This window comes from Pelmatolapia mariae, linkage group LG2 (genome assembly GCF_036321145.2).
Source record: "Pelmatolapia mariae isolate MD_Pm_ZW linkage group LG2, Pm_UMD_F_2, whole genome shotgun sequence".
Taxonomy (NCBI): Eukaryota; Metazoa; Chordata; class Actinopteri; order Cichliformes; family Cichlidae; genus Pelmatolapia; species Pelmatolapia mariae.
Genome location: NC_086228.1, coordinates 8,533,443 through 8,605,531, shown reverse-complemented (window position 1 = coordinate 8,605,531; position 72,089 = coordinate 8,533,443).

Here is a 72,089-nt window from a genome sequence, read left to right as displayed (position 1 = left end):
GATGCTGCTGTAGTTAGAAATATTCGTTTATCTCTGCTTATGTTACCTGTTAAACATCAATCCTTCTATGCTTAGTTGGGTCTGCATGCTCTTGAACATCAGTTTGAGTCTGGAAGCATCTCTCACTATTAATTTTGTGTTAGCATTAAAGCTTATGTATAAGTGTTTAGCATATGACTTTTGTAGAGGTGTGTAGGGGTTTTTATGTTGTGTTTGCATTGATGGAATGCTGTTTCTGGCCAAGTTCGCTCAGTTCGCTCTTTACATGACATTTTCATCCCCCTGTGCAATGAATTAGAAGTAAATGTCACTCCTCAAAAGTTGTTGATTGCTCTGCCATTTTTGTCTTTTTTACATCAAATGAGGTTAAGTGATGGTTGCATAAGAGTGCATACAAAGGCAGGCTGGATAATGTTTTTTTCTGTTCAAGCATCACATATAATTGAAGAACTAGTACAAGTAAAGGCATAATCATATTATATTTATTATTCAAAAATTAAGTAATTTAAAAACATGCATGTGCACTGGCACTGAGCAGTACTGTTGCTGTGCAGTAACACAGTGCAGTATAGCACAGCCTCACACCTGACACTAGATGAGTCTGGCTTGTCACGTATGGATGCTTATGAGTCAGCCGTTTCTCATTGAAACAAAGTATTTAAAGTTCCCATAGGAAAAATGAACTGTGGAAAAAATGTAATGTGGCTTTATGCCCATTAAAAGATGTGAGTGTTTTTATCATGTTTTTACCATGTCAGCACCTATTGCGCCAGAGGGAAGCAGAAGGCATATGGAAATCTTGTGCATCCAAGTGCAAAATCTATAAGCTACAAGGTAAATGTGATAACTGTGTGACAGACACACATGCAGTGGCTTATGTTTGCTGCACTCAGTAATTTACCATACATATGTGAATTTAGTTGGACAAGGTTCATTTAAAGGTTTGTGCCCTTAAATGTTTGCCCGCTATAATTAATGACTAAAATAACAGGACCTCCAACTTCAATTAAAAAATACAGAAGAATCCAAATTTCAAGAGAAAAAAGAGATTATCTGTCTAACTTTAAAGAGCTTTAATTAATTGCAACTTATCAGACTTTCCCATTTTTCAGTGTTGTGTTGTTTACTGTGTGTTATCACAATTAATTACTTGAATGATAGAGACCATTAATCTCTAATAAGGAAATTAAAAGCACCACTAGCACTGCATCCTGCATCAGGCAGTGCATAGACACTAAATCAGTTTGCAAAAGTAATGCGCAAGCAGTTTTAAAACCCACACCCTCAGTAATTGTGAAGTTAGAAGGCTTAGGGATTCTCAGTTTTTATTTGGCATTATACTGATGGGCTTTACAATCCTGTCTTGACTTAACTCAGTCTCATCAATCAGTACTGTTTAAAGGCAGCACTTTGCTATAGAAAAGAAAATTTAAGGCAATCAAAATAGAGCCATGGTTAGACTACTTGCTGAGGGCACACCGTATATACGCTCACTACAGTAACAATAATGGACGATGCATTGATCAAAGTCAGGTGGATATTGTGGGAGAATAGACAAATGCTTCACATCTACAAATGCTAACGTATCACATTTGTCAAATACAAACTTGTTTACGTTTTTGCACAGTTTCTTTTTTGATTTATTTTGATGATCCACCAGCTGACTGAGGCTTTTCTATATACAGTTTAAAAGACTTATATAAAATCAAAAACTTGTATAGTTTGCTGTGTCACTTCAATCACTGCCAGCTGTTGTGTTCTTTAATATAAATCCCTGAGATGTGTGTGAAGCCTAGTTGGTATCACATATTGGATTGCACAAGTCCTAGCGGGAGGACACTACTCAGGTTGCACATGCATGTAAGTGGTTTACAGTGCAGTACTTTGTACTGGATTCAAATCATACTGTATACATCATGTAGTGCCTGTGCACATTGAGCAATAACAATTACCAGGTCATGGAAGTTTCACTGGGGTAAGGGTTTGGTAAATTCGCACAGCTTCTTCCAGGCATGTTTTGAGCACTCCAATAGCATTAAAAAACAACAACAAAAAACAGTAATGCTAACATTTACAAAAGTTTAGAAAAATTGACCTTTTTAGCATGTGACTGAAACAGAACTCAGCCCTAAAAACTCCTGTTTAAAGGAGTTCCTCCCCACTGTCATCAAGTACTTACTCTTGGGGGCAATCTGATTGTTGGGGTCTGATCTGCATTATTTTAGGGTCTAACAAGCCTTGATACAACTGCTGTTGTGATTTGGCATTATATAAATTGACCGAATTTAACTGAAATGAAAAAAGCAAAAAACTAAATTAAAAAAAGAAGCCATTTAGTCCAAATTTGTATAATTGTATTTAAGTTCTTTGACTTTTCCAACCCTGGACTACTGCACAACTGATCAATCATAGCACTTCCAGACTGGTCAGTTTAAGAACAAGATGATATTTTGTTTAGGTTCATGATCCAGCTGCTGACTTCAGTGATTTTGATGAAAACTGGGAATCCTGCAATGATCAAGCAAGTTTTGGTTACAGTTTCCAAGCCTGATGGTGAGATGTTCGTTGTCCAACAAGCCTCACACTATCTTTGCTCACCAAGATCATTTTGACCATACAAAGTATGGTACAAATGGATAGAATAGGACTTCAACAGTTACAGTGTTTTCACTTCTTTCGTTATATGTGGTCAGAATGAACTCCATGTTCTCAATTTGCTACAGGGAGTCAAAAATAGTGATCCCTGTCAAGGAATTTGCTCATCTTTCTCTGACTGTAGCTGCCTCTTTCTCTTCGGCCTAAAATAACTGTTTTCTCAACCCATCCTCCCTCCTGTCTCTAATTAAAGATCGCTCATTTAGGCTCAGCAAGCATGCTTTTACACAAACATGTGCGCACACACACACACACATACAGCAGTGCTTCTTTATCTCATGCCTTATTTAGTTTCTGCATTCAGTAAGCAAAACCCAACAAGCCCAGCATGTCATGGATTCACTTATAATAAAATGAATGAGGGAAAAAAGCCCTGCACATTCAAGAGCAGATAACTCCAAATACAGTCATGTACACCAAAAACATACACCTCCACACTTCAGTACCTGCACTCATGCAGTGTTATCTGACATTTCAGTTTGTAATCTATCTTAAAAAATTAATTTCTCTTTGACAGGTTGTAATTAATCTGCAGCTGCTATGACGAAGTCAAAAACCAGCAGGACATGATGAAATAAAACACTAATGTAAAAAGAGAAAGCATTAGGAAAGGAACAGTTTGAACCTTAATTTAATCAGGAAGTGAACCTCTTTTGCAAAGGTGTACCGGCTCAAGATAATTAGCTGGGCCTTCTTGATGTTTTCAAACCAAATGTGACAAGCAAGGGGTGAATCTATGAAGCTGGACTATTCACGATCACAAGTAGTTAGTCGATGAGCATACCCTAGATAACCCACACCGCCCCTTAACACATTTAGGAAAGTTCCTGTTAAAGTTTCAACACTGGCTCCCATAATTTTCCTGACAATAGAAATGCGTCTGGGCTCTATTGGGTTACGAGCATGATCATGAAGTGGATCAGCCCAGAACTATACAGGAGGAACTTGTTAATGTTCAGAAGGAAGTAGGAAACACAGTCACCAAAAACAGTACACACTACACCATGATGGATTGGAATCTTGCAGTACCTGTAAGATCACCCTGGTCAGGTATGTCTTAAGTTTGCCAGTGAACAGTAAATGATTCGGATAAAGCTTGGGACAAAGTGCTGTGGTCAGATAGAACCAAACTTAACCTCTTTGGGTCTCATTCAGCATTTTCTTCCTTCAAACATGAGTTGATGCCATAGGACACATTTCCCACTGTGAAGCACCGACATGGAAAGACATTGAGGCTGTGTTTCTCCTAAGGGTACAGCATGACATCACCAAATTGAGGGGCTAATTGAATGTACCATGTACCATAACCTCCTTCCCTCACACAAAGCACTGATGATGGGTTGTTGATAGGTGACCCAAAACATATTGCCAAGGCAACAAAGAAGGGCTAAATAAGAAAGATATTAAGTTCAGGGAGTCACCTAGACAGTCTCCAGACATCAATCCTATAGAAATTCTGTGGAGGGAGCTGAAGATTTTAGCTGCCAAGTGGCAGCCAAGAAACCTGAAAGATTTAGAGTTTCTGTAAAGAGGAATGGGTCAAAGACTCCTCTGAGATGTGGTCACTAGCTGACCAACTACAAGAAAGGTCTTACCGCAGTGCTTGCCAACAAGGGTTTCTCCGCCAAGTGCTAAGTCATGTTTTTCTTGGGCATCTGATATGTATTCCACTCAATGAAAATACATTTGTAACTTTTATCTACTGTGGTTTTCTAGACTTTTGGTTTTTATTCTGGCTCCCTCCATTAAAATGGAACTACCCACCCCAAAATTTCATTTTAAGTAAGCAAACCTATCATTTAGCCTTATTCCAACATTGATTCAATTAATTATTTACCTCAAAATTTGACACAATACCCAATAATGACAAAACAAAAAAGTTGATGACATCATAGGAAGTTGTGTGGAGTTGAAACTGAATTTAATCCATTTTGAAATGAAGTTAAAACATGAAAAAATGTGGAACAAGTGAAGTGCCCAAATGCACTTGGACAGCAGTCTTTTCACAACCACAAGTAGTATGGTCCCTTGCTGGCCTTTAAAAGATGGCAAGTTTTAAGCACTGCTGCATTGATTTTCCACTTCGGACCCTGAAGGTGTGTCTATTTTTTATACGTTTTTTATACTAGACAAAACAATTATTTGGTGAACTGCTATGTGAACAAACATTTTAAAACCTAAATCAAGCATGCCTTGGTTCAAACTCAGGATCTGCAGAAGTATCAGTTGAGAGCAGTAAGTTATGAATGTTTAATTTAGAATATTTTTGTATCACCCTAATGAGTGAATGGTGACTACTTTGAGCAATGGAAAATAGAAAACAAATTGTTTAAGGATATTCGATTTGCTACGTCAATTTAACGTGTTTAATTTTTTTTTAGCTGTAATATCTTTATTTTTGTTTTACAATGCATAAAATAGAGAAAGAAAATCCAAACTTTTGATGGGTACTGTCGATGGAATATAAAACAGCACGTTTTTTTTCTCACACTTATATTGATGATCAAAATACCCATTACAGATTTGAACAGAGTATTACTGTAAATGGAACATAGTCAGGTATAACAGTATCAAAGTCCACAAAATTATTAAGTAATTTCCTCCATGTGCATTTAGAGATATGCAGACAGAAAAAATTAAAAATCTGACAGCAGTGAAGGCTTAAATGTAAAAAATGTACCAAGGGACACTTCCCTCCATGACACAGATGGATAATCCAATGAGGAGAAGCAGGATTACATCATAGGCTGCTTTGCATACTGCAACACATGATGACTCGGGGAACTTTGAAAGAAAAGTTAAAGCAAGTCTCGTGCTAGCAATTTGTCACAGATGACTGAGTAGATGGGTTAATTTTAATTAATATTTAATGGGAAATTTACCTTTTGTATGCTTTGACTTTCAAGATTGATGAGTTCCACCATCTAATCGTTCAGCTAAAGTGGAGGTGGGAAATTTTATATAAATGTTAGACTCCGGCCTGCATTTTCTCATAGTTTGTCTATGAGAAAAAGATGTTTTTTACAGCTCATAGCTGTCAATAGTGAGCCTGCACATTCCACTAAATGTGGTTCCCATTAGAAAAATATCATTGACAGGTATTTTATCCCTACAGTGAGGGAATACTGTGGCTTTGTTATGCTGAAACTTTGGATGCACTCCTCCGCTTAGATGGAAGGGTTACTGCAAATCACTACAAAGTTGTTCTGAGTGACCTTTATCCTAGCATGAAATATTTCTATCCTGACTACAGTGGTCTGTTACTAGATGTGTCCCATTCCATATGGCACAATGGCTTAATGAACACATGTTGAAGATCCCTCTTCACCACCATCATCAAAACACCATTGATGGAAAAATTTTTTTAAATAAAGGTCTATCCCTCTAGTCAACCTGTTCTTATTCCAAGAGGGACATCTAACTACAGGTTGGTACTGACAAGCAACAGTACTAACCAAGCAAATGTTATAAAAGATGGTTGCAGATGGGTGAAATTTCCTATTTGTTTAAAACAGCAAGGGTTTTATTTTAACCCACACTAAAACTTCCCCCTCCACCTAACCACATAGTCTTACTGCCAAGAACTTTTAGTGCTTTAAACTAATGGCATAATTTCAAATATAAACCAAACAAGAAAGCAACAGAGAACCTAAAGTTAAAGATGAAAAGTAAACTCTAAGCATTAAAAAACAACTTAAAAAACACCCCTCAAACAGTCCCTCACAGGAATCCAATGCCTGCCTTTTGGTATGAAATTGTATGCTTGCGCTATCAACAACCTAATGTGCCTGTTAATGTGGACTTTTATAGGGTTTTCTGCATGTTTTGTTTGTACTCGCATGGAAAATTGACTCTAAAGCAGAATCCCTTTGATTCATAAAGTGAGGAAAATTATTTACCACTTCTGTTAAAATACGATGAGAAGAGGCTCTTGACCAAGCGTCAGTAAGCTGGGGGTAAGAATGTGTCACTCCAGTAGAGTTCTAGGACCTTATTACTACCAAAGCACAATGAAGTTGTTTCTAGTGGTTTAGTGGACTGTGGTGGCTCTACACTATATTGACATTTGAATTTGTCCCAGTTTCTCATCTCTGCCATTGCAGAATGTGCTCAATGAACCTTGTTTCTGAAAATGCAGCATTTGAGAACATTACTGGAACCTAGACCTTCTATTGGACACTCTTTAACATCTCATTTCCTCCAACATTTTGAAAGGCAACCAGGGAGGGAGATGGACGGCATCATTTGCGTTGTGAGAACACAGGCAGCAGAGCAAGAGTTTGTCTGAGAGCAGACAAACCAATTTTCCCCCAACAAATGACAGTTACAAAGTGCCTAATAAAGCACACAGGATGTCTGCAGCTGTGACAACTGTATCAAGTCATTTATTTACCCACTTTAAGACACTTTACAATCTGACACATGCACTTCAGATTTATATTGGGCCCTGCTGATTTCTGTCGCACCTCTTTTTTGACAGATTGCTCTTCTTTTATTCCGAGTCATGGTGACGCAGGTACTGTGTGTACATGTGCTCATTTGTGTGTGTGTCTGTTGGAAGAAAGTCCGACTAGCAATAGCAAGTCATTTGTCACGGATGATGGAGTAAACGGGATAGTCTTAATGAATATTTTAATTGAAGCATTGCCTTTTTGAACTTTTGGCTTCTGACTTTTCTCCCAGTTGTCTCCAATGGTTTCAGCATCATTTCTAATTAATAGGCCAGTCATTTGCGATCCTGACAAATAGTCTGTTATGTACACAGGCACACAAAGAGACATGCAAGAATAAGTGGGTGCACGCATATGAACTGATGCATATGTAGTGTGCGCTCCTGAACACATGGCTTATGTACGCACACATATCCTCATTTGAATATCACTGCCTGAACTCTATTCATTCTTCATATTATGTGATGACAGTAAGTGACATCACGGTATGTCTCTTACTAAGTCAAGCTCTTTTTCGTACTTTCAGTTCAAATCTATGCATAGTTGCAATGATACATGCACAAGGATACATCTCATTAGATTTTTAAATGACACTACCATACCATACAACATGGACAACTGCAATTGCAGTTAGTATTGCAATTTTGGTCCCTGTTTCAGAACTGTTACACCATTACAGCTAACAGTGCAGAACTAAGGTATGCAGAGCGGGTTCAGTATATCCTGCTGGTAATATGCAAGATTATTATCTGACAAATGGGATCTGCCAGATTGAGAGCTAAAATGACAGTAAACTACTAAGCCACTCAGTATTAACCTGGTAGTGAGGTAAGATGTGAGCAAAGGAAAATGTGTAAATGAGCTCTTGGCCCCACCTTTAGTATCCAAATATAAGCTGCAATACTGACTATAGAACTGAGGGACACTGCAGGCTCATACCATAGCGTGCAGTGATGCTAAAATATAAATTGTCAAAACATACCCTACGCTATGAAACCAAAAAACCCAAACAAACAATTGAAACCGTGTCCATAGACTTTAGATTAGGAAAGGATGTTATTGTGGTTAAAGACACAGACTTCTATACAACCAGACTTGTGAGTGAAACCAGAAGATTTAAGGCATGATAACACTGGCTTGACTTTTCAGGCCCAGAAGACATGCCCATGTTTTATATAAACTCTTTGGCCTGGTTTCATGTACAGATACAGGATCCTACTCTATACTGAATTGTACGTACCTCAGAGATAACAGTGCCACATGACTGGATATTTCTATGAATAAAGAGGTTTGGTGAGTGTATATGACAGCAATTATTATTTACAGATTCTCTCTAATGAATCCTTCAACAAATATAATATTCAAACGTTATCTTTAGCTGACACATGGGGCTGTCTGAGCACACACCAACAGTTTTTTTTTCTTCATTGTGTCAGCAGTTGCTCACGTCATCAATTGACACAAGTGGCTTTAAAATCTACAAAGAAAGTGACACCAAATTAACCATCTTTTTTTTCTACTTTATGTCTCTCCATCCTCTCTAGAAAGTTTGACTGGCACAACAACACACACACACACACACACACACACACACACACACACACACACACACACACACACACACACACACAGTACCTTATGTTATCTCTGAGGTACCGGCTGTATTTCCATATTTGGACCAGTGAATAATAATTTGATTGGGGGCCTTGAGGAGTAGAATGGGCTTATTATTGTGTCAATGCTCCTGAGTTTATACTGACAGGGTTATGGCAACACACACACACACACACACACACACACACACACACACACACACACACACACACACACACACACACACAGAGTGCTCCATGTTCCATGTTTTTATCCTCTGGCTAATGCACAAATCAATGTCAGTGAGATTCAGTGTTTATATAATTATTTTTTTATTTACTCATAAAAGGTGCAGCTGATCCATAGTGTAGTGATTTAGTGCATTTGCAATAATAGGAAAAGCTTGATGCAGCAGGGGACAGAAATCCTCTTTGGTGTTGTGTCAGGCAGGGCAGTCCTTTAAAACTCAGCCAAATCAAACATGTAGTGCTACCTTCTGTGACGAGGGAGGATCCGAAAGCTTTTCATTACCAAAAGCCACAGAAACTATATGTCACGGTTCTGGGTCCGTCGGACCCAGTATTTTGAGTTTATGATGTTTTGGTTTACTTTCGCATCATGGATTATTCTTTATGTTTCTCTGGTACTGTGTTTCAGTTATCTTGGTGTTTTGGTGATGGTGATGATGATTATTGTTATTAGAGTTCCATGTTTCTGTTTATTTATATTTAGGATTTGTGTTCTCATGTTTGTGTGAGTTCAGGTTCCATGTGTCATTCTGTCTGTCTCTCAGTGTCAAGTCTGCGTGCTTGTTTGGTAATTCATGTTTCCTGTTTTATTGTGAAAGTCTTTGTCTTATGTTAGTGTGTGTGAAGCTTGGTTCCCCAGTCTCGTCAGCCCTGATCTCTCCCAGCTGTGTCTCCCTTCTGTTGCCCATTCCCTCATTACTCCCCTGTGTATTTAAGCCCTGTGTTTTCCTCAACCCAGCGTCGCGTCGTACCCTCAGATGTTGCCTGTGTGTTTCCGTGTCAGTGTTTCCCTAGTTTCATGTTAGTACCATTGCTCCGTTTATGTTTTGTTTTCTGCCAGCGAATAAAGCTGAGGTTTTTGAGTTTCAAGTCAGTGTATGAGTCCTGCATTTGGATCCACCTCTTCATCCACCAGCACACAGAGCCCTGACAGAACGACGCGACCAGTAATGGATCCAGCGGACTCACGCTTCGCCTCTGAGGGAGAGAATCTCGCACACCTTTGGGATTACTGTTGGAGGGTAGTCCACGCCGCGAGCCCCTACAAGAGGCAGCTGGAGGTAGTATTTTTTGATAATTTTTTGTCGCACACTGCCTTCACTGTCAGTTTTCCGAATATAAACGGACTTAAACAAATAATAACAGCTCTAAGAGCAAGGCTGAATTTTGAACTGTTTGGCATGGGCGGCCCAGGGAAAGAGGATTCAGTTGTTCTCCTGGAGGCCCTAGCCACTTGGTGCTCTCAACGACAGCAGCATTTTTTGCCAAGGTTTATCGCCAAATCGTTTGACCCATCCTTGAAGAAGAAATGCAACCCTCGCCATCATCACCCAACCACACTTCCATTCTCTCCTGTAATACGGACTGGTGTAGCTTTCATTTCCACACCTTCAGCTCAGCTAGCTGATCAGCAGCCACCTTCAGCTCAGCTAGCTGATCAGCAGCCACCTTCAGCTCAGCTAGCTGATCAGCAGCCACCTGTAGCTCAGTGTCCAGTGTCCCCTGCTCAGCAGCCACCTGTAGCTCAGTGTCCAGTGTCCCCTGCTCAGCAGCCACCTGTAGCTCAGTGTCCAGTGTCCAGTGTCCCCTGCTCAGCAGCCACCTGTAGCTCAGTGTCCAGTGTCCAGTGTCCCCTGCTCAGCAGCCACCTGTAGCTCAGTGTCCAGTGTCCCCTGCTCAGCAGCCACCTGTAGCTCAGTGTCCAGTGTTCCCTGCTCAGCAGCCACCGGTTGCTCGGTCTCCACCTCCACCACCGTTTTCATCTCAAATTCAGTCACCCGTAGCTCGGTCTCCACCTCCACCACATTCAGCTCCGCTACCCATAGCTCAGTCATTTCCACAATCAGACTTACTACAAACTTTGTTACAGTCCATAACCCAGTCAGTAGCTCAGTTAGTGGAGGAATCATTAGCTTTGTCAACTGCTCGGTCAGCCACTCATCTTCACCCTCAGCCAGGGGTCCCAATTGCCTCTGGCCCTGCATCTGCTCCAGCTGGAGGGCCCGAGGAGCCCGTCCAGCCTCATGTCTCAACAGCTGGAGGGTCCGAGGAGCCCGTCCAGCCTCAAGTGTCGTCAGCTGGGGGTTCGGGAGAACCCAGCCAGCCTCAAGTGTCGTCAGCTGGGGGTTCGGGAGAACCCAGCCAGCCTCAAGTGTCGTCAGCTGGGGGTTCGGGAGAACCCAGCCAGCCTCAAGTGTCGTCAGCTGGGGGTTCGGGAGAACCCAGCCAGCCTCAAGTGTCGTCAGCTGGGGGTTCGGGAGAACCCAGCCAGCCTCAAGTGTCGTCAGCTGGGGGTTCGGGAGAACCCAGCCAGCCTCAAGTGTCGTCAGCTGGGGGTTCGGGAGAACCCAGCCAGCCTCAAGTGTCGTCAGCTGGGGGTTGGGGAGAACCCAGCCAGCCTCAAGTGTCGTCAGCTGGGGGTTGGGGAGAACCCAGCCAGCCTCAAGTTTCGTTAGCTGGGGGTTCAGGTGAACCCAGACAGCATCCTGCCTCGTCGGCTGGAGGGCCTGAGGAGCCCAGCCAGCCTCAAGTGTTGTCAGCTGGGGGTTCGGGAGAACCCAGCCAGCCTCAAGTGTTGTCAGCTGGGGGTTCGGGAGAACCCAGCCAGCCTCAAATGTCGTCAGCTGGAGGGCCGGAGTCGCCCGTCCAGCCTTATGCCACGTCTGCTGGTGGGTCCGAGGAGCCCACCCAGCACCACACCTCTTTAGCTGAGGGTCCTGGAGGACCCAGACAGCACATCCTCCCGTCTGCTGGCGGTCCGGGGAGGGCTGTTCAGCCGTCACCCACATCATCATCATCGCCGCCTGCAGCATCATCATCATCGCCGCCTGCAGCATCATCATCATCGCCGCCTGCAGCATCATCATCATCGCCGCCTGCAGCAGCCGCAGCTTCATCCACGCCTGCAGCAGCCGCAGCTTCATCCACGCCTGCAGCAGCCGCAGCTTCATCCACGCCTGCAGCAGCCGCAGCTTCATCCACGCCTGCAGCAGCCGCAGCTTCATCCACGCCTGCAGCAGCCGCAGCTTCATCCACGCCTGCAGCAGCCTCGCTGCCCTCTGGTTCCGCAGCAGCCTCGCTGCCCTCTGGTTCCGCAGCAGCCTCGCTGCCCTCTGGTTCCGCAGCCGCCTCGCTGCCCTCTGGTTCCGCAGCCGCCTCGCTGCCCTCTGGTTCCGCAGCCGCCTCGCTGCCCTCTGGTTCCGCAGCCGCCTCGCTGCCCTCTGGTTCCGCAGCCGTCTCGCTGCCCTCTGGTTCCGCAGCCGTCTCGCTGCCCTCTGGTTCCGCAGCCGTCTCGCTGCCCTCTGGTTCCGCAGCCGTCTCGCTGCCCTCTGGTTCCGCAGCCGTCTCGCTGCCCTCTGGTTCCGCAGCCGTCCCGCCTGGCCCGGCTTCTGCCTCTGCTTCTGCTACGCCTGGCCCGGCTTCTGCCTCTGCTTCTGCTACGCCTGGCCCGGCTTCTGCCTCTGCTTCTGCTACGCCTGGCCCGGCTTCTGCTCCGCCTTCGGCTCCGCCTTCGTCCACGCCTGGCCCGGCTTCTGCTCCGCCTTCGTCCACGCCTGGCCCGGCTTCTGCTCCGCCTTCGTCCACGCCTGGCCCGGCTTCTGCTCCGCCTTCGTCCACGCCTGGCCCGGCCTCTGCTCCGCCTTCGTCCACGCCTGGCCCGGCCTCTGCTCCGCCTTCGTCCACGCCTGGCCCGGCCTCTGCTCCGCCTTCGTCCACGCCTGGCCCGGCCTCTGCTCCGCCTTCGTCCACGCCTGGCCCGGCTTCTGCTCCGCCTTCGTCCACGCCTGGCCCGGCTTCTGCTCCGCCTTCGTCCACGCCTGGCCCGGCTTCTGCTCCGCCTTCGTCCACGCCTGGCCCGGCTTCTGCTCCGCCTTCGTCCACGCCTGGCCCGGCCTCTGCTCCGCCTTCGTCCACGCCTGGCCCGGCCTCTGCTCCGCCTTCGTCCACGCCTGGCCCGGCCTCTGCTCCGCCTTCGTCCACGCCTGGCCCGGCCTCTGCTCCGCCTTCGTCCACGCCTGGCCCGGCCTCTGCTCCGCCTTCGTCCACGCCTGGCCCGGCCTCTGCTCCGCCTTCGTCCACGCCTGGCCCGGCCTCTGCTCCGCCTTCGTCCACGCCTGGCCCGGCCTCTGCTCCGCCTTCGTCCACGCCTGGCCCGGCTTCTGCTCCGCCTTCGTCCACGCCTGGCCCGGCTTCTGCTCCGCCTTCGTCCACGCCTGGCCCGGCCTCTGCTCCGCCTTCGTCCACGCCTGGCCCGGCCTCTGCTCCGCCTTCGTCCACGCCTGGCCCGGCCTCTGCTCCGCCTTCGTCCACGCCTGGCCCGGCCTCTGCTCCGCCTTCGTCCACGCCTGGCCCGGCCTCTGCTCCGCCTTCGTCCACGCCTGGCCCGGCCTCTGCTCCGCCTTCGTCCACGCCTGGCCCGGCCTCTGTGTCTTCGTCCACGCCTGGCCCGGCCTCTGTGTCTTCGTCCACGCCTGGCCCTGCGGTTGCCGCACCGTCATGGGACCCGGTCCGTCCTGTTCCGCCTCCGCTCTGCCGGCCGTTTTCCAGGCCTCTAAGTTGGCATCATGGCCGTCGAGGACGGCCTCCAGAAAGAGTTCGTCGCCGCCGCTGGCATCGCGGCCGACCTCCGGATCTGCTCAGTGGCCGCCACTGCCTTCCACGTGGCCGGCCCCCAGAACTGTCTGCCCGTCGCCGCCGTTGCCGTGTGCACGGTCGGCCACCAGAGCTGTCTGCCCGTCGCCGCCGTTGCCGTGTGCACGGTCGGCCACCAGAGCTGTCTGCCCGTCGCCGCCGTTGCCGTGTGCACGGTCGGCCACCAGAACTGTCTGCCCGTCGCCGCCGTTGCTGTGTGCACGGTCGGCCCCCTGAACTGTTTGCCCGTTGCCGTGTGCGTGGCCGGCCCCCTGACCTGTTTTGGTTCCTGTATGGCCGACCTCCGGGTCGACCCCCTGAACTGTCTTGGTCCTTGTGTTGTCGACCTCCGGGTCGACCCCCTGACTTTACTGTGGACTCATGAATAGCCTTGTTTTGTGTTGACCTGTGTTCTTGTGTTTTTTGGTCTGTTCGTGGACTCTTGTTGAGCTTTAGTTTGGTTTCCTTTCTTGATGTGTTTTCCTGTGTTCTGGACTCTTCTGCTCCTTGGTTTTTTGTTTCGGACCCTCCGTCCTTGACCCCCTCCGCCCGCCCTGGTCTGGTGCTCTGTTGTGCTTTTTGTTTAGGGCTGTCGGGAGCCAGCCCTTGGAGGGGGGGTACTGTCACGGTTCTGGGTCCGTCGGACCCAGTATTTTGAGTTTATGATGTTTTGGTTTACTTTCGCATCATGGATTATTCTTTATGTTTCTCTGGTACTGTGTTTCAGTTATCTTGGTGTTTTGGTGATGGTGATGATGATTATTGTTATTAGAGTTCCATGTTTCTGTTTATTTATATTTAGGATTTGTGTTCTCATGTTTGTGTGAGTTCAGGTTCCATGTGTCATTCTGTCTGTCTCTCAGTGTCAAGTCTGCGTGCTTGTTTGGTAATTCATGTTTCCTGTTTTATTGTGAAAGTCTTTGTCTTATGTTAGTGTGTGTGAAGCTTGGTTCCCCAGTCTCGTCAGCCCTGATCTCTCCCAGCTGTGTCTCCCTTCTGTTGCCCATTCCCTCATTACTCCCCTGTGTATTTAAGCCCTGTGTTTTCCTCAACCCAGCGTCGCGTCGTACCCTCAGATGTTGCCTGTGTGTTTCCGTGTCAGTGTTTCCCTAGTTTCATGTTAGTACCATTGCTCCGTTTATGTTTTGTTTTCTGCCAGCGAATAAAGCTGAGGTTTTTGAGTTTCAAGTCAGTGTATGAGTCCTGCATTTGGATCCACCTCTTCATCCACCAGCACACAGAGCCCTGACACTATAACCAGCAAACAAAGTTAATTTCAGTTTGTGTGTTTGTTCAGTTTCATTTTCTGCATTTTTCTGTTTGTGAATGTAAAGTTCGTTTATGGTTTAAGATATGCATACATTTTCTAATGCAATGCATGTGGCTCTGTATATAGCTTTTGCTCATTTATATGCGTGTGTGTCTGTCTGTTTACGTGTGTCTGGACTTGCCTTCTGATTGAACTGAGAACTTCTAAATCTAATCTAAAGATATTGCACTAAATTTGTAGGATGAGGATTTGTATTTACGTTCATAGTATTTACGTTTTTGATAGCCAGCAAGATGGTAAAGAAATTCAGAGTTTCTGTAAGTGCACACTTTGTGAAAAAAATCCCTGAGTCTACACGATCCCTGAAATCTGAGCCAGAAAAAACAAAATGGAGTGCTTATTTCATGTACCGTATGGTTTTGAGACAGTTTATATAATATTTTGTGCATCCTTAGTCTTACTCTTTTGTTTTTTGCCCAACCAAACATGATGAACCAAATTTGCTTCTTGCTAACAAGAGGACGCAATCCTATTTTCTAGTGTGCACACATGACTAATTTCCATGTGTACGTCCACATCCGGCACGTGATCCGGATCTATATGCTGTACAGTACAGTACATATTACAGTGCACATTATTAGGCAAGTATAATTTCAGCAGTGAGTCCAAGAGTGTTTTTCCTTTTTTATTATTACATCTTTTAAGTTGCTTTCAGCATTCCTTTGGACACAAAGGAATGGGGCCCCGTACTGGCAAAGATGTCATTTCTTGAAGTAGTTGTTAATTTTCAACAAACCATAAAGTATTTAAGGATAATTTTTTACAAATATTTTCAATTAGTTTTATAAATGATTTGGATCATTTCATTATATCATTTCATGTCATAAAATTACAATAACGGGCATTAAAAATAACCCAATAAGCATATGGCATAACAAACAACACATAAACAAACGCATCTAAATATTTAAACTACTACAGAGGAGGACTGTTATGAAAAGTTAAAGCTAAATTTTGCATAATGCTTGGAATAGTTGCGTTCAGTGTTAGCTAACACAGTAATGCAACATGTGGCTGTACAAAATTTAGTAATTACAATACAGTTACTATTATGTTGTTACTTGCATTACAAAGGTTCTTCAGTAATCTGTGCGCAGGACAGATAAAAAGGTAGAAAAATCAAACAAACTTCTTTTGTTTTGTTTTTTTCTTCTTGCACATTTTTGCTACAATCAGCAATTTTCACTTTTGAGGAGTCGAGATTTGGACATCATTTTCATTTTTAATGCACAAATAAAGAGTGCAATGGTAAAATGAAAACTGTATCCAGTAGGAAATGGCTGGATTATACTACTAATAAAGCTTCGGCCTTTTTGCAAGCATCCGCACAGACAACATGTTAACGCAAAGTTAGCCAACAACCCAGAGTGATTTTAAAGCTGAGTGAATTCCCAAGCCATGTTTCAAAAACTACTATCTCCAACTATCTTATGGAGTTTGTGATAGTCTGTGTTGTGCTGGAAATGAGTTGTTAGTTGTTGGATATTTCTCATTAGTGGATACCATATCTATGCTTGCCAACAACAGTTCACTGTTGTTGGCAAAAGACAGAGGCACTGAAGCAGCAAACAAGTTTTATCTGTTAAGTTATATTGCAAACAAGTCGCACATTAACAGTAAAAAGCATTTGATACATGGAAAAAATGTATGTTTAACAATGCTGAGTTGGTCATTTGTCTTTGGATTAATACAGTTTACATCTTTGGATCAGTGTTTTGCTCTTTTTTTTGGTCCTTCCGTCTCTATCCCCCTCACCCCCGACGTTTTTTCCTTCCCATTGTTTCTAAGTGCTTGTTCATATTGTTGGGGTTTTCTCTGTAACTTTTCTGTACAACATAAAGCACCTTGAGATGACATGTGGTGACTTTTCACAAAATATATAAAATTGAATTATATTGAACTTTGATCTACTATGATATTTGCCACTATGATATTTAACTTTGATATTAAATTAGTAACTGCAAAAATCTGGCTTATTATTTTCAAGTTATGCCTTTGTCCCAGCAAGCACACTACTAATGAAATTATTACTTCCTTATAATGCTTTGTTGTGTTCATTTTTTACCAGGTTACTCCATGGTTAAATTTTAATTTTTTTGAGCAAAATTGTATCTGGCAATACATTGTTTTGGATTCCAGGCATATAGAAATGTATGTATGGCCCCTTTTTCATTCTGAGGTTTCACAGCTATTTGTGAATACTAAAACTTACCAGACTGGGCAAACTGATTTGCAATATAGCAAATCTGTCTTCTGCTTTGTATCATATTAAGGTGTGCTTGTCCTGCCTATTAACTCTATTTTAATTCATACTGAAATGACAATTTCTGAAGTCTTTCCCACTGATAAGATTGTCAGAACCTTTCACTTGAGTTTTGGAAAGATCAAGAAAGAGGTTAAGAGAGTGTTTTTCAAATCACTGAAAAATACTGAAAGTGCCACTGCAGAAACAAACAAAAAGCAAAACAAATATGGGCTACAACAGAAGAAGGCAAAGAAGGCACACCAACTACCATCCCAGCCCGCTAACAACAGGAAACTGGAACCCCTTTGCATGGGCTCAGCAAAACTGAAGAATAAAACATTGGAAAAACATTGCCTGGTCAGATGAGTCTCAATTTCTGCTGTAACAATTAGATGGCAGGATCAGAATTTGGTATGCTAAATTCAGCCTATTGTTGCTGATTATGTTCATTCATTTATGACCACAGTGTACCCATCTTCTGATAGCTGCTTCCAGCAAGATAAAAAAAAGAAAAAACTTATCACAAAGGTCAGAACATCTCAAACTCATTTCTTGAATGTTACAATGAGTTCACTATATTCAAATGGCCACCATATCTTAATTTGATCCAGCAGCACTGGGATTTGGTAGAACAGGAGATTTGCACTATGACTGTGCAGCTAACAAATTTGCAGTAACTGTATGATGCTATGATGTTAATATGGCACAACATATATTTCATTTCTATATTAATCTGTATTTGATCATATTTAATCACTCCTGCCTGGGGGTGAGTGAGAATAGGCCTTGGTTGGGGTGTGGGGTGTCACTAAGACATTAAAATCACATGTATAGAACCACCAGTCAAATCTAATGAAAGCTTCTTCAAAAGTTTTGATTTTCCCAAAAGAAGGTTTAAAAAACAGTTACCATACGCTACTGTACCTGAGTCAGGACAACAATAAGATTGGGTAATGATTGGCTAATGTTTTTTATGTCGACTTTTGATCAGCTCAACCGTCACATATCGTAGATCTCCATTCAGGATTCTTTGAGTGCCATCTCTCAGTTGCGTTGAGTTTACACATTACCGGTCAGAACACCCCAATTTTTCAGGTTTTCATTGAAAATTAATGACTGATTGCACTCTGAAATGAAAGCATAGTACATGTGAGCAACTGGAGTTAAAAAAGAAATTATGGAACTTTTGACTAATCAAAGTAGCCACCTTTGGCAGATGTAACAGCTGAACACACCCGTGGCATTCTTTCTACAAAAGAAAGAATGCCACGGGTGGCAGCTCGATGTGGTTTAAGTCTGGAAACTGTGCTGGCCACTCCATGTTTTTGAGCTTACCATCTTGTTAAATTTCCCTGAGGTAGTTCTGGCATAGCTTGGACTTATGTTTTGGGTCATTATTTTGCTGTAGGATAAACCCCTGACCAACTAGGCGCATACCAGAGGGTTTTGCATGGCACTGCAGAATGCTGTGGTAGCTGTTTTGGTTCAGGGTGCCTCTCACTCTATACAAGTCACCAACCATTGATCCAGCAAAACAGCCCCAGAACATCAGAGCACTTCCTTCTCCATTTTTGACAGTTGATGCCACAAACCGTGGAGCCATCCGTTTGCCTACTTGATGGCATACGAAGATCCTGTGTAATGAACCAAATTTTTCAAATTTTGTTTCATTAATCCATAATACCTTCTACCAGTCTTCAGTAAACTAATGATGGTGTTACATGGCCCTGGCAAACCTCTTTGTCTCATTCTGAGATCTTAGCAATGGCTTTCTTGCTGCAACTCACCTATCACACAAGCTGTGATAGATGAGCACCTTTAGAAACGTGTCCTCTGATTCAGTTGTAGCTTTGGGTCTGCCAGACCTCTTCCTGTCAGAGTTTGCCCCACTTTCTGAGTGGCTTTTCATGGCTGTCCCCACTGTTGTTCTGCATAGGCCTGAACCCCCTCAGTGAGATCATTCACAAGACTGACTGCGGATACCGACTGTGGAACGGCCCAAGTGTCAGCCACCTTGTCTACATGGATGACATCAAGCTGTACATCAAGAGTGAACTGATCCACCAAGATTTACAGCAACGACATCAGAATGTCATTCAGATTGGAGAAGTGTAGTCGAATGGTAACGAAAAGAGGGAAAGTAGTCAGAACTGAGGGGATTGAACTACCAGAAGGTAACACTGAAGACACTGAGGACAGCTACAAGTACCTGGGAATCCCACAGGCAAATAGGAACCACAAAGAGGTTGCTAGGAACGCTGCAATCACCAAGTACCTTCAGAGGGTCAGGCAAGTCCTGAGGATTCAGCTGAACAGTCAGACGAGGAAGTTCCTGACCATGCATGGAGGGTTTCACCCCAAGTCCAGCACCCTGAGATTGTACGCTAAGCGGAGGAAAGGAGCCCAGGGACTAGTGAGTGTCAGTAACACAGTCAAGGATGAGACAACAAACATCCAGAAGCACATCAGAAAGATGGACGCATGCTCAGTGAATACCTCAGGTAGTAGAAACCCAAGAGAGAGGAGCAAGAGGAGGAACCATCATGGAAGGCCAGGCCCCTCCATAATATGTACCACCGGCAGATAGAGGAAGTGGCTGACATTCAGAAATCTTACAAGTGGCTGGACAAAGCTGGACTGAAAGACAGCACAGAGGCACTAATCATGGCAGCACAGGAACAAGCTCTAAGTACAAGATCCATAGAGATCTATCACACCAGGCAAGACCCCAGGTGCAGGCTGTGTCCCTGAGACAATCCAGCACATAACAGCAACGGGCAAGATGCTTGCAGGCAGGGCATACATAACCAAGTGGCTGGCATAGTATACAGAAACATCTCTGCCAAGTATAGCCTGGAAGTTCCGAGGTCAAAATGGGAGCTAAGATCCTGTGGGACTGCCAAATACAGACGGACAAAATGGTGATTGATAACCAACCGGACATAGTAGTTGTAGACAAGTAGAAGATGGCAGCTGTAGTGATAGACATAGCGATACCAAATGACAGTAACATCAGGAAGAAGGAACACGAGAAGCTGGAGAAGTACCAAGGGCTCTGAGAAGAGCTCGAGAAGATGTGAAGGTAACAGTACCCAGCACTGCACGAGCTTGGTGCAGTGACCTCCAAGCTAGACGAGTGTCTCCAGCAGATCAACATCTGCCATCTCTGTTCAGAAGAGTGCAGTCCTAGGAACAACAAAGATACTGTGCAGGACCCTCAAGCTCCCAGGCCTCTGGTAGAGGACCCGAGCTTGAAGGATAAAGACTGCCTGCAGGGGTGAGAGGGGAGTTAAAAAAAAAAAATTCTGAATGCCAATACATCATAGGCATCCAGTTTATAAGCATGAATCAATATGAATTCATCAGTTGCTTAACAAAGATAAAAGTTTCCATTCCTCCACTGGGCAAGTCACTAACTCTCGTACTCGTAATCTCTGGGCCAATCGGTGCACCCACTAACGCTTTCTCTCTCTCTTCAGTGCGCCTGTGAGCACCACACCACCAGTCGCCCCTTATGTAACGTACCTCAGGCCGCTACGCTAAGAATTCCCTATGAAGTATTATATTGTGTATGAAGCCACGCCAAGTGTTTAGGTTTTGTTTCGCCTTGTCAGTGCAATCCTGAGTTATTGTAAATGAAGCTTCTTTTTAGTTAAACTGTTCTGCCTCCGCACTTCAATCCTGCACTTGAGTCCAGTTCTGGTACAGACCTCTCGCCTTCTTTGACAGAATGAATGTGCATTTATCTTTCAAGTCTCTGCGTCACTCTGTTTTACAATTCAAACAGAAAAGTTTATCTGCAAATGGTGAATTAAGCATGACGTTATTAATCATTGATTTTATTTTTATTTAAGTTTATGTTTATCACATCAGTCATCTATACATACCCTGACTGACAGCAGGTAAATCCCCACTTGATCTTTTTTTTTTTTTTGATAAACCCTGGAACCCTGGAAGGAAACCCATTTTCTCACATTTATATTGTGTCATTATGAGTAAACTGTGACTGTAGATACTGGAGTCAAGTAATTTTGTGGTATCAAAATTGCATTCCATGCTTGGGATCTTTGGATCTTATAACAAACCATAAACTATAAGAGAGAGGTCTGCTATTCTGGCTTGTATGCACTGGTGAGTCAATTAGCTGGATTTTTGCATGCACCTACAAATGTGATGCGCTCCAGAGACAGCACATAAGAGACCAGCAACTGGCCTGAACTCTATACTCTTCCGCTTCGATCTTCCCATCCTCCTTTGCTCCTCTGATCCACCGACGGATGGAAAAATTAAAGGGGAGGAGGAGGAAGAAGAGGGAGATGAAAGACATGGCAATCTGAAAAGAGAGGAAGAAATCCAATTAAGGACAGAAGAAGAAGGAAATTTATGCAATCAGATGATTTTCCCACCAAAGGCAACTCTGTAACAGGCTGTAAGACTCGTTGTTTATGCATCACAGGAAAGAAGTAAAAGTCAGAGGAGAAATACTCAGTATACAGCAGGAAGGGAGAGATAGTAATTAGGTTCTGAAGTAACCTAATGTTATTTTTACAGTTTAGTGCAATAAAGCAGACAGTTTTGTACATTTTTATGACTGCTTTTCTTGCACATGTCAGAGAAATCAGAATTTAAAGTTAAAAGAAACATTTTTAATCCATTATCCTTTTGAGAAGTATTTGAGGTTATTGAATTTTAATACATTTAAGCTAAAAGAAGCATTTCCAACATGATACTCATTTGAGATTAACATGAATAATTAAACACTATGTGGTTTCATCTGGGAAACACTTGATGGCTGGTACCTGTAAGGCTGCTACAGCTGGTAATCTTATTAAGCATGGGCTCTATCAGTGCATCTCAGCTGCCTCTTTGTAGTTAGTTACAGGAAAGCCTTTAATTCTGCTTCTGAATATCAGGTTAAGGGCCAGATCCCAAATGGAAGCTAAGCATCTCACTTAAAACAAAAGTCAAAACTCTATTGTATCTGTCTATTAAAGTAGGTGTCAGAATGCTTCAATGCATTTATCTGTTTGTTTTTAACAAGTTATTTTCCTTTTTAAAGAGACTGTGGCTTTGCATGATTAACAGATTGTCAAATTGAGTTAGCAGAGCAGAACTGGGAAAAGACTTCATATTTCATTTGTGATTCACGATCATCATTCATTAACTGAGCTCCAACTTAAACACTGGCAGTAATATGGATCCATATGATGCTGAAACATTTTTCTGCAGTATGAGCACTTTTCCTGATTCTCTAAAGCATAGAATATCCACTTTAGTGTTGCGGTCTCCTTCCCAGCATTATTATATTATTTAAAACCAGTTACTGTAAGAGGCATACTAAAACATAGTGCTTGGTGTCCTCAGAAAAAACGGCATGGATGCTGAAGATTATTTTCTGAGATGTGTATTGTACAATTTATGTTCATGATGTTTTGAAGGCCAAATATTAGAATTTTATTTGTTTTTTTGTTTGTTTTTTTGTGTTGTTGTTGTTTTTTAACTATTGGGGAAAATGTAACTAAAGCAGTTGCATATTCTATAATTCTAATCAAAGCCCAACGATGTCAGCTAGATGATTACCACCAGGTGTCAGGCAGTTTACCTTTCCATAGAACAATGTTTTATTTGCCTTATCACAGATGTCTACAAGCTGTGACTGCACTCCATCTTTGCCGAATAGAATATGCCGGCACAATGCATGGCCAGAGGTACCCCTGTGTACTTAAAGTCATGCCTTGGCTTTTTGCAAATAGTAAGAGGTGGTGACACATAAATGCATAAATAGCTGTTAACTAGCTTTTCTACATAAACAGCTGGGTGCCTAACAGCAGAAAGTGAGATGAGAACATCAGATTTGACAATATCCAGTCTGTGTGCCTCATTTCAGGGGACAAAAATGGCTGAAAGCAAGAGCACAGGAAAGAGAGAAGGAACAGAGGGAGGAAGGAAGAACTCTCAGGAGAGGTGGAAGATTCATTTGGAGCTGCACTGCCCCACAGTGTCATTCGTCTGCTAGCCTCTCAGTGCCACCACCATATAAATATGGAGGGCTTGAGGCATATGTGAACAATAAAGAAAGACCATATGTATATTTAATCAAAAGTGAATCCTGTTACTACTTGTCTTTCAGTGAATGTTTGATAGGGCACTGCAACTGGCAACTTACTGTTATCACCTGCTGGGTGGTAAATACAGCCAGAATCTCCACGCTCAGCTGTGCAGCATCTAACCACAATCAGGTAACAGGAAGGATATTGAAAATTCATAAAATCATCCTCCTTCACACACACTTCAATATTTTAACTTTGACCTGTAAACAGGAGTGTAGTAGCCAGGGATTGAGCCACTGACCTTTCAATTGGTAGACAACCAACTCTACCACAGCTCCACTGAATTTTGCAAGAGCACTTTGTCAATAAAACCTCCCAGTAGTTTGAATGGTATGTTACCCTTATCCTTAAAGGTGTTTATCATAGAACATGTGGAGATTATGCTGGTCATGATTTTATGGTATGTAAAAATCTTCACTGTGGATGTTCTTATACATCAGTACTATGAATGCAATAAATTTAATGTCAGCCATGCAAGGACAAATGAAGTGTGGTTCACTAGTCAACCAATTGGCCAACTGAGAAAAATAAAAGATTCAAGATTCAAGCTCTTTATTGTCAATCCAACAATATACACATTATACAGCGTATCGAACCCCAAGCCCATTTATAAGACTATCAAAAATATATCGCCAAGACATATAAAACTGGAAATTACAAATAAATAACAACACTAAATTTGAGTAAAATTAAAAAGATAAAAAGATACTACTACTAACCATATGTATGTACCATAAACAAAGACAGGAAAAGAGACAATACAAAGTGATCATGTGCAAAATACAGTAAAGTGAGATGTGCAGTTGGTATTGAATACCAGGTTCAAGTTATGATCAGGATATTGTAGACAAGACATGTAACCATGTAACATTCTCACCCGACGAACAAAGTATGTTCATAAAGGGAAAAACAATTAAAACTCTTGTGAATTTTAATGTTGTGAAATATTTTTGTTTTCTTGTTTTTTCATTTGCAGACAGAGTGGCTGTAATGGATTGGATAACTAAGTGGCATTTTGATTCCAAAGCTCCTACAAAGAGCTTTTAAACCCATCAGAAGACCAGTGATACCACTAAGACAGAGTTAAAAGACTGGATTTAACAACTTTTATGTTTCATCATATACGCGGCTCACAAACTAAACAATGAACATATGCATACATACATGTAGTATATATGGTATACAAACACACTGAGATCACAGGTTATGTTAACAAAGGGGTTCAATCAGTGATATTCCAACAATGATGGTGGATCTGGCAGATGTTTTAACTTTCATAATATTAAACGGTATTGTAGAATCCTTCACTATTTCTCAATGATGGGAGTGTTTTTAGGATTAACAAGTCCCATATTCAGAGACTGATTATATTAATGTTCTTGCTGAAACAAAGCTAGTAATTTTGGAGTCCAGTGTCACAGCAGAGGGAGGATTCCACCTTCAGAATAATATCAAATTGCATATGATCTAGCGGTTCTAGAAATGTAAAGCTATTAAATCTCTTCTTTCTAATCTTTTTAACAATAAAAAGTAACATTAAAGTCACATGACGAATGACCCTGTCCATCAAAATGACAGAACACAAAACCCAGTGCAAACTCTAACTGGGATGGTTACACAAGTTTGTGTAAAAAGAAGAAAGAAACTGAGATAAAAATGTAAAGTTAATGAAGTCGACACAACAGCTTGATCAGAATACTCTGCATAAGTACAGAGCGTGCGAGAGAGAGCTCTACAGAACTACAGACACTGAACTGTCAAAGCTACTTCTATTGGCCTTGCAGAGCGGTGTAAAGTCTAATAGGGATTAAGAGCTTGAGCCTCAATGACAGATGTTCTGTGATGAAAAGATTCTCAATATAAAAGGTTTGTTTGTTAGTTGGGAATAAGGATATGATGAAAACACTCCGAAATATTTAGAAATAGTATAACCAAAAAATTATACCAAGCAGGTGTAATGACTACAATATGGGATGGTAGGAGTTAGTCCAGCTGTGGTGTGAGTAGAATCTATTATTTGTCTGCAAAAATGAGAGGATTTTGCTTAGTGTTGGAGATGTAAAATTTAAACAGCAAATTGTTTAAAACCTTCATTTAATTTTATGCATACAACAATAGCTATGACTTTTATTGAATTAAGTACAATTAAGTAAAGAACTAACGCAAATGTTAATTCAGCATCATAAATGTAGCAGTTCTGCAACATTCTGAGCACAAGCAGGTTAACCTGATGAAAATGTCAGTTTTGCAGGTCATTATAAACCAAAACACAGGAACAACGCAAATTATTAGTGATGCCACTAAACAAGGAACAATACTGCAAGAGACATGCTTTCTTATACTATACTATACTATACTACACTCAATACTGAAAAAATGTGTAATATGTTATTTACACAAATCTAAAAGCAAAATTGTAAAAAGCAAACAAACAGTGGAAACACATTGCAAGGTGGTTAAAAATAATTTCACTTTTGCATTTAGTAATTAACTGTGCTACTTTGTGAACAAATTAAGGAAACAAGTCCAAGGTTATAGTCCATTCCATTTCATTTCAGTAAATGTAATTCCAGTGTAACAGATAAGCCAAACCAATACTCATATCCTTTATTTATCTAGTCATAGTCATTTATTTATTGATTATTTATCTAATCTCTTCTCATACATATCATGGCCTATATAGTAAAATCTCACAAACAAAACAACACAACAGCTACATCCATCCACAACTGTTAAAAAGAAATTCTTTTAATAACAAGGAAAAACAAGAAGCAGATTCTATGACTCCTGGGCCACATCTGGCCTTTGGTTGTCCCTAAAAGATGTCAACTTATATTAAAAAAAGATTAATAAAAACGTTTGAAGTTCATGTCTTGATAAAAAAAAAATGAAAGTGTGCATTTACTGAAGTCAGAAGTAAAGCAATGTGCTTTACTTAGTTTATGGAAAACAAATTGGTCAATTGCCAAAAGGATGCTGAACACACAGAAACACAAGAACTTGATGCAGAGTGAGAACCCACATCTGAGCCTTTGCTAACAAAGCTGCAAAAGCAAAACTGACTTTTTACAAGCTTTACATGGAGTAGTCAAGACCAGTGACCTTTACAAAATTGCAACAAAACACAAAACCATTCTCCGATGGTTTGGTGGACTCTAAAGATGCTAATAGACTATGAGAAAAAAATGTATTTGAGAATGTGTCCCTCTCTAGGCAAAACGTAAGACGTTAGACTGAGGATATTGCACAAAATCTGGAACTTCAGTTGAAAAAAAAAGATTGGTTATAGACGAGAGCTATGATGTAAATAAAACAACCCTGTTAAGCATCATTTTACATGACATAAGAAAATATTGGATATTTTGGAGAAACTAGCTGTAATGTGCTCAAATAAAGGAGCTACAATAAGCAGGATTTGTTCATAGAGATAACTGCATGCTTGAATGACTATCTAACCGATGGCTATTGACGGGAAAGATATTGGATTTCTGAATCAGATGCAATATAAGGTGATTGAAATGAACCCTGAACTGGAATTTGTATTTTTGTATTGTATTATACGCCAGGAACTTTTGGTTTAGTCAGTCCTAACAAATTGCCGTATTGTTGATTTTGTAAGTAAATAGTTAACTTCAACAGAACACTGTTTGTTGTACTTTTAAAGGAGCATGGTGACATAGGCTACCAAACAGCTGTCAGGTGGCTCAACTTGGGAAAAGTGCTAAAAAGAGTATGGAACTTGAGAGCAGAAATTTGAGAGTTTGGTGAGAAATGACAATGACATTCCAGAGCTCTCAGATGCAAGCTGAAAGACCAACCTTTTTGTAACTGCACTCATGAATGAACTCAATACTAAACTGCAAGGCCTACTTACACATGAAACGTACAGCCTGGAAAAGGATTTAATGAAAAAGTTGCAGTTTCTTTCAAGGTGATTGGAGAGGAAAATTTTTACTCAAATGCCAACAGTGATGGAATCCATACATCAGCTGAACGTATCAGCCAAACTATAACTGAAATAGCAATTGCATTTTGTATAAAGTATTTGTGTGAACATGTGTGCATTTTGTTTACAAATATTTGGGGGAATGTTGATTAAACGGTAATAAAACGTTTGTGATTTTACTATGGCTGTTTCACATATGATATGATAATTAATTGTAATATTTACTCTTACCAACAGAGCTTTAGAAAATACAAATATTTTATAAAAGTTATAAAATAGAGTTTATAAAAAAATAATATTGAGCATAATTGACTTCAGCGTATTGGAGGAACAGAGGGAATGGAAAGCTCAAAATGAAATCACTCTATTGTCGTCTGAATTCCTTCAGACGACAATAGAGTGATTTCTATTCCTGTCAAACTTCATGCACTCAAATGCTTCATCTTCAAAATCCAGAACTCTCTAACGCAGAGATCAACGTCAACTACATGTCAAAAAATGGGTTTTACAATGTTTTAAAGTAGCTGGGTTTACAAGAGCTTCGACAAAGTGAGTCATGAAACTGTTCTTAATTTTCCTCATTGGATAAAGCTGGTTTTACAATTTTGTATTTAAATATAATTATTCACTTGCATTAGTCAAACCACTAAGACTGATTTTGGTGATTTGCAGTGACGACATATGAAAAGATTTGAATTATATATATATACACATCTATTTAACATTGTAAAATATGGCATATAATGAATGTATTTCAATGTGTGATATAGACATGATGAGCACATTCGCTGAACCTGCTAACCCGCGAACTGAGTTTAAGTTGGTGCTCTCTCCTGAACAGAAAAAATCAGTTTCCCTCACACAGAAGAATTGAAGAAGTAATGGATAGAAGGAAAGGCATGAGTGTGGTGGAAAGAACAGAGATTTTAAATGTAGAGAGTATGGCTGATAAAGTGAAAGAGCGAGATGATATGATGGAGATAAGGAACGTGTTGTGTGTGCAGGCAACTTGGTGGTGGGGAAGCAAGGCCAAGAGCATTGGAGCAGATTCAAACTGTTCTACTTAAGTGTAAATGGGATTAGAAATGAAACAGACATAATCTTAAAGGAAAAGTATGTGTATAGGGGAGGTGATAAGCGTATCAGACAGAATCATGAGTTTGAAGCTGGAAATCGAAGGGGTGATGTTGAATGTTTTCAGGCGTAGGCCCTACAGGTTGGATGTCAGAAGAGAAAGAGGAATTCTGGAGTAAATTGAATAAAGTGATACAGAGTGTTCCCAGGGGAGAGACAGTAGTGATTGGACAGACTTCAGTAGATATGTAGGTGAAGGAAACAGAGGTGATTAGCAAGTGTTGGTCAGGTATAGTGTTAAAAAGACAAATGCAAAAAGACAAATGGTAGCGTACTTTGTGAGAACGATGGGAATGATTGTGGTGAACACATATTTCAATAGAGGGTAAAGGAAGGTGTACCCAGGTGGACTACATCTTATCCAGAAGGAGATAGGAGAGTACATGTCAGGGGAGAATGCAGCAAGGCAGCATTGGATAGTAGTCTGTAGAATGACTCTGAAACCAAGAAGATGAACTGAGTGAAGGCATAGCCAATGATTCAATGGTGGAAGCTGAAGAGGGAAGAGTTTTGAACAGAGTTCAGGGAGGAGTTGAGATAGGCTCTGGACGAGAGGGAAGGATTACCAAATCACTGGAAAAGTAGTACTGAGGGAAACTGCCAAGAAGTTGTTTGGTGGATCCTCGGAGAGAGGGCAAGGAGACTTGGTTTTGGAATGAAGGAAAGTATTTAAAGCAAAGAAAAATTGGGATAGTCAGGGAGATCAAGAAAGTAAATAAGAGTAATGAGAGGTTGGTTGTATAGCAAAGGGAGAAGTGGCATAAGCAAAGTGTTATGGTGAGTTGTATGTGAGACTGGAGGGATTTTAGAGTGGTGGATCAGATTTCAAGTTTAAGGGATAATCTTCACATTCAAGTTTTTGATGATTGTTTTCTCTTTGTGATTACAAGCGCTACCCTCAGATTCAGTCATCAATCACAATAACCACAGACTGTTAAAACTGGAGCAGCCAGGCTACATATAAAGTCCAAAATGATGTGTTTGCAGTCATATTCAGTGGGCAGGTGGGTGGGATCACAGCTCCTAGAAATTTGGCTTGACTTTTGAAGTGGAATCAAATGGCTCATGTTCTCAATAGTTATTGTATACAGTCAGTGGCACGTGTCCTTGCTAGTTTTATACAAGTTATGCAGAGTTCCTTTAATAATAAGAAAAATAAATACAGCTGGCTGGAATCCCACACATGAAAAATGAAATCACTTGACACTATTGTGTACGAAACTGCCAGTCACACGTGTTTATTAACCAAAGGTGTCTGCCACATTGACCTGTTTTAACCTATCTGTAAGCACTAATTGATCCTGTCACCAGGGATGATTATTTGATTTGAATAAGCACAGGCAAAATTAAGCACAAGGATAACCCATACAATCAGAGAATCTGCTGTAGTTTTAGAAGACATCAGATGACGGTATGCTATAGTTGAGAAAAATATTAGTGACAGAGAAAAATTGTTTACAGTTACTAAGAAATTATGAGAGGGAAATCTTCATGGAGTCTTGCATAAAGCAAAAAGTTCTTTAACCTGTCTGAATTTTAGATAGTATAAATGTTCAATGGCAGATCAAAAAGATGAAAAAAAGCATCAGTTATAAAAAAAAAAAAGGAAATGGCTAATGCATAATTGGAATGTGATGAATAAATCTGGATTTGATAAAACATGTCGGCTCAAGGACAGTAATATAATGATGCAAAGGAAAGAGGATGGGAGGAAGATATGAGAAAAATGCCTGAGGTCTGATTGGAGTGCATGTCTTTGATTATGCTGGATCATTGTCATTCACTTTCCCCCTCTTGTTTGGCAGCTGCTGTACTTTGAATTTGAAAGCACTGTCTGTCTGCTTGATCTGTGCAGAGTGAGAGATTGGATGAGAGATTGTTATGTTAATATTCATAGCACTGTCATTCTGTACTGCCCAAGTATTTGTATGAATAGAATTTGATGCTTTGGTAATATTGTTTCGGAAGCATTTGTGCCTTTAGAATAATAAAAAACCTTTGAATATGAATTGGTGAGGAATTTCTCACCAGAGCATTTTAAGTGTGTCTATTTTCTTTTTTTCCTTTTTGTAAGTAATGAATAAAATCAATGATTTTAAGGGTTTGGCATAGTTTTTTGGGGAGAATATCTAAAGGGTATGACTCATGTTTGCTCTTCATTTGTTCCCAGTGTTGTGTCTATGTTTTACTCGCAGTGTCAAAAGTGAGCAACACTGGCTAACAGCTGCTTATCAACAAAAGAAACCTATGCCTGCACTACAAAGACTCAAAAACAAATAAAATAAATATAGAAAAAGAAAAAGATGTGTCTTGGATAGGATCTTGCAAATCTCAAAGTTTTTTGTAGCTTTAGATAGAGATACAAACACATATCACATACAAAATAATCTCGCATAACAATAATTTTGTGAGGTTTCCCTGAGTTTCTTTTCAGGGTCCTTTTTTCTATTTTCCAGCTGAGATTGGTAGATTTAACAGCTTCTGATTTTTTCTACTGAGCATACCACCAGATGGATTAGTGTTTTACACAGAGTACAGGTCAGTGACTTTGTCATACCCTTTCTGCTACTCTCATTACAGCATGTTACATACACACTCAGTGAAGCATGGCCATTTACACACACACAGACACAAACACACACAAATTTATATGCACATACCATGACACAAATGGGCCACTCATTTCCTGTCCCTAACAAACATGTACACTCAAACACCCACACATGACACCATCTATTAGAGGCAGACAGGTTACAGAAGGAAATAGTGGCATACTGTGACAAGAATGGCACCATCTTTAATCACCGAACACACACATACAATTCTGTGTACAGGTTTGTGTGTGATTGTGTAAGTTGTAGGGGAAAGAAGGGATAGAGTACAGATGGGAAGACAGCACATTACCGTGGCACAGAGGAGGGACGAGGCTCGAATGGAATGCTGCAAGACAAGACTGAACAGAGGGACCTTCCTGCTGCAGAAGGCAGCGAGAAAAGACGAGTGGGACACAGGCCAGGGAAGAAGCTGGCCACACTAGTCACCTTTTTTCCGATGAAATGAACCAGATGTTCAGTTGTCAGGTTTGATCAACCTGGCTGCTCCTACTTTGTGCTCTGTCATATGCTGCTAAGGAGAAGGAGAGCAGCCTGCACACAACTTCACTCCTGCCTTTTCCTCTTTACTATTTTCTGCTCGTTTGAATACAACATCCTTACAACTGACATTCATAAACAATATTCCAAATACATTATTGTTTTAGCGGTGCATAAATGTGAACAAATAGGTTTCAAACTTGGTACCAAATGTTTAACATGACCTTCATAGCTACCAAAGCAAATTGTTGTGTCGTCACCAAGCCCGCATCTGTAGAAAGCATCTCCCACATTTGGGACACAGCTGTGAACTCTGGCTCCTGAGCTTGTAAATGATTCTTGTAAATGTAAATGACGGACTTGTAAATGATTCTTATATAGTGCTTTTCTACTGTACATGAGCACTTAAAGTGCTTTATATAGCATGCTTCAATCCAGCAACCACTTTTTTTCCGTGCTTAAGTGCTTTCTATTCACTCTCCAGTGGATGCATCGTAGACCAACTTGGGGTTAAAGATTCTGTGCCAGGGATATTTGTCATACAGACTGGTCAGCCAGAGATAGAAACACCAACTTTGGATGACCTTCTCTACCTCCCAAGCTACAGCCACCACTGTACTGAACTCTGTTGGTCCAATTTGCATGGTGAAAAATAATGTAAAGAGATACCCAATCCATCACAATGTGACATATGCAGATGCTGCCATTATTGTGCTATGACTTTGACTTGATAGCAGGTTGGCTAAAGACTTTGAAGAGTTTGAAAACTTTGGCCATTTCCTGTTTTTTTTTTTCCACACGTTTCGACTTGCATTTGGTTAACTCTTTTTATGTTCTTATTGTGTAGCAAAAGCACTCCGTGATGTTTATCTTGAAAGGTGCTATTTTATAATAAATTTTTACTTTTACTTCTGCTTTAGTTCTATTAATTTAGCAAATGTTTCTTTTCGTCTCCTCGGCCAAGAAACTTTCTGCTTGTGTATGAATTTTTATAGCAAACCACAGTCCAGTCCTTCAGTGTTGCAGTACAGCATCTTTAATGCTCCTGCAACAAACAGTGGATTGTTAAATCTTCATTCCTGTTGGCTGTTGTTTTTAAGTCCTTCAAAGCTTTAAGAACAATCTTTTGTTTAAGGTTAACTGGCAGCTTGTCCTCTGTTTATCATAAAGTCGCCCAATCATTTACTTCCCAAGCTGCTGCACTTCTTATATCTAGTTCATATGACTTTTTCGTTTGAGCTGTTTTTCTGTCAGTAAGTTCTTTGATCTGCATGTTGCTTTTTCAGTCTAATGGCAATCTTAGCTGAGATCTTAACGAGACATAAAAATGATGGCTGGACACCCACCTGCCTTTAACACGTGGGAAACAAGCTACACTTGCTGATCGTTAACAGGCTTTGGCACACATGAAAGAAGGCTGAAGCCACCCAGACAGTCACAAAAATAGTAAAAAACATAAATTCCATAGGCTTTCAGTTAATGTAAAAAAGCTGAAAACAAATTCACTGCTATTAGCATATGTTTGGAGGGTTCTGTAATTGTCAGGGTGTCAAAAAAGAAGTATTGCCGTGTTAATCATGTCAGTGACACAAACAGCCAATGGCAGCCACCCTTTGTGAAAAAGGTTAACTTTAAGCAGAACAAATTGTGACTGACTCTGCACTCACTACTAAGACCACTCAGTACTAAGACTCTGTGTACTTTAGTTCATATAGTTACCAAGTCTTGTGCAGACTTGCTGGCACTTCCAGCACTTGCCAAACTGTTGGCTGTGCAATGAAGAATACCAAATGAATTGCTTAAAGGCTCTGGAGTTCCCCAGCTCAATGCATGGACCAGTCTTAGAGAGTAGACTGAGTACTTCTACCTTGTGAATACTGTTCGACCACATTAACATTCTGTATATTGGAAAGCTGACTCTCAAGTGACATCGTTTTGGTTAAAAATTCATGATCACTGCAGTGATCGGGCCACATGTGGTGTGTTGCGACTATAAAGAAAAACGGAAGATTAAATAGAGGGGTAGGAAATTTACAGCAGACTTTCAATGTATTAAAGCGCGCACACACAACATATACATACACACACACACACACACACACACACACACACACACACACACACACACACACACACAAACATCCACATGTTTCTCAGTGAACTGCTTAAAAAAAGGGAAAAAAACTGAGGCAATAATATATTATGTGTTTTAAATCAGTAATGTAATAAATTGATTATTAAATCCCAGCCTTTCCAACATTCAAAACAGAAAAGGCCAGCTGACCCGACTAAGTGCTTTTTCACTCTTGTCACTTTTTAATGAATACTGTTTGATTCTCATCCATGAGATCAACCAGGAATTGTTCAATCTTTTTCCAAATTATAGAAGTAAATATTTTATAATCTACATTTAATATTGAGATTGGCCGATAAGACCCACAATTTTCCCTGTTCTTGCCTTCTTTTGGGATCAGAGGTATTGCTGCTACTTTCCGCGAGGGTGGTATTTTATTATTACTCAGTGTCCAATTTAAAGATTCCAATAAAAGAAGGCCGTTGAGCAATTTGTACCACACACTGAGCATAGACATTCATTATTCTTCAGATAATTGGTAAGTGAGTCTAATTCTGTTCTTTAGTTTGGGGCATTCAATTTATATTTTACCTGCAGAGGGCAGATTCAACTTGGAAAAAAAAAGTTAATCATGTAATTATCATTAACTATCTCAGTCCTTAAACTATATTTTCTATTTACTCTGGTTCATAAGTTCTTTTTACTCAAAAAACTTCTAATCCTAGTTTTTAACTTGTTGAGCTCTCAGATGTCTCATTTTTGTTGTTTTAGGGCACGATTCATAGAAAATGTGTTTTATAATTCTTAATTTCTTTAGAATAATAATAACAATAATAATAATAACATCTAATTCTTTAGATGTTATCTTTAGATAACATTTAGCAAACTGATTTTGAAATTATTAAATATTGACATTAAAGTTTAGAAATAACAAACGTGCCCCAGGGAAGAAAAAAAAAACCCACATAATTGAGCTTCCTAGTGTGGGGTAAAACTTGGTCCCCCTGGTTGGCTCTGTTGGTGGGTCAAAGGTTAACCTCTCAGTAGACGGGCCCTGTTAAATGTATGATATATTTTTAGAAAAGGAAATCCTCTACCACACCAAATTAAAAAAAAACCCCCAAAGAAACTGAGACCACATCTCCCTATTACAAAATTACAGCGGGAAAAACAGTCTCTAATTTTTAAGGTAGTTTTATTTTAATGGTGAGAGAAGGCCATCAACCAAAAATTTAGACAAAAGACATTACAAAGAGGTTATTTCACTCAGTGATATGCAAATCAATATAAGTTTTTGATGGCCAAGGAAAACATAACTTAGCACTTGGTGGAGAAACCCTTGTTAGCCAGCACAGCGTTAAGACGCTTCCTGTAGTTGACTACCAGGTTTGCACACATCTCAGAATGGATTTTGTCTCACTCCTCTTTGTAGAAACGCTCTCATTTTATATTTCTAGAGTTAATGGAAAGTGTTAAATCTTCTAGTTGCTGAAAATGTGCTTCTTATCAAGTGGTTAAAATGCTTAAGCCTAATCCTACCCCTAAGTGGTTTGCTGTTGGATATTAAGAGTTTAAAATAAAGTGGATATATCACTTGAGTCCAGTTTCTTAGTTCCTTTTTGTCTAAATAATCCTGTCACTTTTAAAAAATTTAAAACTAGGAGGAAATAGTCCTCTTGTAACATTTGATGTTCAAGGTTTTTAAAAAGAGCCAAATTACAGACCACATAGGAGACAGGAGTGCAACAAACAGTAAAGGCTCCCATGCTGAACTAAAGTGCAAATATATTAGTTGAATAAGAATGTTTTCTCCACATAGGGATCACTACACAGAAAGGCCAGACCACACATATTTGTCATTTCCCTTTAATCAAGGAAACATTTCTACAGGCTACATTAGCTCCCTTTTTGTTGTTAGTAAAGCAAACGCCATTACAACACTCACTCCTCTTTGCAAACAACAACCAATCCAGATAAATCTCTATCCCACAAAATAACAAATAAAACAAAATAAAATGAATTAACTGTCAACAGCCGGTATTGTAATGGCAACATGTTTAAGAGCTTTGGCTGTTGGGAAAATAAGCCTGATGTTACCACAGAGCATAACACACTAAAGAGGAACTTAGATACTAAATGTAATGGTCCGTGAGTAGTTCATAGTGAGTGGCCCATCTGATGGAGCCAGGTTCATTTAACACTATCTAGGAGCTCAGTGATGCCTTTGTCCAGATCTGGTAGGAGATCCCTCAGGTCACCAAACTATTGTTTTATTAGAAGCATGTCACAAGGCCCTCCAAGGTATGGAGGCCTATCTTCCCCCACCACCCCCCCTGCCGGTGGCAGACGCTCTCAGACATCGGTGCATTGGTGGTTCTTGGTGTCCGGGGATGGGCGTTCAGGTACGCACCGGCTCACTCCTGGTGGCTGCTTGTCGGGGCCTGGAGCCTGTGGCTCGCTAGGGCCCCTTCGGGGGGCGGGGTGCCCTCGGCCTCTGGGCTTGCGGCTCGGTCCACTCTGGCACAGCTGGCTGCCGGCGGAGCTCACGGGCACGTCACTGCAACCCCCTTTGGCTTCTGCCCCGCGGCTGCTGAGTGACCCCTCATCTGGGGCTCGCCTCAGCTCTTTCCGGGAGAGTGGCACGGTTGCCCCTCCGTTAGTATTCCTTGGTCTCTTGTGCTCTGAGGGTCTCTGGATGTCTGGAGCCTGGATCTCCTCCATACCCGCTTCATGCCCTGGAGGACGGGGCTATGGCTCCCCACACCTTCTAGCAGATCATTACATGAAGGAACCTTTTAAATACAAGCGCGCTCATGCTCACAGGTGTACACACGGGTGCTCACAGACACAAACTACACCTTTTTTGGCTGCTAACTCAAAGCACACTGTGCGCTGTCGATCTTACGTGCTGCACAATAATATTCAGTATTTAGTATTTACTGTTGTATTCACATAGATTATCACAATGATGTTGTTTATTATAGTGCTCTCTTTCTTTGCTTGTTTTCTCTTTTTTTCTTTCTCGACAGGTGATCGAGGTGATTGATATATGTATTTTTTGTTTGTTTGTTTTGTCTGTTTTTGTTTCTTACCCTTTATCACCGTTCCTCTTCCCCACTGTTTTTCTTTCCCTACCTCTCTTTCTTTCTCCCTTTTCTTTCCCCCAGTCATGTCTGCCCCGTGTGTAGCAAGTGAAAATAAAATAAAATAAACAATAAAAACAAAGGTCAATCAAATGGACCAATACGGCAAGGCCGGGATGGTCCATTTGGTAAAGTAAATCCGTTGGGCATCTTTCCAGGCCTTTAGACAATAATTCTGATGGTAAAAGAACCAAACGGGACAGGCGGAAAAAAAAAAGAAAACAAGAAGCATGTCACAAGCATGTGGGGGCCACACAAACTAGCTGCTGGTACTAAGTACAATTTTGAGTTGCTGCTATAAAATTTTATCAAATCTGACTCACCACAAAAGTTTCCACTTTGATTGATGGAGGGCTGGATACAAAGACATCCCTTCATCCCTAACACATTACCCTGGCAATATTAGTATAGTTTTCTGCAAGGATTTTTTTTTCCATTGAGATATGAGGTGTTTTCAAAGAGTTCCTCTAATTGTTTTGTAGCAGTGTGTATTTACCTGGCTGACTAACAAGTGCTAGTTTTGGCACTGCTTGAAGACAGCTATTTTGGGAATGGCACTCAAGGAACACCCGTGAACAGGAGGCATGTGTCAGATCGCATAAAACAATTTTTTCAGGAAACTTGTATATTAAATATGATGCAAGCAGTGTTGCAGAGTCACATAGATTGTGGTCAGGTACACACTGTAATCAGGACACCTGTAACACAGGTAGCTGACCCAGCAATTTCAACTTTGTTCCAAGGGTCAGTGCCAGGTACCTAAGGAAAATATTTTTTCCACCTCACCAAGATGGCCAGATTAAACTCCCACCTTGGATTTTCTCTGAAAAGAGTGTAATCTTTTGTTTTTAGTTACTTGTAGAACCTAGTTGCATATGTTTGAAAAACAATCTGCAGGGTGTTCCTTCTTCTGTTTCATGTCCATCCGAAAGCCGAGAAGCCATTTCCTGTCAAAAATGAGAGCAGCTCTCTGTCAGCTGGTGTAAATGTGAAATAACGACCAGTTCACACCCTCTCTGCTCCCTCTCTTTATCACCTTCCTTCCTTCCCCTTACTTCGTTTCACATGGTGGGACTATGAGAGCATACAACCTGCTGTCAAATTACCAGGAATGAGCAACCTTTCTTGACCTCACCTTAGCCTTTTCATTTCCTGTCCTGCTCTCTCTAAACATTTTTTTCTTACTTCTTCTTTTTCTCTGCTGCCCTTTGCGCTCTAATTTGTCTTCTCCATAATACACACGAAATCACACATAACACACAGCAAAGAACAAATAAAACACAAATGTTTGGATTGATTAAAATGTGTAACCAGTGGCTCATGGTTTTAAATCCGCTATCATTTTCTGCAAACAGCTGAATCACAATGGTACTAAACCAAATCACTTTGTTTTGGTAGGTTTGGTGTAAGTTAGAAAACTTGTTGTAAATAAAAAGAGTAGAGTCTTTTTTGGGCGTTTGCTTTAGATTCAACCTTTCTTGAATCTTTCAGTTTAACCTTTCTCAGAAGCTAATCAAAGCCGCCTCTTGAGGAAACATCCTGAGTGAATTACAGCTTAAAGTCTTCAGTTCAATCACATCTTAATTTGTTTCATTTCAAATTTACTGTGGTAGTGTACAGAAAGAAGGTTAAAGTTACAAAAATTGTAATTGTCCAAACTCGTTCTCTCTATACAGCGGACAGCTTCAGATACCAGATTACCAGCCCTGGCATGTTGTTAAGCAAGTGATATGTGAAAGATTTCTCATCTGGACAATCTTGGATGTCATTCCTGGGATCTGTTAAAGCCACAATACCAGTTTAGAGGGCACTGGCCTGAGTGCTCCAATTACCACAGAGATTATGTTGCTGTAACCCTCCGCATCTCCCTGAGCTCCTTGGTATTTCTCAGCCTTCTCATGTTCCGTCTTCCTGATGTTGCTATTACTTGGTATAGCTACATCTATCACCATTGCCATCTTCCTCTGCTTGTACACCCCTGCTATGTCCGCTTGGTTATCCACAGGATTTTAGCTCGGTCATTCTTAACAGCTCTGGGGAGTGTATCCCATACTCGGCACAGATGTTCCTGTATACTATGTCAACCACTTGGTAATAGCATTCCATTTATACCCTGCCTGCTAGCATCTTACACCCTACTATTATGTGCTGAATTTTCTCAGTGACATGTTTGCATTGCCTGCACCTAGAATCTTCCCTGGTCTGGTAGACCCCAACCTCTATAAATCTCATGCTCTATCTGTCAGTAGTCCAGTGCAGGTGTCTGTCCTTCCATTATGGTTCCGTGCTCCTCTTCTTTCTCGTGTTCTGACACTCACTAGGTTTAAGTCTTCTTCCTTCCACTTAGCGTACAGTGTCAGGGAGCTGGATTTGGGGTGAAATCCTCCACACATGGTAAAGAGCTTCCTTGTCTTGATGCCATTGGCTTCTTTTCATCCTTTAGGGATCTTGTTATCTCAGCAGGGTATCTGACAACCAGCGGGGAAAAGAAGGGAAGTGTCGATTGCCCAGATCTTGTTCTTACCAGCTGACTCCTTGGGACTTGCCTGACCCTCTGCAGGTATTTGGTGGTTGCAGCTTTTCTAGGAGTCTCTTCATGTTTCTCATTTGCCTGTGGGATTGTGGAATGTTTTGTTCACTTCCAGCATATAGCCTGATGTGATCCCTGTAGTGGAAATGACTGATGATTCTGTGGTTGATATCAGTAGCCAGTGAGGTGGTTCAGGCCTTTGCAGAACAGCAATGGGGAAAGAGCATCTCCTTGGAAAATCCTGAATTCAATGGCAACTGGTACTATTAGCTTGAAGTTGTCCTCTAGTGTAGTTCGCCACATCCTAGTTGAATTCCTGATGAAGGCTTTCAGGGTACTGTTGACCTTGTTTAGTTCTAGGCATCCTAGGATCCATTTGTGAGGCACTAAGTTGTTGTCTTTCTTATAGTCAATTCAACGGGGAAAGATTCGGTCAATCTGATAGAGTAACTGCTCTGTCTACCAGTAGCTGATGTTTTTTCTCCTCTGGTCTTTCTGCCAATTTCTTTCTTGCCTGCTCATGTATTGGGCTTCCAGGTGGTGTTGAGGCAGGTTTTTGGCCAGTAGTTGGATGGGATTGGTCCGTTCTGGGGATGCTTGGGGATCAAGACTGTCCGGCCTTTGGCTGGCCATTCTAGGCCTGTCTTATCCATTAGCAACTGGTTCATTTGTGCTGCCAGGGCCTGGTGCTGTCCAACTTTTCATGGTGGAGACAACTTTTAAATCCTACCTTTTATTTTATTCTGAACAAAATAATCTTATTGTTTTCTTCATAATGCTTTGTTTTTTCAAACAAGCATTGCACACCCCATAGTGAAACTTGGTGCCATTTAAATGGGCAAAAAATGACAGGCCCAGTTTGCAAGCTGACTTTGTAGTGCATACAGTAGTGATTAACCATTTGAAGAGCATTTAAGAACAACAACGACAACAACAAACTTTATTTATATAGCACATTTAAAAACCAGTGGTATAACATACAAAAGAGTAAGATGAAGTAACAGGGAGGATGAAGGCTATGGCAAAGTACCAGCAAGGTAGCATGTTAAATGGCATTAAAAACACAGAGGCAAAAGAAATGCATATAAAAGCATAAAAGAACAATATATATAAAGTATAAAACAGTCAAAAATTTTAAAACTGATTAAAAGAATAGACCGATGATAGAAATAAGCATTGAACTAACTAACAAACAATTAACTGGTAGAAAAGGCGAGGCTAAATAGGTGGGTTTTTAACCGCGATTTGAAGGATTGAATAGAATCAGATTCGTGAATAGCGATGGGGAGGTTATTCCATAGATCGGATGCAGCCAAGGCAAACGCTCGGTCACCTCTAGTCTTCAGCCGGGATCTCAGCTGTACCAAAAGTGACTGGGAAGATGGTCTTAGTGCTCTAGTAGGGGTGTATAATGTAAGTAGCTCAATGAGGTAGCTTGGCGCTATATTGTTAATAATTCGGAAGGTGAGCAGCAGGATTTTGAATTGAATGCGAAACTTAACGGGAAGCCAATGCAGGTCAGCAAGGACAGGGGTGATAGAGACACGCCGCCCACTACCAGTAAGGAGACGAGCAGCCGCGTTCTGAACAATTTGCAGTTTATGGAGAAGAGTAGAGTGTAGCAGAAGTGGATTAGAAAACATAGCATAAACTTTCACTGCTATGCAGATGACACCCAGCTCTATCTGTCCATGAAGCCAGGTAAGACACACATATTAGTTAAACTGCAGGAATGTCTTAAAGACATAAAGACCTGGATGGCCGCTAACTTTCTGCTTCTTAATTCAGATAAAACTGAGGTTATTGTACTCGGCCCTGAAAATCTTAGAAATATGGTATCTAACCAGATTCTTACTCTGGATGGCATTACCTTGGCCTCCAGTAATGCTGTGAGGAACCTTGGAGTCATTTTTGACCAGGACATGTCCTTCAAGGCACATATTAAACAAATATGTAAGACTGCTTTCTTCCATTTGCGCAACATCTCTTAAATTAGAAATATCCTGTCTCGGAGTGACGCTGAAAAATTAGTTCATGCATTTATTACTTCCAGGCTGGACTACTGTAATTCATTATTATCAGCATGTCCTAAAAACTCGCTGAAAAGCCTTCAGCTAATCCAAAATGCTGCAGCAAGAGTACTAACAGGGACTAGAAAGAGAGAGCATATTTCTCCTGTTTTGGCGTCCCTTCATTGGCTTCCTGTTAAATCCAGAATTGAATTCAAAATTCTGCTCCTCACATACAAGGTCTTCAATAATCAGGCCCCATCTTATCTTAATGACCTTGTTGTACCATATCACCCCATTAGAGCACTTCGCTCTCACACTGCATGCTTACTTGTTGTTCCTAGAGTATTTAAAAGTAGAATGGGAGGGATCCTTCAGTTTTTACACCCCTCTTCTGAAGAACCAGCTTCCAGTTTGGATTCGGGAGACGGACACTATCTCTACTTTTAAGATTAGGCTTAAAACTTTCCTTTTTGCTAAAGCATATAGTTAGGGCTGGACCAGGTGACCCTGAATCCTCCCTTAGTTATGCTGCAATAGACGTAGGCTGCCGGGGATTCCCATGATGCATTGAGTTTTTCCTTTCCAGTCACCTTTCTCACTCCGTATGTGTTAATAGACCTCTCTGCATTGAATCATATCTGTCTCTCTTCCACAGCATGTCTTTCATCCTATTTTCCTTCTCTCATCCCAACCGGTCGCAGCAGATGGCCGCCCCTCCCTGAGCCTGGTTCTGCCGGAGGTTTCTTCCTGTTAAATAAAAGGGAGTTTTTCCTTCCCACTGTCGCCAAAGTGCTTGCTCATAGGGGGTCATATGATTGTTGGGTTTTTCTCTGTACCTATGAAGCACCTTGAGGCGACTTTTGTTGTGATTTGGCGCTATATAAATAAAATTGAATTGAATTAAATTGAATTGATATCTGCCCCGTATCTCTTAATATAATACTGGGTTGTTTTTAGCTGTATTAAGCTTCACATAGTAGGTGGACAGCATAGAAAGTTTTATAAAGGTCAATATTGTAATAAAATCGCCAATACAGACTAAACTCTCTGCTTCTGAAACACTCCTGGTGCGGCTTAAAGCCATGCAAAGAACAAAACAAAACTGCATTACAGATGCCATAGAAAGACACAAACCTGGTTTATTCCCAGGGTTAGTTTTCTCATTACTAGTGGTACAGCAGGGACTGTACCTCTTCACCCATTCTATTTGCCATTTTAATAGATCACTTCACCTTTTGTAGAGAGCAATTTCCTCTAAATGGGTGTAAAATGGTAACTGCTCTGCAGCTACTATTGACATGAGCAGTGTGACTTTGGCCTGTATTAAAGTAGTGCAGTTCAGTCATGTTCAGCTATGCAGCAATTTTTGTGTAGTAGCATAGTAGCTTTGCTTTGGGACCTCGGAATTCTTCCAGTAAGGAAAACTAGAACTAGAAAGAGTACCAGTAAGACCAATAATACATACTGTTGTATGAGCATCAGTGGCAAATATACTTATACTGTTTATTTAATCTATTTAGTCTGACAAATAATTATTTTTAGTTAGTTAAAAAGAACCTTCATTTTAATATATTCATCCTATGAATTTGTGGAATAATGCTTTAAGCTATATCTACATACATGTCATACACTGGGAAAAATGTCAGCCAACAGCATGACTGAATCTGTGAGTTTACTTTAAATTACATTTACTACTGACCCCCAGCAGAACCCCAGCAGAAACAAACAAACAAACAAAACAAGACAACAGCAAAAGAAACATAAGATCTATTTAAATTGTCTATTCTGTAAAATAGTGAGATCTGAGATGTCTATTCTTATTAATGTACAGAATTCACCTGCTTGCTGCTACTACTGCACATTCACCCAATGTATATACTATATATATATATATAATGTTATTCCTCTACCCCCCCCCCCCTTTTTTTTTTGCACATGTCGAGGAGCGTGTCAGGATACATTTCACTGTGTGTTTTACTTGTATAACTATGCATGTGACAAATAAAGAACCTTGAACCTTGAACCCTTAAATCGATCCCATACGCCAAAACTAATTGATATATTATTATATAGACATTTACTATGTGGCATGACCTCCTCTGAATGACGCAAGCAGTCACCCATATGCATGGACTACAAAAGTGACTCATCCATTCCTGGATGAGTGTAGCCAGTAGCTGTGCAGTGGTCATTGGTTGTAGCCGCCTCTGTTGAATAAGACCCAGCATGGGTCAAGGAAGTATGATGTTATATGCTCCTCACCCAGAGAGATATATACTCTGGCAGTTTAAGGGCAGGCAATAGTAAACCTAAACTTGCTTTTATATTGGGAAACATCCAGGTAGGAACACATCAGGTGCCATCAGGTGCCTTTGAAACCGTTGGACTGTGCAGATTCCTTCCACTGCTGTTAGAGGTAATGAAACACTCCTCAAGACCCTCACACTAGGACACTGAAGCTACATCCGCACATAACCAAGCAAGTGTGAGGGCTAGAGGAGCAACACATAGCCAACAGACTCCCAACTCCAGGTTAACGCACATGCACACACACACGCATAAGCAAAATTTTCTAATATTTGGAGCCATATGTTCTCACAAATTATGTCCTCAAAGTTCTCTGCAAGGACAAGGTTTACCAGATGTTGTGGATTTTTTAAAGCAGTTAAAATAAACAAGAAAAGTTATAATGAAATATTTATAGTGTAAGAAAAACAGTTTAGTTTTGTCCTTTTCTTAGTGTAATTTGTGAAATTTCTTGTTTGTGTGTGTGTGTGTGTGTGTGTGGGGGGGGGGGGGGGATGTATTAATATTCACATCCACATACAAGCTTCTACTAAACAGCTTTTGTGCAAAGATTCTGGACAGGGGAACCATCTTACATATAGCATAATAATTTACCATAACCATCTAGAATTCTTCTTGTTACTACTCATAAAACACAACAAACAAACACTGCACCAAATAGTGTTCCTGACATTTTAAAATGTAAAAATAAAATACACAATACGTCTTTCTCAGAAAATGTATTTACTTTGAGAGAAACTGGGAATAGTCCTCTTTACCGCATTTTGAAAATATTTGATGTACTAAGAGGCCAGTGGTTCTCTTCCTTAATTGTATTTGATCAACTAGCTAAAGATAGTCAGCACAAATAGTCCGCCACTGCAACAGAGTATGGAAATCTGGGGCACTGCCTCTTTATTGGCAGACTGGTGTGGCACTTCCCATGTTTAAGAAGAGGGACGAGATGAGAGTCCTTCAACTATAGGTGGATTACACTCCCCAGCCTCCCAGAGAAGGTGCTGGAAAGGACAGTTTGGTTATGGTGTGTCTGGCCCACTGTTACAAGCTCCTCAGTCCTTGTAGAACCATTAAAACCAGAGCTGGGTAGTGACACTTGTCACCCATTCTCATATATCAATGGACTCACTAGATTCACTAGACGCAAACCTCAATTTTCAAACCCTTCCTTGGGATGCCAAGGAAGTTTGCAGTGAGACTTTTTTATGCATTATGTTGTATGTAATATAATGTCCTGTAATATAATAACATGTGTCACTGGTTTTCTTTAATATACAATACAGTTAACTTCTTTGGACTTTGTAGGATTTGTTTGCTTCAGTGTAGTGTATATTGTTGAAGGGTGAAAACATCTAGCATTTCAGATACTTCGTAGGGACATTTTGAAAAACCTAACATGCGTTTTTTAAAAACCACCAGCATTAAAGGAGAACAACTAATTACTATGTCAAAACCATAGACACACATATATACAACTCCTGGAGTACAACAGCTATAGCAATATACAACAGCAGGAAACTTCAGTGAAATAAACTACATATTGTTGAAAGGACAGTCTTTGCACCATCATATAACCACACACACACACACACACACACACACATGTGTGTATTTATATCCTTGTGGGGACATTTCATTGACACAATGCTTTCCCTAGCCCCTTACCCTAACCCTAACCATCAAAAATGAATGCCTAACCCTGACCCTTACCCTAAACCTAACCATAACCTAATTGTAACCCTGACACTAAAACCACATTTTGAGGCTCAAAAATGCCTTCAAACTCGTGGGGACCGGGATTTTGGTCCCCACAAGGGCTGTTTGTCCCCACAAGTATAGTAAACTACCAATTTTTGGTCCCCATGAAGATGTTAATACCCGTCCACACACACACACACACACACACACACACACACACACACACACACACACGTTAGCAGTAGGATATCACTTCATACACCACTGGATGCTCGGTTGGGAAGATTTCACACATTCTTCACGTACACACACACCCACACATACATACTTTCCACGTTCTGTACCTGCACCAGCTCACAGTTCTCACAGCAGTTGGCCACTTTACTCTCAGTTCCCCTGCCCTCATTTGTTCTTTGTGATTGCACTTTCACTCTGTCCATCTGTCTGTCAAGCTTCCTCTCTCTCTCTCTCTCTCTCTGTCACACACACACGCACACTTTCAAACACAGAGGGCTTTGATTTATAAATGGATTTCCAAGATAAATAATGTACATTTGGATTCCATATGGTGCTGGATAAAACTCACTGCAGTCCATTGCATAGATGGGAAAATCCCCTGCTGAATCACACACACAATCAAAAATACTGATTCAAAACATTTCTTGTCTAACCATACAATAAGAAAATTCCTTGTCTTAAGGAAATATGAAAAGTCTTCCAAAAAGTATAGAATTATTTGAAGGTGTATTTTTACTTATTAATTTAACAATAAATGACAAAAAAAAACCTGAACTACAATTAATTTCTTGTTTGGGCCAGTTATGAATAATATATTTGGTACATTTGTACTCTCTTAAGGACTTGCATGAGTCACACTGGCACCACGTATGACTGTATAATGTCTAAATTTAACTTGGCCAAGTTAATGAATCGACTCTCTAAGAACAATTTTTTTGTTGGTGCTTGCCAGAATTATCACTATAAATATTTTGTGCAAGTTTGTCATCCTTGCTGATTCCAGGCCTTTTTGTGTACTTAGCCAGGTTCTGTTTGTTCTAATGTTGGGCTTGTTAACTGTCTTCCAGATGGCAGAGAAATAAGTTTAGTTTAGATCATACTCAACAGGGAGCCAATCTTCAGTGACAGCTCTGCTTTTGTTTGGCAGGCTAATGGTCTGAGACACTGCACAATTGACAGCAGGGACAGCATTTAAGAACAGGCCCTGTTCATAAAAACAATTTGAGGCCTTATATATATATATATATATATATATATATATATATATATATATATATATATATATATATATATATATATATATATATATATATATATATATATATATATATATATAGTTGTTTTCTAGCATACCTATTAAGAGTATCTCTATAAATATATACTTCAGAGAGGAATAGGTGAAAACGTACTCAACATTTTCCAACTTTTACTCTCTGAGTTCGTTTCAAGCCTAATTTTCCTACTTCTGTCTTTATTCCACCACCTCCTTTGTCTGCTTTGTGTTTTATTTGTGTCTTTGTGGGAGGCACTGGTTGTTAGAGTATCACTAATTAAAAAAACAAAAATCATGTCAGTTTGCTCATCTGGAACACAGGTAATTGAAACCTACCTAGAGCATTTTTTGCTTTTCTTTTGAAGTTGGGTCACAGAGGGAGCAAGTTAAGAAAGTCCAGACATTCCTGTCACCAGGAGCATTTTCCATCACTATCTGACAGATCCCAGGGTTAGGATTAGGGTTTCCCAAGTCATATGAAACCTGGTCTTGCAAGCTTATTCTAGCACTGCCTCAGTATTCTTTAATGGGTGGGCAAGAAAAAACACTGTTGGAAGGAGCTCAACAGAAATCCTGATGAGATGCAATGCACCCTTCACTATATTTTGAGTTTGAGCTAGCCATGGTTAGATGTCCCTTGTTGTTGCCTGTTGTCTTGCTTTCATAGAACCCAACCTAAATGCCTGTTCACAGCTGGGCAGCTCTGATGTCAAGGGTCTCATCATATCACCAAAGGCTTTGTAACAAGTTTTCATCTCATGATTAGGCACCTGCCATTTAACAATATTTGGTCCTAATATATTTGCACTATGAAAAAATATGGTGTGCTGCATGGTTGGCTGGTTAAAGTGATAGTTAGCAGGTTATGGGTTTAAGTAAGGGTTATTGTTTATCAATGTAAATTATTCGAGACTATCAAAGGATGAAAGAAAATAAACACATTGTAAAAAACACAAACAGGCAAAACAATTTGGCAGCTTTGCTATTTATATATCATTTTATGAAACCAGGCTTTTAATGCCCGTAAATGACTTTTTACTGGGACCAGTATTCCTTGGGAGACCAATGACAGAATAGCGCTCAAACAAACAAGTGTTACAAAGCATAATGGCCCTCACTGCAAGCTGACCTTTTCTGAATCAGTCTTTTACAACGGGTTTTACATTTCACTCTTAAATTAGTGTCATATCAACATGGAAATGCAGTTAAATGCTATAAAATTGATTCAAATCTCTTTGGAAAAGAGAATTCAAATAACAATATAAAACAAATAAAGGCAATTATTATATTGATGCAGAGGGTGATGTTGTTATCAAAGGTACCATCAGCTAGATAAGTTGTTTGTCTGGAGCTCAATTGCAGATAATTAGGGACTGTGTTTTATTTCATTTTGGCTGGTGCACGTACACACTGCAGAAAGGAGTTTTAGGTGGTGATTCTCAGAAAGATCTGTTAGAGTAAATTGTTAAATGTTGCCATTGTTGTACTTAAATTTGTAAACCTTGCCTTAAACTGCATGGTTAGATATTCTTCTGATTTATTTTGGAGACATCAAAGGTAGAGTGGACTTTCACAGAAGCAGGTAACTTCAGACACACTGCCCATCGACTAAGAAGAGTCTCAAGCTCATCAGGGCCGATGTATCTAGGGGTCGATTTCCTAAAACAGATTTTAGAGGAATGTTTCTAGTAGAAAGTCAAACTTTCTGAGCTTGCAAGTATTAAATGGCTGTGGAGGGAAGCTTCAGCTTAGGTCTACTTTAGTTCCTAGAGCTGACTAGAGGGCTTTTCAAAACTGTGACATCAACTGGGGCCCTTTGTCAGAAACAGTTTAATTAGGAAAGCTATGGAGATGCCATGTTCACCAATGTCTGTTGTGTCAATGGCAGAGTGAAGTTTTTCTAAGGCAAACATATGACTTAAAGAACCTATATCTGATGAGAATGAGCTCACCGTCATATATAGCCTAAACCTATTAACCTAGAACTTTTATTTCGAAAGGGGGTAGGCGGTGCTCTAACAAAGCTGCAGATAAGAACCTGAATATGCATAGGATTTGATGCTTACTTGGGCGATTTAAGACAACACGTGTAATGGAGCGACTGGTCAATCTTCCTTGGACAGAGAGCATTGGTGGAGGGTGGTTGACAGACAGGTACATTTAACAGGAGAGTTTTGAGCTTCTGAAAAAAAGATGGACCAGCTGAAGGACAACGGGTAAGCTTTCTACATCGAATGACAGCACTTCAAACACTCCAGAGTGGCTTCTGGAGAACAGAGACAGGGATGTTAGGACAGGTATACTTCTAAGGAACACAAGATACTTCTAGAGCATAACGCAATCAAATACAACAACATTGGCTGAGCTTGAGCTGGTCCTTATATACTGACAAGCCGACAAGCAGGTGAGTAACAGGTGTACAGGTTGAAGCACCTGTTGTCTGGGCCAGACAGGATCTGCCCAACACTTCCAGGAAGCAACAGATGAGTCGAAAACAAAACAACAAAAAACAAAGATAAACCCCAAGACCAGTCTGGGACAAAGACAAGGGGGATACAGCTTTCAGGCACATCTTCTTTGGGGCCAGCACCCAGTTTGGATTCTACTTCTAAAGTTACCCTTAAAACTTTCCATTTTCATAAAGGCTGTAGCTATGGCTCTGAGGCGCCTGAATCACTACTTAGTTATGCTGCTACAGGCTGAAGCTGCTGGGAAACTCCTCAGGATGCACTGAGCACTTCATTTATACTCCCCTCTTTTCCATCTACATATGGTTGTGTGACACTGTTACATTTGTTATTAACTTTTGTTTTCTCTCGTGTGTAGTGTTTTGTCCAGTTTTTCTTTCATGCTGTCAACCATACAGTACATAGGGACATATCAATATGCAAATCTAGCAACACTGAGAAAGCTGTCTGCATGTGGCTGTTAACAAAGAATCCTGCAGCGTAATTCAAACGCTTCACTGATTAGGCTGCGTGATCAAAGAAAGTTGAGCTGTACGCTGACTCGATGGAGATCTCTCCAGAAGTTTGTGTGACAGGATGATCAACGCTCAGAATTTTTTTGGTTTCTCTGGATTTATTGTAAATTCTTAAAAATCTGCCTAAAACATCTATACACAGTGCTTTGCTAGAGTACTGTACAGTACAAAACACAACTTATTACTTCCACAGCTGATGAGATGCTGGTGTTTAATCTAAAATTTGATTAAATAAAATCCTTGGTTGACTACAAGGAAAACGAACCTCAATGCAATACATGAATCCACCCTTCAGAGATAAAATGAATCCTCCTATTTTTGAGTCTTTTGTTTTTTTCTCTATTTTCACTTTGTGGGTTCAGATGTCCTGTCTCTTTCCCATAAGATTTTTTTTTAGCTGCACTTGGTTGTTGGTTTCAAAGGTAACCTTAGACATACCTAAGCAGGTCATAGTTTTTGAGATCAATGTCATGCTGAAATATTACATTTTTGTGAAGTGTATTTTGGCTGGGCGTCAGCTTTTCATTTAGTGTTTGGGTATTTAAACTTGGACATATTTAGTTCCATATGTTCCAGACTAATTTATTCAATTAATATCCTGTCAATATTAATAATAAGGCTTAATTTTTCTTTGACAAAGTTTCACTTTTGTAGTTTTATGCCACTTTGAGAAAAAATAGTGCTATTCTTGGACTGCATCTGTAGAAACTGACTAAATAATATTTCTTTCTTATAATCATGTTCTATTTGCTTTTTAATATATTTGCTTAAAAAGATAACTGTTTTTATCTTCTGACTTACATTTCTCCAGCAAGATATAGGTTACCAGTGTGCAGCTTCCTTCACTCTTGTACATCCCTCTGTCTTTCTCCCTCTTCTTAAGTATATTTTCATCACAGTCACTTCCATCCTTTTTGCTAAATCCACCACTATCTGTCCTTAGGCACTTCTCTCCCTAACACCATACCTACCTAACTTCTACCCAACTTATCACTTCTTTTCCCTTCACCTACATGTCCACTGAAGTCTGCTCCAATCACCCCTCTTGCCCACTTCATCCAACTTATTGCAAATTTCCTTTCTCTCTTCTGACATCCAACCTGTGGGGCATAGACACTGAATACATTTAACGCCAACCCTTCAATTTCCAACTTCCAACATCATGACACACAACATATATGCAATGAAGCACAACACACTCTCTTCACCTTCACAACACTATTCATGTACTCTTCCATCAAGATTTTGCCCACTCCATTCCTCTTCCTATCTGCACCATGGTAGAACAGCTTGAATCCACCTCCAATGCTTCTGTCCTTGCTTCCTGTATACACAATGTGTCTACCTTCCTTCTTTCCTTTGTATCAACCAGCTCTATCCCTTTACCAGTCATAGTCCCCACATTTAGAGTCCCTGTTCTCACTTTCTAGCCCCTATCCCTTCCTTCTCTCTCACTACCTCCTAACATGCCTTCCCCATTTCCTTGTTGAGGAATGGATTCAGCAAGCTAAGTCCAACTTAGTATAACAAATTAATAAAATACCACTATTTAATGAATCCAAACTAAAACACAAACTTCTTTACCACATAAAGTCAAATTAAAATGTTTCAAAAGGCACCAATACCATACATATTGTGGCGTGTTGGGGGAGCAGCTAGTTCTCTCCCATCATGCCTTGGGACATGTGCTGCTCTTTAGATGTTCTTGTTTTATTGTTTATGGTTACGTTACTTTTAACTGTTACCTTGAATGTTGTGTTTATGCTGTGGTGCAGAGTCACTGACAGTTGTTGTTTTGTAGAGAGAGTGCTGTACCATGAGTGAGTTCTGTTGTGCTGTTGTTGACCCCTGAGGCACATTGTAGCACCAGCAAGTTGTTTTAATAAAGAGCTCCCGCTACCAGTTTGGGGTTGAACAGTAAGCTTAATCTCTCTGTGAGCTTCTTTGTTAAGCTTTCTCTGCATGCCCCAATATAATCATAACCATAAATAGGTCAGGTTTAGCTACTCAAATTAGCATAAAAAAAACATATATGGAATACACTTCAAACAATACAGTAATTATTGAATAATATTATTTTGAATCCTATTGTTTTCATGTAAATGCAAGGAGATGACATGCAATGATGACAATAAAATGATAGGCTGTAATGAGGCTTTATCTACTCTATTTAAAATAATTTCATTTCCTTCCATACTTATTGTTTTCATAGTTGTGTGTGTGTGTCTGCATGTCAGTGAGCGTTAGCAGTGATAGACGAGGGTGCGGTGTCCAGAGTCTTCATGTTAAAACTAATCACCATTCTGTCAGTCAGCCTTGTTGAACCTGCTTCAACTCTCCTCTCCTGCTTTTCTGCTAATTCATTGTTGATCTCTGTTCCCTCATCTTCAATCTATTCCCAATCTTAAACGTATCTCTGCCATTTGACCTCATCCTCATCCCTCTTTTCTCTCTTTGTCTTGCTACATTTGTCTTCATTGATCTTCCTTTGAAATTTCTTCTCTGCCTCTGTCATTTAGTGTACCTCATGCACACCATTTTCAGTCTTTTTGCGATAAATACCTAATGTATGTAACACTTTCTACATGTGTCATTGTATTTTGATGTGACTGCTTATCTTCTCTTTTGATCTCCCATTTTATCCTATTGAAATATTTAGATTTCTTGGGTGGATGTTCATATGTTTTTAAAATGAAATTGTACCATTTGAAGGGGAGATTTATGAAATATTTGTTTAGGAAAACACTGTTATATTATATTATAATAAGTATTCTTTGATAACACTTAAGATAATTCGATTTTCGACCAGAGGGCCCAGGGACTGAAACATAAATCTTCTGATAAATTGATGACCCACCCTTAGCCAGAGGTGTGGATATTAAGCACTTCTGAAACAAACTGTTTGGAACTACCTAGCTTTCTGTTTTTTAAGGTGCTATAGGTATTATGATCACAAAAGCGCTTGAAAGAAGATTTGGTTGAAAGCACCTGTTGTTATATAATGTAGTGTTACATTACATTAACACTGCAAAAGTACTGAGCAATCTACACATTACACCTACAGGTGGCCATGTAAATCTTTCTGGTGGAGACCGAAATTCATTGTTCCACCAGTTATGGCAAGTCATTCTGGTCCCAAAGCAGGAAAGCAGCTCCAGACCATCCCAATAGCGCTGCCATGTTTTACTGTTGGTATGCTCTTTTTTTTTTTAATGATATTCTGTGTGTTTTACATCAGATTTAATGAGACTCAAACCTTCCAAAGAGCTAGACATTTTTCTTGTCAGTCCACAGAATGCTTTCCCAAAAGTTTTGACCCGTTGAATCAAGAAATCACTAGAAACTGTCTGACAAAGTGAAGTAGGCTAACAAATCTGAGAAAGCAATACATCATACTATGGTATAAGGTAGAGTTGGATGTCTCGAGACCGGTCTTCTCGAGACCACTTTTACATGGTCTTGGTCTTGTCTTGGTCTCGACGGAGTTTGGTCTTGGTCTCGCTGTCTCGGTCTTGCTGTCTCAGCTGCTCAGCTCTCACACAGTGGCTCAGCTATGCTCCAATCCCTCCATATTGTGGCCAATCACATGCGAGGATATAGGATCATATCATTATGTGAAAAACAGAGAGGGTGAGAGACGCGACAGTCAAGTGGAGCGTGCGTCTGTCCTCTCAGTAAGTGAATGAGACAGTAAGACAGCGGTGAGGAGGGCTGTGCGAGTGCATCGCAAAAACACATAAATATGCCTGACACCCGTAAACGAAGCAGCATCTGGCTGCAGTTTAAAGACTGTTTTGTCTCGGTCTTGGTCTCGTCTCGACTTTGTCTTGGTATTGTCTTGGTCTTGGTTTAGGCGGTCTTGACTACAAGTCTAGTATAAGGAAACAGCTATGAAACAGTTGTAGACATCTATCACTCTGGAAAGACCTGTAAAACAATTTCTAAGGCTTTGACACACCAGCAAACCATGAGGAGAGCCAATCCTGAAGGAGAATGTTTGGCCTTCAGTTCATTCCCTAAAACATACCAGCAAGTCTACTTCTGAATGACTTAAAAAAAAATAAATAAAAAATGAAGCTTGGAAGTAACCTAATCAAACTCCCGCCTGAAATCAAATTGAGATGCTTTGGCATGACATTGAATAGGCCATTCAGCCTTCAAAGCCTCTAATGTGGTTAAATTAAATCAATTTCAAAACACAACAATGGGCCAAAATTCCTTCTCAGTGATGTGAAAAACATTGCAGTTCTTGCTGCCAAGGGTGGCACAACCAGTTGTTATAATTAGGGGGCAATTAGTTTTTTAAATGCGACCAGGTAGGTTTGGATAACATTTTTCCTGTAATAAAGGAAATCATCAATTAACAACTCAATTCACTTTTTAAGTTCTTTTAAAACATTTCAGGTCATATTAAAAATTTTTATGTAAATCTGTAGCAGCAATGACTGCATGATTACTTCAACTTGATGGTTAAATACTCTTCAGGACAATAGAAACTTTAAGAGTAAAAAGGCCAGGCAAACACAGGCCTCACAATGTTGATTATTCCTAGTTCTTTCAGTGTGGATACACAGAAAAGGGGAGAATTTCTCTAAATTTACAAGAACAACATGCAGGTGCGCATTATTTTTTTACTGTGCAAAATATACCATAGTAACAAAACAAAAAAAAACCAATATTATAAATAAATAAATTGTAGTAACGTAGCATGCCTGTTTGTTAAGGCCTAAGTCTATGAGGAGTTTTTTTGTTTTATAAAGCCCTGCAGTCTATGAAAGATACGTACATTACAGAAAGCACTTCTCAGAACTATTAATTTGCCTAGTCCTATCCCCTCAATGCATCAGAAAGAGAAACACAGCAATAAGAATAGATAAAAGTGGAGTGATGAGGACATAGTGGGATTAGAAAAATAGAGAAACAAGAAGGGAAAGAGTGATGAATAATAAAACAAAAGGAAAAATGAGGGAGAGTAAAACAGAATGAGACAAAGTTCTGCTAAAGTGCTGCTTTAGGTTAATGGCTCGTCTTCCAGAAGTGAGAGAGACACTTCTTGGCTCCTGGTCTAAATGGTACTGGGTCGTTAATCACCGTGGCAACAGATGGGACAATGGGCATGGATATGACATTGAGCTTTAGAGCATTTGCCCGTAGTTGAGCCAATCCCTATTTTATTACATGGGACAGGAGCCAAGTGCCACGCAGAATTACTTCAATAGATTAACAGTAAGCACACACAAATTGCAGAAGGTGGCCTCAGTTGAAAGTGTGCATATGTATATGTCTGTGAGAGTTGGAGTTTATATATTTACGGGGATGGAGAAAATACAGGAGAAACGGGCAGCCCGGTTCTGTTCAAAATATAATATATACACAAGTGCCTCCGACCTAATCTAAAAGCACACACATTAAACACACCGTCCAAATTTGGTGTTTTATAAACTGGACGTTTCACAGTCTGGTGACTCCATGTTTATGTTTTGTTTTCTTATTGTTCTATGACAGAAGTTTCCCTAGTTCAGTCCCACATAGCAAAATTGGTATGGTCCGGATCTGGCCCACACAATGTGCTTACACATGGCCCACATACCACAAAGAATGACGGCCCTTTGGTGGATCAGATCTGGTTTGCCAAAGGTCAAAGGTGGGCCAGCACAAGGCCAGTTGCAGACACACTGGTGGTCCTTTGCTGGCCCATGTGTGGATTACATCTGGCAAACCTGATCTGGGCCACCAAAGGGCCGTCATTCTTTGCAGTATGTGGGCCATGTGTAAGTTGTGTGCAGCCACGGGCCAGTTGCAGACACACTGCTGGCCCTGTGCTGGCCCAGAACAGTTTCAGCTCTGGCCCCAGATGTCAGCCTAATGTGTACCTTAATCAAGCCATGTAATAACAACATGTGCATAATAGTGCAAAAGTAACATGACAAAACTCTGTTCGGACAGTGAATGGACTGATTCTTATATACAGCATTTTTCAACTCGCCCAGATTACTCAAAGTGCCAGATTACCACACACTTTCTCTTAACTAAGTGCTTCCTAACTACATTCATACACATTCACGACATGCAGACTGGAGAAGCCAGAGATTGAACCACTAACCTTCTAATCAGTAGGTGACTTGCTCTACCGCCTGAGCTACAGCCACCCACTGGGCAAAGATGAGTAAACCCTCACTAGGTTTTGGATAAAGTGTACACTCACAAACCTGTCAAACCTGCATTTGAAACGTTGGCTACCATAGCAGTATAGTATTGCAACATGGCATTTGGGTCTTCTAACTAAAATAGGAAAATAGGAACATAAATAGTGCCTCATTGCCAGTCCTGGTCCACATCTGGTTGACACACACTCTGCCATGACACCAGTCAGAAGTGCCAACTTGATGCCAGATGATGCCGTTCTATGAGCCTGGGCCACATAAACCAAACCACAATCGAGCCAGATGTGGCATGCCATCACATAAACAGTGCCATCTATGCGAGGCCTGGCCCATATCTGGATGACATACGTCTTATCATGCCAGAAGTCAGCCAGCAGTGCCGGCTTGATATCAGATCCGGGCCAGACCTGCTTGCTATGTGGGGTGGTTCCCATACTTTTTTTTGCTAGGCCCCCCTTTGTTTTACAAGAAAATCTTCACTCCCCCAATATGTAATTGTTTTTTTTTACTGTGTAAGAATATTCAACATTGCTCTCAATACAGTTTTCAAAAAATGCCTCTTAGTGCAAAATAGGTTTAAAAACATAAACAACTGTAGGATACTGTTTGTCTGTGATTTGGACAGGGGGAACAAATTGTGGCAGGATAAGACTGATATTATTTGTATCCCACTGTAAGTTTACTGTATAAAGAGCTAACATCTCAAAAGTTTCAAGAGTAGTTAGTCATTATAAGAAGTGTTTGTGAACTAAAAATCAAGAATGTGGGATACTGTTTGTCCGTGATCCGGACAGCCCAGTGTGGCTCCCAAAGCAGGGAAAACAAATTCTGTTGGGGATACCTACCTTGGCATATGCTTCATCACATTTTCTAGTCTTTGGCTTGGAAGGACCTGGTCCACATCTGGTTTGGGAGCATATTTGGAGATGCTTCATTTTCTGCTTTGCGTTTGTGTGGGAGCCTGTCAAAAACCTGTCCATTATGGGGGGCACACCCCCCACTTTGGGAACCACTGCGTTAGTTATTCTTTAGTACTTTAGAGATTTTTCAGCCCTTAGGTTTTGTCACTGTGCATACCTCGTGTTACGTCTAGTGTCCTGGATTCTATGTTCATGTATTTCCTGGCAATATGTGTCACGTTTCAGTGCAGTCTGTTTTGCTTCCTCTCTGTTCATTATTCTGCATTTTCTCCTGCTTGTCATCCCCTGTGTTTCCTCCGTGTTTCCTCCGTGTTTCCTCCTTGGTGTTTCATGTCTCAGACTCCTTGTTTGTGGTGTTCAGATTTTTGTAATATTTTCTATATTCCTCATGTTCTTTTGTTAGCGTCTCCTAGTTTAGGTTTTGTGTTCAATTCTCCCTTCGTTAGTTGCTTGTAGCATATTTGTTCAGCCACCAATAAAGGCTCACTTTTTGTTTATACCCACCTCATCTCCGTGTGTCTGCGCTTGGGTCCACATCACTCATCTCCACACGGTTTGCCTGTTAAACCGTGACAATCGGTCCTTCAAACATGTCAGCGCCACCGCTGCCTTACTTTATTCCTCTCTCTGTTTTAACCCCTCCACCAGCATTCACCTGTAGGATCCAGGGGGATCCACCAATTTTCTCAGTGTAGAAGCCAATTCAGTTCTGTTTCTTTAATAAATCATTACAAATCTGATTTGTCTGACTGTAGTTGTAAATATATTTATTTTTTAATCAAAAGCCCATAATTAGTAATGTAACTGGAATAAAAAACCAGCTGCTCCAAAAGTCCTTTTCAGAGTTTGTTTCAAAGTTCCTACCCAGTTCCAAATATGCAATTAGACGTGTACAAAAGTGAAACCACAAAATTCATGTATTGGTAAGGTTTCATTTTTACAGCTTGTGTATAGAACTTTTTTCAATGTAAAATTCAAGGCACTCATTCTGGGAAAAAGATGTGCTTTTTACATTTTTACTCTGAAATTAAAAAATAAAAGACAGGAGCAAAGGATTCATGTTAAACTGACCATGACAGAAATTGGATGGATTAACATATTACACAAAGGAACAATGATTTTCTCTTTTTATATTAACACTGAAATGTCATTTTTTGAATAAAACGTTTGTTGCCTGTGGACCAAAGAACATCTGTGTACATTTATACCTCCATTTCATACACACTGAATTTAGAATTCCACATACATATAATTATATGCAACTTATTATATTACATAATTTGTCTGGTGGAATCAAATTCAGACATGCCAATCCATCTCAGCCTCAACACAGACATCTGTTTCAGATTTGAAAAATGAAACAAAAAAATGTTGCTGCATCCCAAGGTGCTATTTCTTGATGCTTGAGTTTACAGTTTCCATTTCCACTGTTATTTAAATCCCAGTCAGGGGCGGATCTAGAAGGGTGGCATGGGGTGGCAAGTGCCACTCTAAAATGGTCTCTTGCCACCACAAGTGCCACCCTAGTTTTGAATATGACGGTGTTGTTTATTAAAATAAGACAGCATTAACACTTTGAGTGTAGTTACAGTTAACAGTGAATATAAATGCTAAAACTGAATATATTGCATAGTGTTACACCCCTCCACCATTAACAAATGGTTCAGCCCATAGCGCAGACTGGCTTTTTTCTTGTTTTCAGTAGCAAGCGATGCTTATGATTGTGCCAGAGCATATTTTGAACGACACCATGGGAATTTCAGATTTCACACAGGTGGTTGGTTGCTGCACTCTGGAAATGGAATGAAGGTGAGTTTTATTAACCCTCTGTGGTCCACGGACACGCTGGACTGATTTAAACTGACATAGCAACAAGCTACAGCCACGCTGAGTCTTTCAGCCCTTGTTACAAGATTAGAGTTCAACACAGAGTCTTGGGGCCCCAGACTAGTACCAGCGGACTAGTGCCAGCGGACTAGTCTGGGGCCTTCAAAGTGAACACTGGGTTTTAAATTTTAATTACAGGCCATATATATATATATATATATATGTATATGTATATATATATATATATATATATATATATATACACACACACACACACACACACACATATATATATATATATATATATATATATATATATATATATATATATATACACACATATATATATAAGCCATGCTTTTTTCTAAATACTCTGGTCATGTTTTTTTCTAAGGACAGTGCGAAAACAGTAGAGAAAGGGGGGGAAAGCCACCTCTTTCCTATAGGTGGAAAAATGTACCATGTCAACCAATTAAAAAAAAAAAAAAAGAGTCAACACGTGGGATTTGGTTGTTTAGGGAGAGGGGAAGTTTTGGGAGTGATGGTAACGGCAGCGGGACAGAGCAAGCGAGTGAGAGAGAGAGAGCAAGTTTTTTGGATGTGGGAGATTTGTGACGTTTAGCGTGGAGTGTGTAGTTAGTGTGTTGTGTTGTTTTGTGTAGTTAGTCTGTTGTGTAGTCGTTGTTTTGTGTGTCAGTGAGGGCACTAATGAAAGGCACATTTGCAATGTAAACACTGTCACTAAGTCTCTCGCTCTGACTGGCTCTGTCTCTGGCTCCCGTCTTGTTCATTTGGAGTTTCAGTTATGCCTGTTATGTCCTTTAAATTGTGTTTAAGTTACTTTACCTTATTTTCATTAAATATGTCTTACAGCCTTTAGAAGCCTTTGTGTGGTCTCCCATTTGTTTGTCACTTCCTATGAGCCGGGTTGTGACAAATGGGGGCTCGTCCCTACATTTATCCTGGTTTGGTAAGCTTTCTAACATTTGGTTGGGAGCTGGTCTGTTTGCAGCTGATTGCGACTAATGCTGTTTGATTTCATCTGTTTAGGTGACTTTGTCTAGTTGCCTTGTAGGCAATTGTTGAGTTAATTGCTGATAAGTGGGTATTTGTGGTGATTTGATATTCTGGGTTTGCTGTGTATTTTGTTTGGGAGGCCATTTGGTTCGGAAGGTTAAGTGGAGGCGGTCATGTTAACACTGATGTTTTGCTATAGACTTTGCTAGTGTTGATGTGCTGTCTTGTGTGACCTTTGGAGCTTATGGGCTGTGTTGATTATTGAATATGCATAAGTTCAAATCCAGTGCTTTTCCTGTTAGGTTGAAGGAGTGTTTCTCTCTTGAGACTCATTCATTGACATTTCTGTTGCGGTGAACACGGTTAGAGCAGTCGTCTCGGGAGCACGTCCCCAGAATTGAGGGGGTCGCTGTTTGTGCAGTTGCCTTTCTCTTTCTGGCGGTTTTTAGTGCATAAGTACCCACCGTAAGTAACTGCATGAAGACTAGGCTTCAGTTAAGTAGATTTTGGTTAGGCAGTTAGTGGGGAAGTGCTGATTTCACTTGCATTTCAAAGATCAATACTTTGCTGTTATGGCTACAGTTGATGGTTTTGTTCAGTCTCCATCGGAGGAACTCTTGAATAGTTGTACAAAGGAACAACTGTTGAAACTTGTTGAACATTATGATGTCGATGTTGGGGATAAACGGTTGAAAGATGAGATTAAAGGAGTGTTAAAGGCTGCATTAGTAAAGATAGGCGTGTTGCCACGTAAAATGCAGGCTTTAGTGGCAGAGGTTGATCAGTCTGTGGTCTCAACTGCCGTTGCTTTGTCTTTTGAGCAGCAAAAGGAGTTGTTACTCTTACAAATGGAAAGAGACAAGCTGAGCATTGAGAAAGAACGTGTGAGGCATTCTTTAGAAAAGGAAAAGATGGAGCTAGAGCAGTATCGGCTAGACCTAATCAAGGCGGGCAAGTTATCAGGTGGTGTTGAGGCTAAAGAGTCTTCTCCACAAGGAGTTGAAACTTTTGATGTTGTGCGTAATTTGCGCTTGGTGCCAAAATTTGATGAAAGAGAGCCAGATGCCTTTTTCGCCCTTTTTGAACGCGTTGCCGAATTGAGAGGATGGCCAGAGGCTGACTGTGTAATTATGTTACAATCGGTTTTGACTGTAAAGGCTCAGGAAGCTTATTCAGCACTTAGTGCAGCTGATTGTCAGAGTTTTGCTACTGTTAAAGATGCAGTTCTGAAAGCGTATGAGTTGGTACCAGAAGCTTACCATCAACGTTTCAGATCATGGAGAAAGTCTGGTAAGCAGTCCCATATAGAGTTTGCGAGGGATTTAACTAAACACTTCAACAGATGGTGTTCTGCACTGGGAGTGTCTACTTTCCAGGATTTATGTGAGTTAATGGTATTGGAGCAGTTTAAAGATTGTGTTCCTCCTGAGGTTGCCACTTACATTGCTGAACGGGAAGTGACAACAGTTTCCGACGCTGCTAAATTGGCAGATGAATATGTCTTGGCACATAAGGGGCAGTTTGGTAGACACTGTTTTTCAGTTGGTGCTCCTGCTAGAGTTTTTGGTCAAACTAAATTTATGTCATCGGTTCCTGCGAAGGCCAATGGGGCTGTGAAGCCCAGTAAGTTTGGTCAAGCTTGCAATTACTGCCATGGTGATGGACACTGGAAAGCAGAATGTCCCTTGTTGAGAAGCAAGTTGGGGCGTACAGGCAAACAGGTTAAGCCTGTGGCTCTTACCATTCCTGCACGCGAAATTTCAGTAGTCTCTCAGGAAATGCCAGTTTTGACTAAGTCTGACTCGGAGAGCTATTCTGGGTTTGAGGACTTTGTGTCAGATGGGTTTGTATCACTCCCAGGTGATGTTCATAGAGTTCCTGTAAAGATTTTGCGTGACACGGGAGCGAAGGATTCTTTTATCTTAGCCTCCGTGTTACCATTTTCACAGGGTACTGATACTGGTGAGTGTGTACTTGTTCAAGGCATGGGTTTAACGACTATCTGTGCCCCATTGCATAAAGTCAGGCTGTCATGCAGTTTTGTGGATGATGATATCTGCATTGGTGTCCGTCCTGCTTTGCCACTTGAGGACGTACATGTGATTTTGGGGAATGATTTGGCTGGAAAACGAGTCTGGGCTGACAGTTCTTTGCCTGTTAAATCTAGAGTTCTGAATGAGTCCCATGAGTGTGAACAGGGTTGGTCTGACTTTGTAGCTTGTGCTGTTACAAGAGCTGCAGCTAAAAGCGATGCGGAGCCTGTAACTCAAGCAGAAGAGTGTCAGGTTGAGCCCGATTTCATTATTCCTCAACATTTGTCAGTTTCCCAACAAGAGCTAGTTCAAGCACAGCATGCTGATGCTTCTTTGGCTGAGTTGTTTCGCCAGGTGCAACCTAGTGTTGACGCTAGAAGTGCGGCCTCAGGCTATTTTCTGCATGAGGATGTGCTAGTCCGTAAGTGGAGTCCGCAAGGGTTGGACTGTGTTGGACGTCCAGTTGTCCAGATTGTGGTTCCGACTAAATACCGTGACGAGTTGTTGAAGTGTTCTCATGACAAATCTGGGCATTTGGGAGTGACGAAGACTTACAATTACTTCTTGCGCTACTTCTTCTGGCCACGTCTTAAGCGGGATGTTTCAGATTACATTAAAACATGCCATATTTGCCAAGTTGTAGGTAAGCCCAATCAATCTATTAGACCTGCTCCACTTTGTCCCATCCCTGCTGTGAGTAACCCATTTGAACATTTGATCGTTGACTGCGTGGGCCCTCTTCCTAGTTCAAAATCTGGTTCAGAGATGTGCCAGGTTACGCGTTATCCTGCTGCATATCCACTGCGTACCATCACAGCCAAGTCTGTGGTGAAGGCATTGACACAGTTCATTTCTATATTTGGCATACCGAAGATTATCCAGAGTGACCAGGGATCAAACTTTTCATCCAATCTATTTGCACAAGTTCTTAAGCTGTTGGATATTACACATAACAAAGCCTCTCCTTATCATCCACAGAGCCAAGGTGCTTTAGAACGCTTCCATCAAACGCTGAAGTCCTTGTTACGTGCCTATTGCACAGAGATGAGGAGTGACTGGGAGGAAGGTTTACCGTGGCTTCTGTTGGCAGAAGTGTGCCAGGAGAGTACTGGGTTTAGCCCAAATGACTTGGTCTTTGGCCACAAAGTTGGTTGTCCCTTGAAAGTGCTGTGTGATAAGTGGTTATCAGGTGAACCACCAGGGGAACCACCAACCTTGGGAAAGCTCAGGTCAAGATGAAATATTTTCATGACCGGCGTTCTGAAGAGCAGCAGTTTAGTGAGGGTGACCAGGTTTTGGCTTTGCTGCCGATTGCAGGGTCACCTTTCCAGGCACGGTTTGCTGGGCCTTACACCGTGGTAAAGAAACTGTCTGAACTGAATTATCTGATTGCTACCCCAGATCGCCGGAAAAGAAATCAACTTTGCCATGTTAATTTGTTGAAACCATATCATGTTCGTCCTTTGTCCGTCGGTCTGTCAGGCTCTCTCATTTCTCCTTCCACTTCGAGTCCAGCGTTGACTGCTTGTACAATGGCGCAGTCAGTTTGTGGGGGGGGGGGGGGGGGGGGATGTGGCAGCACCTGATGATCCTTTATTGCTTGGTCGTCTGAAGAATTCAGAAACTCTTCAGAACTTGGAGGTGCTGTTGGGCCATTTGCCTACTGACAAACGTGCAGAACTGTCTGCATTAATTAAAAGTTATCCAACTTTGTTTAGAGATACGCCTTCTAAAACAACTTTGATAGAGCATGATATTGATGTGGGTGATGCAAAACCAATCCGGCAGAGGTTCTACAGGGTCTCTGAGGAAAAGAGTAAAATAATTGCGAAGGAAGTTCAGTACATGTTGGAAAACAACATTGCAGTGCCGTCATCATCAAGCTGGGCTTCCCCATGTTTGTTGGTTGAAAAAGCTGATAAATCACCACGTTGTTGCACAGACTTTCGTAAAGTAAATGTGTGACCAAACCCGATTCCTATCCTTTGCCTCATATTGACGACTGTATTGACCGAGTTGGTGCAGCAGAATATGTGAGTAAGTTTGACCTGTTGAAGGGATATTGGCAGGTGCCACTGACTCCCAGAGCTCAGGAAATATCTGCTTTCATCACACCATCTGGTCTTTATTCATATACAGTCATGGGATTTGGTTTACGCAATGCTCCAGCTACATTTCAGCGACTCATGAATATGGTTGTTAATGGGCTGAAAGGCTGTGCTGTTTACCTAGATGACGTGGTGGTATATAGTAGCACCTGGGAGGATCATCTGGATCGTATTCGCACTCTGCTTGAACGATTAGTTGACTATCAACCTTGCAAAATGTGAATTTGCAAAAGCAACTGTGACCTATCTTGGTAAGGTTGTGGGCCACGGTTATGTGAGGCCGGTTGATGCTAAGGTGTTGGCCATCAAAGAGTTCCTTGTTCCAGTAACCAAAAAAGAACTCATTAGATTTTTGGGTCTGGTCGGTTATTATCGTTGTTTTTGTCGAAACTTTTCAACAGTGGTTGCTCCTTTGACTGATTTGTTGAAGGCCAAAGTAAAGTTTATTTGGTCTGCAGCATGCCAGCAAGCTTTTCGGGATGTAAAAGCTTTACTGTGCTCTAAACCTGTGCTTTTAGCACCTCGTCTGGATCAGCCGTTCAAGCTGTATGTGGATGCAAGCCACATTGGTGCAGGTGCTGTTCTAGTCCAAGCTGACAAGCAAGGTACTGAACATCCAGTTAGCTTCTATTCCAAGAAGTTCAACTCCCATCAGCTGAATTATTCAGTCATTGAAACGGAAGCTTTGGCATTAATTTTAGCCTTGCAGCATTTCAGAGTATATTTGGATTCTGCTCGGCCAATTGAGGTATTTTCTGACCATAACCCTCTCACTTTCTTGAACTCATTGCAGAACCCAAATCAGAGGCTCATGCGGTGGGCTCTCTTTTTGCAGCCTTACAGTTTGGACATCCAGCACATTAAGGGCAAAGATAATGTCTTGGCAGATGCTTTGTCCCGTGCCCCTTTGTAACCAGCAGCTTCACTCCTCATATGCTTTGAGTATGTCTTCTCCAGTATCGTTTTCCTTCCTCTTAAATTGCTCCTAGGTACCAAGGTTGCTGAGGTTGGAGTTGGGCTGAAGATGACTTTTGAGCATACAAAAGGTGTTGAAAGTGAGGTTGCATATGTGTGTATATATGTTATGGATTTAATATATGCATGTTCTTCTAGTTGCAAATTTATAATGTAAATGTTTTTTCCAGTTCAGGGTGAGACCCTGTTCTATGGGAGGGAGTGTGACGGCCAGTGGGCTGGCCTTGTGTTTTGCTTTTTCTTTTACCTGTTTCTTGCAAGTAGGTGGAGCTGACCCAATTACAGATGCAGCACACCTGAGGAGGCCAGTCCCAGTGCATATAAAGACACTATGCCAGAACCAGCTCGGGCTCTCTCGCTCTGACTGGCTCTGTCTCTGGCTCCCGTCTTGTTCATTTGGAGTTTCAGTTATGCCTGTTATGTCCTTTAAATTGTGTTTAAGTTACTTTACCTTATTTTCATTAAATATGTCTTACAGCCTTTAGAAGCCTTTGTGTGGTCTCCCATTTGTTTGTCACTTCCTATGAGCCGGGTTGTGACATGTGTGATTTCAGATCAGCTGTGTTAATTTAGTATGTCAAAGAAAAAACAAAATTCAGACACATGAGGTTGAGCTGAAAAAAATGATACCAAAGAAGGCAAGGGGAAAAAATAAAATGAAACAATTTGAGGGTGAAATACAAATGTAAAATCAAAGGTAGCCAAAAATGGCCGCTGATATTTTGGACTTCAGAGGGTTAATCTAACAAATCATGAAAAATTAGGTTTAAATTTTTGTTCATGACAGTGTCTGCACTTTTTGTGTTTCTGACATTTTGTGTAATTTAAGCATGTAACAATTTGATCATTTTCTAACAAAAGAACAGTGTGAAACTTCAGTTAGACTTGTGTTTGTAAACGAACCGCCCCATGTTGTGTAGCTTTCTGGATTTTACACCTATTGGCCTACATATTTATTTATTATACAGGCTATACAGTACATAAAATCAAAACTCTCATGTTTTATGTAACTAAGTGTTTAATTATGTGGGCTACAGAAAATAATTAAGTTATAGATGATATTTATATGAAAAATGTGTATATTTACTGCATTTGAATCATTTTAACCATATGTAACCACCTGCATGTGTGTCTGGAAAAAAAAGGCTTTGATTGTGTCACCCCATTTGATTTCTTTGCCACCCTCATGCCACCCTGAGAAACTTTCTCTAGATCCGCCCCTGATCCCAATTTGCTCTGTTCTTCTCTTGTGTTGTCAAAATTGTAAATAATGTGCTCCACTGTGGCACTTGGTAACATATTTCTTCACTGCATAGAACTTCGGTTTTGTGGAAACAGCTACATATACTAATATTCTAGGGAAAAGAAACTCATGAGAGTAGTAAAAATAAATAAAAGCTGCATCTTCTTATGAAGTGCATTTCTTTCATATTGTTGTGTGGTACATTGTTACTGTGAAAATAGCAGTGACAGCTGTTTGTAGTAAAGCAGTTGAAATTTTCTTTCTCTATACTGTATATGTGATATCAGTAATGTTACTATGATATAAATCACCTTATATTAATTTTGCTCACATTCAAGATCATCTTCTTGCCCATGTACAGCTCCTATTTTAGTCACTTCCTGGGAGTTCTGTTCTCACTATTTACACAGTTTGCTTTGTGATTGCAATAAAATGGGCCTGGAATCTACAGAAAGAGCAGCAAACATCAGCTTCATGTGGCGGATGACTGCCAGTGATCAGAACAGGTCTCCATCTCTGATTGAAGTTTTCATTTATAGAGTCCACAGCTTGAAACCCTGAGGAGGCGACAGGCGAGGAAAGAAATCAGCACCCACTAGGATTAAACTTTTTGACTGGGAATTTCTCAAGGGGTAACATTCAACAAAAACTGTGCACTGTGGTACATACTAACACAACATTTGCTTAGCACCAGACCACTTACCTGATTTGTTTCCCTTGAACTTTGTCCAGTGCCAGTGTCCAGTTTTGATAAGTTAAATGAAATCCAGCACCCTCTGAAGAGGCACAGGTTTTAGGCACACAAAAAGACTTACGCTGATCTAAAAATAGCAGCTACCCAGCATCAGTGATTGATGTTAGGTGTTATGTTAGCACAAAGTGACAAGTTCAGTTGAATAACATATTCAACTTCAGTTCAGTTGAATTACAAATTGCATTGTTGTTACTTACCACTAATTTGGTCCAATTTGTTTATCAGAATGTGCTTTAGTTAATATTGTTGGGATATTTCAGTGCATTTTCATCACCAGGGCATTAATGTTTGGTGAGATGCCTCCTGCGTTTCCCCGTTATGCACAAGATGTCCTTTGGTCTAGATGCATGATTGCATAAAAGTCCTGTTTTATAGACCAAGACAACTTAAAAGGGTCTCAGGGTGTGGTGCTTAGATAAATTACTGGTTTTCAGCTAAGAGAGTGTGTTCACAGCCCATATGATTAACTTGATAGCTATTGGTATCAGAAAAAAAAAGAAAGCCACAAACATAACGACAAGCCGCTCCTGGTAAAGACAGACAGAGCATAAACAAGTGCATAAATAAATACACAAAAATATTGGCCACTATAACCAATTTTTAAATCACCTTTGAAACAGAAATTTCTAGAAGCAAATGAGTTGGGTTTCTTACATGACAAGCAATGTCCCCCATTTGACCCCAACAGCCATAATGGCAAAAAAGTAAGTTGTTAATTTCATCTGACTTTTTATTTTTAATTAAGATTTGACAAAATAAGAATTTAAGATAATTGTGGGGGGTTCCATTAGTTTCACTAATGATTTAGATAAAGGTAAAATAACTTCCAATAATGTTCCTGTAATGTTTAGGAAAATACTCCACCTTCAGTCTTTTAATGTTAAACCCACACCATACTTAGGAATGGAACCATTTGTACAGTTCTTGTACATTTATTATTTATGTGTCTGGTTTTCTTAGATATCCAATTATCAGATTTTGTCACACCAGTGATTTGCTTCAGCTTGTACCTGCAGGCAAACCTCAAACACACTCCAGCAAATCACTGACAAAGATTTGCTCCTAACACAGGCACACACATACAGCATATTGATTTCACTCTAACTTATGATACATATTATTAGAACGTTGTCATCAAAGCAAATAACTACATGCAAATCCAGTTACAATAACCACACAGGGCAGAACTCGTGTTTCATAAATCTCTTGAACTGAAATAACTTATTAAAAGTCTGCATATTATGAAATATACACCAGTGATATTTCACTCACCAAACCTAATTTTGGAATGAATTTACACTCTACTGATTGACAAAGTTTGAATATAAATTTTGAATATATACTCTCAAATATTCATTATATGCTACCAGGTAGCAGGTACAGGGACATTCTATGTATTGTATCAGTGCATTCTAAGTTTTTCACATGTTATTCCATGCCACATTGTGTCTACATTGCTTATATATTATGTGTGTAGGAGGTGGAAAGGGAAGCAGGGCCAGGAATATTGGAAGTGGTTTCAAGCTCCGTTTCTGTATGAAGAGCAGGGGTAATCTTGAAGAAAGAGTTTTTGAATATTGTGGAGGTGAAAGTGTCACACAGGGCCATGAGGCTGGGAATCGAAGGGTTGATGTTGAATGTAGCGTATCGGTGTGTGTGTGTCCCACATATTGGATGTCAGTTCGAAGAGAAAGAGGAATTCGGGAGCAAGTTGCATGAAGTGGTCAAGAGTGTTCCCCTTAAGGAGAATGTGGTGATTGGAGGGGACTTTAGTGGACATGTAGGTGAAGGGAACAGAAGTGATCATGACGTAGGTAAGGAGAGAAGTGCATAAGGACTGATGGTAGTGGATTTGGCAAAAAATGATAGAATTGGCTGTGGTGAACATATACTTTAGTCTATATTCCTCCATCTGTTTAAAGTACAAGAGTGGAGCGAGGTGTAGAATGTAGTTAGATGGTAGTGTGTAGGATGGAAATTAATGGAATTAAGAAGAGGAAGCAAACAAAGGCAGGATTAAGGTGGTGGAAGATGAAGAAGAAGAATGTTGCATAGGCTTGCAAAAAAGCTTCGGCAGGCAACAAGTCTATACTTTGACTGTGAGGGGAAGTCACTTACAACCAGGGAGAACAGGCAACCAGGAAGGATCACAGAACTAAAACCATCTCCTTCTCATTATAAGACAACAGTACTACCCACTACACCATCCAGCAATCATAAAAAGGGTGTAAAGTGTTACAACTGAAAGGGCAATGTTCAATGGCATCAAGAAAATAAGTTTCCTTCCAAAGTATTATTTCAGTCGGGGTGGTTCCAGGGTGATCACATTGTGGGAGTGCTTCATTAGGGCTGTGTTCTTATTGGAACAAGCCAGACTCCAGCTGGAGAGCCAAAAATTCACAGTCAACCTCAATCTTATGAAGCGAAGAAATCTTAACTCAAATGGAGCACTAATTAATGAAAATGAGTGTTTATTTATTAGCTGAACAACAGGTGGTTTAAATAGAATAGCCAAATATCATGAAGATGTTTTTTCCTGTTTGTTTTTTAATCTTTAAAACATTTATAGTTCCACTAATCCCTTCAGGGTGTTTTTACCGCTCAGCCTTAAAAGCCTGATGGGTTATTGTCGTCAACTGACCAGGTGGATGACCAACGTGGACTCAAGTTTGTGATTGCAATAACTCGAGAACAAGGTGATGTGGGATTTTTAAATTCATTCCCGAATGCATCTATTAAAAATTTTGGCTGAGTTTGAATCTCAATGATGAGGTCAGAGGTCAAGTTTTCTAAAAATCCTGTGAAAACTATACCTCAGGAATGAGGCAATGTCGGATTTTCAAATATATTCCATAAGTGCATCTAATAAAATTCTTAAACAAGTCTGAGAGTCAGAGGTCAATGTCAGAGATCAACTTTTCTGAAAATCACCTAGGATTTTCTCATTTATACCATAGGTGTGTCTACTAGGTAGCTGAGTGTTAGCACTGGTAGCCACCAGTATTTTTAGAAGTGTAAAAGCATATAACCTTAAAATAAGTCATCTTAATTGTTAGGCTGTAACTAATGTTCACTGAAACTTTATAAAAATGCAGGAACAAGGTTTAAACTCAACCAGTTACTTTCACTTTACCTTATTGGTAGTACTGAACTGATATTGTTCACCATTTTGATCATTGTTTCAGTGTATAGAATATATTTTCCTGCATTTCCAGTGCAGATTTGTTTTTAAGCTCCTTAGATAGAGGTCTTAATTGACATAGCCTGTGCTTAAACTGTCACCCGTTTTATTTGTGGACAACCTGCTCTACAACCTCTCCAAATGTGACTTTTTATGCTTTCAGACTGCTGCTGCAAATTTTGTGAGCCCACTGAGGTCTAAGACCTCATCATTTATGACGCAGCGGCTATCTTAAAATAATTCTGAAAATGAGACTTTTAAAAAAAGCTCAGGATAAATGTTTAAGGGACACGAGGTTAGATGAGGTTAGACAAAAGTTAAACAAAGCAAAGCTGAGACAGTTTTATTCATTTCACACAAAAGGTGATGAAATATAAAATACTAACACAAAAGTGATGTCTCTACACAAAGATTTGTTTTTCTCCACAGAGACATTTTTTTATTTTTGAACAAGAAAAATATTCAAACTGTATTAGCAAAGGCCTTTTTGTATAAGAGACTCTTAATGAGAAAAAAGTTATTTCACATGTTGATGGAATTTCCAGTATTAATGAGACTGCCTATCAGTTTGTACTGAAAACAGAACACAGTTGCAGCTGGTGAGCTTTTAGAACATTTACAGCTTGCATTAATGATCATTTCTAGCATCACAGATTTTGTTTTCTGTCCTTGAGAGTATGAGGTTGTTATGTGAGGTGTGTGGGATGGCTGTTAGCAGTATTAGTCAAGGCTGAGACTGAATAAACTCTTCTGTAGAAACATGCACTTTAATCCACTGAAAACATGAATAATTACATTTATCTTCTTAATGGCTCAGTCTGACTAGAAGTCTCACTTCCTTGCAACTAGGAAAAAATGGTGCTTCCAGGATTGCACTGTTTTGTTTTGGGTTTTTTTTTTTGCATTTGATGACCGATTGCAAGTAGCTGGGAGCAACCACTTTTGATTACAAGGTGACTTTGCAGGTCATCTGGTGGGAGGCAGCTGTTATCCTAACAATTAACTAACTGCAGTCACTCAGACTGCCGAAGGTTTGCAAATATTTCATTTTGCATTTATGAATGCAAATTAATTGCAGTCACAAATACAGGCAGATTGCACATTGTAATTAATCTGATTCAGCCTGCACCGGTGAGTGCAACTCATCTGTAATGAAGCTCTTTGAAACAGAGGACTTGACTCAGCTGGTTGTCAAGTGGCTACAATTTGCAGTTAAATCACTGTCAACAACTACCGTACTATTTGTGGAGGAATTTCTGTTTCAGATCTGTAAGTTCTGACTGGACTCTGAATGCCAGTATTTAATTAGAATTTCTGTGTTACATGTAGATGAGAACAGATTTGTGATTGGTTTGCAGTTGGTAATCCTCTTGATCCCGTGTATTTGCAAACTGATAGCAGGCTGATACCAATCTGGTCCTTGTCTTCAAAGCAACCATTAGAAAGGTAACAAACTCACAAGTTTAACGCACACAATCATAATAATTTTGGTTCTGCAGTCTTTGCAGTCACTGTTTTTAGTATCTGTGCACATAACCATCCAAAATCTTGACACTGTGCTAACAGGATGTTAAAATTCCAAGACAGATCACTTGGTGGATGTTAACAGGTTAAGCAGGTGGTGACAGTAAAAGAAATAAACTCTTTATTTTCAGGTTGCCTCTGTTACTCATGTATCTCTTCAAGTAGGCATGGTTGAAAAAGAATCTACTGAATTAAGAAATACTTCTGTTTTTTAACAACTCAGTAGGTGGTAGTAGCACATCTCTATGCAAGCTCAACATATGCTTCCGTGTTACATAAGTCCCATGTTTATGTTCTGGGTGCATATGAGAAGATATTTTATATTTCACTGATTTTAAAAGCCAGGGCTCAATCAAAATAAAATGCTTGTTATCCTCCCCTCTGGACTCTACAGTCTTTTGTTATTATTTAGTTTGTAATTCACCTTTTTAACAGGTGGGGTTTGTATGATGTACTTATACAACATACTATAGAAAATTCACCAACTATGGATAAGGTCAGCAGTAAATCTTAGTATTGCTACTAAAAATTAAAGAGCAAGCAAATATGAACAGCTTTTTCCTTGCCACGGCAGATCCTGTGTCATCAAAGAGCTAAAGTTATTAATATATCACTGTCTTCAAAGTCATTAAACACTTAAAACAACAAACAACAAACTTGTGTGTTTAGTTATGGAAAATATGTAATGTTAATATTAGTAAATGAACTGATTCTTATATAGCACTTTTCTACTTTCCTGGAGCACTCATAGCGCTTTATACAACATGCCTCATTCACCCAAGCACTGTTTTCTATGTTTTTAAGTGCTTACTAACTACCATTCACACACATTCATACTCCATTGGATGCATCAGAGATCAACGTGGGTTTAG